At 45.7% G+C, this 71,635-nt stretch overlaps 3 protein-coding genes and 2 pseudogenes across 4 annotated transcripts; all 5 read left to right on the forward strand.

Annotated features, from left to right (window-relative positions):
• Positions 1–2,147: 2,147 nt before the first annotated feature.
• LOC136472930 (UDP-glycosyltransferase 88F3-like) lies at positions 2,148–3,685 on the forward strand (annotated as a pseudogene).
• Positions 3,686–3,879: 194 nt separating this feature from the next.
• LOC136472931 (PTI1-like tyrosine-protein kinase 3) lies at positions 3,880–10,118 on the forward strand. 2 transcript variants are annotated; one of them, XM_066470629.1, is made up of 8 exons: positions 3,880–4,175; positions 4,929–5,068; positions 6,168–6,400; positions 6,580–6,706; positions 6,807–7,080; positions 7,414–7,546; positions 7,750–7,836; positions 9,771–10,118. In XM_066470629.1, the coding sequence occupies exons 2-8, from the start codon at positions 4,981–4,983 to the stop codon at positions 9,912–9,914; spliced, it is 1,086 nt and encodes a 361-aa protein (XP_066326726.1). In that variant the 5' UTR covers positions 3,880–4,175; positions 4,929–4,980; the 3' UTR covers positions 9,915–10,118. The 2 variants fall into 2 exon arrangements, with proteins under 2 accessions (XP_066326726.1, XP_066326728.1); XM_066470631.1 differs by having other exon boundaries at positions 4,935–5,068.
• Positions 10,119–25,750: 15,632 nt separating this feature from the next.
• LOC136472932 (uncharacterized) lies at positions 25,751–27,114 on the forward strand (annotated as a pseudogene).
• A 238-nt stretch (positions 27,115–27,352) lies between these two features.
• LOC136472933 (biotin synthase, mitochondrial-like) lies at positions 27,353–32,078 on the forward strand. Its single transcript, XM_066470632.1, has 6 exons — positions 27,353–27,753; positions 30,111–30,290; positions 30,487–30,593; positions 30,893–31,098; positions 31,251–31,390; positions 31,606–32,078. Exons 1-6 carry the CDS (start codon positions 27,544–27,546, stop codon positions 31,909–31,911), a joined length of 1,149 nt encoding a protein of 382 aa, XP_066326729.1. The 5' UTR covers positions 27,353–27,543; the 3' UTR covers positions 31,912–32,078.
• A 23,059-nt stretch (positions 32,079–55,137) lies between these two features.
• Positions 55,138–55,746, forward strand: LOC136469585 (uncharacterized). Its single transcript, XM_066467717.1, has 2 exons — positions 55,138–55,383; positions 55,525–55,746. The coding sequence occupies exons 1-2, from the start codon at positions 55,138–55,140 to the stop codon at positions 55,744–55,746; spliced, it is 468 nt and encodes a 155-aa protein (XP_066323814.1).
• Positions 55,747–71,635: the final 15,889 nt, after the last annotated feature.

The following is a 71,635-nucleotide window of genomic DNA, read 5'->3' on the forward strand; positions in this document are numbered from 1 at the left end:
CGGACGTCCGGACATCCGCGACTGCAGTCCATTTTCTTACGTCCGCGCATGGGCTCGTGTCGGCCGAGCGTTGCTCGCTCGTGCTTGCATCTCGCACGGCCACGCGGGGCCCACGCCGCCGAACGTCGACCGTGTGGAGACCGCTCGCGCCCCCTCTCGCTTCCCACACTTATTTCATGTGCATTACCCGATCTACTTTTGAAACATTCAGATGCAACACTTGCAACATAAAAAGGCAAATAAAACAGTTGAAATATGCGTCTGAAACACTTGCAAAAATACTTGAAAACAATTGTAAACATACGCAACATTCAGATAAAACATTTTTCAACATATGTGTAAAATATATGCAACATCCAAATAAACACGCTTATAACATAAGTCTGAAAATATAGATGAAACATTGGTGACAGACTCTTGCAACATACGTACGTGTACAACCATTACAACATCCAAAATTACTTTTGCAACATCTATATGAAACACTTACAACATACCTCTACAACATCTGAAATATTTGAACTGTGAGCTTACAACATGTGTTTTTCACCATTCTTCCGTGCGACGCAGAGCAGAGCGGGGAACGAACGGTTCCGGCCAGTCGGCAGCCGAGGATGGTGGCACGGCCTGGCAGCGGGCAGCTGCGCCTACGCCTGGTCTGGGCCTGGCCAGCGACGGTCCCATTTCCTAGGGTTCTCCCGGCGATGGCTATGAGTGGGAGGTGGACACTGGGCCGCGGCGCGTTGGAGGCGGAGGTCTTCTTGGCCGCCGATCATGCGTCCGGACCTCGTGGTTGAGGCAGCAACGGCGGCTGCGGTCTCCCTCTCCACGGGCGAGCAGCGGTCAGGCAGCAGCGCCGGTCGATTCGGCAGGTTTGCTGCCCACGACGAGCGGCGCCAGCGGCGGAGAAAGCGAGCGAAGGGCGGGCGATGCAGTGCAGGCGCCCGTGACGGTCGGTGCTGGGTGGGGAAAGTGTCGCTCTCTTTTCTTTTCTTTTCTTTTCTTTTTAAAGAAATCATGTATATACTGTGAGGGGAGGACGACTGTGGATAAGCGTCGATGCCGGACTGACGTCCACCTGGAGCATTAGCGATCCCGAAATCCACCTGTGCTTTGAAAAGAAAAGAAACCAAGCGGGTGCACACGTTTTCGGAGCACGTCAAGAATGTGGCACACGTTTGCGGTGTGAAAAAAAAAAACGTTCTGCGCCACTGCCGGCGTGTATGGACGTGACTTGGGCCGGAGGCAGCCAAATGCTCAATCGCCGAGCCTGGTGAGTTGCGGTTGGGCGGGGCTGGGCTGCCTGAGGCACGTCCTCCATCTGTCTGCCTGCATCCCGGCCTGCTTCGAGCCCTCGTCGAGGCAATTCCTACCAGGCTTTGGCTAGCTAGCGCCTAGCACACAGTCTTGAATTCACTGTTCAGTTCAGCTTTAGCCCTGTTTGGAAAGGAGAAATAAAAAACGTAGGAACGAGAGAAGATACATGAATACAAAAGGAATACGGTGGAAAAATAGGGTAATGAAAAAACACAGGAATTTTATAGGAACGAGCGTTTGTAATGCAGGAATGAGGTAGCAGAAGAATCTTATTTTATTTTGACTAATGATGTCCCTGTTTTGCTAAACTTGGTAGCTTGAGATTAGCTTTGGTAGGTCATTAACTCAGCAGTGGAGCACTCAGGCGTAGATCGTAGGTCAAAGTTTGGGAGTTGGTACATGTCGAGAACACAAGTGACGTGAATAGATAAAAAAAATGTTTCCTCGGCTCTTGTGTCTGGTCCCTTTTCTCACTGATGCACGGTAGTAGTGTTCGGAATGCCGCATCCCAATGGCCTAGACTGGATGTTTTCTTTCCTTCAAAATGTATGGATAAAGGAAACTTTACAGAAAAGATATGCTCAATCCTATGATCCAAACGCATGAACAGTATATAAAATAGAGGAATCTTCGTTCCTGTACTTTTCCTTTGAGCGAAGCAGTGGAATCAACAGGTCAGGAGGTAGCTCAGCTCCGTCACCATCTCCACCCCACCTGCACTGCACTGCACATCATCACTTGCCGCTGCCCATCCACCTCACGCCCTGGACGAGACGAAATCTTCCAAGGCGGCGACGATCGTCCTCTACCCCGGCGCGGGCGGGGTCGGCCACGTCACCCCCATGGCAAAGCTCGCCAAGGCCTTCGTCACCCACGGCTACCCCGTCACGTTGGTGCTTATCGACCCCTCCGGCTCCGCCGCAACCAGCGCCGTCGCCCGGCGCCTGGCCGCCTCCGATCCTCGCATCTCCGTCCACGTCCTCCCTCCGGTTCCTCCGTCCGACTCCGACGCCGCCAGCAAGGTAACCAACACTCTGCTCCTTCTGCCGCGGCGGTACAACGCCGAGCTGGAGAGCTTCCTCCGCGCCACCCCCGTCCCCGTGGGCTGCCTCGTCGTCGACGTGTTCTGCGTGGACGCCATCGACGTCGCCGCGCGGCTGGGCGTCCCCGCGTACACGTTCGTCTCGACGTGCGCGTCGTCGCTGGCCGCGCTGACCCAGGTCCCGGCGCTGCTCGCGGGCAGGAAGACGGGGCTGAGGGAGCTCGGCAATGCGCCGCTCCAGTTCCTCGGCGAGCACCCGGACGACGAGCGGTGTTGGGCCATAGCGGACGTCTGGGCGCGCTGCACGGCCACCGGCGGCGTCCTGGTCAACACGTTCGAGTCGCTGGAGCGCCCGGTCGTTCAGGCGCTCATGCAGGGATCCCCGGTGCGTCCCCGGGCGGGCGCTGCCGCCGGTCTACTGCGTCGGCCCGCTGCTCAACGGAGAGGACGGCAGGCCGGAGAGGCACGACGCACGAGTGCCTGGGGTGGCTCGACGCGCGGCCGGAGCGCAGCCTCGTGTTCCTCTGCTTCGGGAGCAAGGGCGCGCACTCGGCGGAGCAGCTCAGGGAGATCGACGCGGGCATGGACAGGTCCGGGCACCGGTTCCTCTGGGTTCATCCCCACGCCGGCCGGCAACGACGAGGACCACGAGGGGTTCCTGCCGGAGGGGTTATTGCAGCGGACCCAGGGCCGTGGCCTCGTCGTGAGGTCGTGGGCGCCGCAGGCGGATATCCTCCAGCTGTCCAGCACCCGTCCACGGGCGCGTTCGTGACACACTGCGGGTGTCCCGATGCTGTGCTGGCCGATTTTCACGCGGAGCAGCGGATGAACAAGGTGTTCGTGACGGCGGCGCGGGGCATGGCCGTCGGGGTGGAGCTGGAGGGGTGCACGGGCGCGAGCGCGAGCACGACGGGCCTCGTCGGTGCCCGCGAGGTGGAGGCGAAGGTGCGGCTCGTGATGTGGACTCCGCGGAGGGGGAGGGGGGCTCAGGGCGCGCGCGGCGGCGTGGAAGAAGGAGGCGCGGGCCGCGTCGCGGGCGGCGTTCGCCCGGTTCCTCTCGGACTTGGAGAGCAGCAGGCCTTGAAGCGATGATGAATTCTGCGTTGGCCCATGGGCTGATAGGCCGTGGATGCGACGCCGTGGAGAAATTCTCACCGGGCCGGGGCCCCGCTCCAGCCATATGTCCGTTGGAACGTGCCGGCCGGAGTGGCGGCGGAATTTTCTTTTGGCGACATGAGAGCGACGGACAGACGGCGCCTCGTTGCAGTTCCGTGCAAATCTGTCGAGCAAGAACAGTTGTTTGCCACCTAAAAAAATGAGTTGGCGATCAAAGCAGACGGCTTTTAGCGAATTTTTAAGCGTATTCATTATATATATGCCGGCGGCGACCAATCAATCAATCAAACTGTCAAACTCCACGGCGACCAAATCCGTGGGAACAGGTGACGGGGGCAGACCAATCAGTCAGTGAGTGAGTCGAAGCAATAATAGGGAGGGATGATCACCAACCGCATTAGAAAAGCGCGGCGGAGCTGGAAAGAGCGAGGCGAGCGGTGCCGGCGGAGGCCGACAGGCAGGCTAAAGCCGGAAAGGCGACTCTGCCGCCCAGCTGAAATGGCCAAATGATTTGCCTCCCCACAGCTCAGTCACAGCCAGACGCCGCCCTCCGCTGCTCTGCTCTGCTCCCTCCGTGGCTCTGTCCTTCCTCTTCCTCCTTGCTGCTGAGGAGGCGAGCCGCCAGCCCGGAAACCAATCGAACAGGCCGAGACCGCCCGCCTCCACTGCTCGCGTGCGTGCTTCCCGGTCCCGGCAGCAGGTGAGGGTTTCGCTCCTTCTCGGGTTGGGTTTTGTGAGGTGAAACTGAAAAGGGATCCCGCCTGCATTTACGTTGGTTTTGGGTGGCTTGATATTTTGGGAAACTAAATCCGGGTTATTTGTGGGTTCAAATTAAGGTGGTGATTCGACTCGGTTTTAGTGTAATCGAATGTCTGAATTTGAGCTCAATGCTTTCAGTGTCTCTCTGGATATCTCATAGTACACACTAGAGATGTCCTTCCGGCAATATGTTGTGGCTCTCTGCAATTTTCTGCTGTTGTTTCGACTCTGAAGAGGTCTCTGTTGGTTGATCATATCGTGGAAGCCGTGTACTAGTATTTCATCTGTGTTAAGATTATAGTGAGCTGTGAGTTTGTGAGTGACCAGCATCAAATTGAACTATGCAAAATCTTCTTTTCTGGTTGAAGTAGAATGTGGGCTGGTAGAATAGCTAATATATGTTTCTTTTCAAATTGGACAAGCTTGATTTCTTTTCGATGAAAAATAAACACAGAAATTCCATACCATGCAATCATCTATATGTAATCTGTTCTTCTCAGTTTGTTTGTTTTTTATGGTTTTTTACTACTGTAACTGAATGGCTAGTAGGCACTTGCTAGTTTAGTGTTGCCATTTGTATTTGTTGAAGCTTTCCCCGAAAATTAAAATGTTGGGTGCAATGGCTGCTGCATGGAACTTGAGACTTATTGGTGCTTACATCAAATATGCTTTTCCTTTTTCATTTAAAATGAAGGAACAGAGAAGGAAGGAAAACAAGAACCAAGAGCAGAGTTGAATAGGTCACTATGCGCCGGTGGCTTTGCTGCAGTCATTTTGACACACCATATCTTGAAAACGAAAATGGACTTACAGGCAGTCCTGATAGAACAAGTGGTACGTCTGTTGTTTATGATATATTTCTTATAGCGTTACTTACTTACTTTATCAACGTACAGATGATTAGAGCACAAATCTTAGTCTGTACTTTGTATTAATGAAAGACAGATGACGCAATTGTGGGATTATTTGGCCCCTGGTGTGGTAGATTAAACTTGTATTAGATGAACGGCACAGAGCATAACATGTGAAGACAAGCTTTTGGTTTTGACAGAAAACTATTCTTTGCTAGACCAAGTCCCATTTTTATTCCATATGGCATGCCTGATGGAAATTTTGAAACTAATTTTTTATCATATATTTTAGCTAAAGATATGTTGGATACATTTCAAGTTAGCTGAATATACCGTGTTGTAAGCAATATAAGTTCGGCAATCTGACGGTTTCATTACAAAAAAGCACCATGTTGTTGATCAAACAGCTGCACTTAAACATTGTTGTACAAATTCGAAAGTCTAAAATGATACTAGTTCAGGCCTGGGTCAGCAAGCTACCTGTACACATTCTTTTTTTCTAGGAAGATTAATGGTTCTCAGGCCTGCTACGTGGACAGCTCAATGGATGAGGAACAACCCTGCCTGAAATTTTCATTTCAAAAGGAGAACTGAGTACAAGCTTGCTACTACTTTGTTAGTTGCTTATTAGGCAAGCATTAGTAGCGCACATGATATCGATCAATACATCCTTCTATCGAGAGATAACCAAGTAGAATTTACTGGAGTAGTATTTAACACTTAGATTGACCTTTTGTCCTCTTCGTTCAAATGACTTAATAGTCAAAGACATATAGAAAAATACAAATGTAGCTACAATATTGTCAATGCAAAGCCAGGTAAATTTGAGCTTACGCAAGGCATTTCAGGTAGCAGGTTTGGTACAGATGAGGACACTGATTAGTTAGAATGTCATGCTGATTGAACTTTTAGGTGGTTCTGTCGCCTTCTATTTAGGTGCTTCTTACTTTATTCATTGTTTTATGTTATTCAATATCGACATGGTTTTACATGGCATGCCTATAACTGTTCGGCGCCTTTTCTCTCTGCATTCCATGCTTCTGCTGCTGAGATCATAAGCATATTCAACATATGCCTTTCAGGAAACGGTTTAAATTCAAACAGTGATCCTGCAAAACCGCCGTCCATTGAAGTACCTGCATTGTCATTTGATGAATTGAAAGAAAAGACAGATGATTTTGGGTCCAACGCTTTGGTTGGTGAGGGGTCATATGGAAGAGTATATTATGCTGTTCTGGAAAACGAACAACATGTGGCTGTAAAGAAGCTTGATACTTCAGCAGATCCTGAACCTGATAATGAATTTCTAGCACAGGTATGGTTTGTGGTTTGCCCAGACCCTGATACTGCAAATAACTTATTATATCATACTCTACACTCTAACTGCAATAAAATTGTTTTTTGCAAATTATCCATTTTGCCATAATGTTATGTATATTGTTTATGCTTCATGTTGAACAATTTCCTTTTTCCCTTTTCCTATTTTGGATATAGGTGTCCACTGTTTCAAGATTAAAACATGAAAACTTTGTGGAAATGCTTGGTTATTGTATCGAAGGAGATCAACGTCTACTGGCTTATGAATTCGCTACAATGGGCTCTCTACATGATATTTTGCATGGTATGCATCTAGCCACTTAGCTAATATGCGGCATTTGGAGATAAAAAAATATTCATGATGAAAACATGAAGTCTTTTCTAAACTTGTTTTTTTTCAACAGGAAGAAAAGGTGTTGCAGGTGCACAACCTGGACCTGCTCTTGACTGGATGCAAAGAGTCAAAATTGCTGTTGATGCTGCAAAAGGTCTTGAATATCTTCATGAGAAGGTTCAACCTTCCATAGTCCATCGAGATATACGGTCTAGCAATGTTCTTTTATTTGAGGACTACAAGACTAAAATTGCAGACTTCAATCTTTCAAGCCAATCTCCAGATATGGCTGCTCGTCTACATTCTACTCGCGTCCTTGGAACCTTCGGATATCATGCTCCAGAGTAATTATTTGACATAAATATGCACTCTGCTCATAATTTGCATAATGTATCTAGGATTATGCCCCCACATAATTATCATTTATTTACCTTTATCCTCATCATAAAGAAGCATGCTAATAATCTTTTGACTATTTTGCAACTATATGAATGGCCAAGGGAAAATTGGCTACTATAGAATAGCTAAGAACCAACAAATGAACAGATAATAGAAATATCTAGTTTTTATTAGGTTTTAGATATTTGGATTTATGAGTGGCACAGAATGAATATTTTGGAACTTTATCTTTGTTGCCCATTTGATCGGTGACATAAGAGATCTCTTATGCATTGCAGGTATGCTATGACTGGCCAACTGACTCAAAAAAGTGATGTATATAGTTTTGGGGTTGTCCTCTTAGAGCTTCTAACTGGAAGGAAACCTGTAGATCATACAATGCCAAGGGGCCAGCAGAGTCTTGTTACTTGGGTATGAATTAAATTCTTCACACTACAATTCTCAATGATGTTTCAAAACCAGTTTTTTGCCATTTTCCCTGAACAATTACCAATATGCAAGTCCCGAGTTGTGCGGAAGGACCTGCACAAATATAGCAAAAGAATATCAACAACTTTATGTAGTTATTGTTAGTGGTCTGATTTATCATGTATGTTGTTCCATGTTCAACTCAGGCGACACCAAGGCTTGGTGAGGACAAGGTTAAACAATGTGTTGATCCAAGATTGAATGGAGAGTACCCTCCAAAGGGAGTTGCAAAGGTATGTCCATTCTCTCCTTCTATGTGTCCATTTTTTTTGAAACAATGGCAGGAGCTCTGCCTTTCAATTAAGACGAATGAAGTTTATATACAAGCAAAGGTAGCCAAGCGTGGCGCCAAACACCATGAAAGGTTACCCCACCCATGCAACGCGGTAGAGTACACACTACCATGAGTCATCGTTGCCGAGCATGGTTGCAAAGCAGCCAGCAGCTCCGACTTCCCATGGCAAAACACCGACGACACATCTTGAGATGTTAGACCAACGGGCCCGAAGCAGGAGACTGCAACATGTCATCGTTGCCGAGCTCAACGACTTCGCGAAGAGCAGCTCCGACTTCTTGCCTTGATCCCACGCCTCGCCCGCGGCGATTGCCGATCCTCTAAAGCTAAAACCCAGCCGTCGGAGAGGGAGGGTTCGACCCGCGTTATCATTGCCGAGCTACATCCCCTGATGCAGCAGCTCTGACTTCACGATGCAGAACTCGCCGTCTCGCGTCAACCGGGCGCCGAGAGGCAGAGGACATCCGCCGAAGGAGACATCACGACCGAGACGAATTTCCACAGCGATGCCTTCAGGAAGGGTACAACGCCGATTGCGCTGCCGTCGCTTGTCCAGGAATGGACCGGGTTTCCACCCGTGGAAGACATGGCTGGGGGCACGAGAACACGACGCCCCCAACAAGGAAATCGGCGCCCACAGGCGTCGTCGTCACCAAGGCTTTCGAATGAGGTGCCCCTAGCACAAACGTCGAGCCAAGATGCCGGACCCTAGCCTATCGCCACCGTCGTCATCACTGCCATCCCGCAGAAGCCCCTCCAGAGGGGCATCGACGCACCGGCTGCTCACAGCAGCCGCACAGTTGCGTCGGCCGCCACCCCCTCCGAGCGGGCAACATGCAGAGCTGGACTTACCCCGCCACGCGCATCACCCTGCCGTACGCCGAAGCCGTCGCCAGCTGTCGCCGCCGGCTCAAGCACCCGCCATCGACGCTACCGACCTCCGCCAGCCACCGACAGGCGCATGCCCCACCACCGGCGCCGCCCCCTGCCCTGGGGGCACCGGATCTGGCCGTCAGGGCGCCAGACCCAGTGTCCCTAGCTGGCGCCGCCGCCTCCACGCCATGGTCGAGGAGGAAAGGGGGAAGCGGAGGAGGAAGGAGTCCCCAATACCGCCCGGCGCCTGCACGGGCACTGGCCAGCGCCGCCGCAGCCGCAGCAGGTGGTCCCACCGAGCCCCACGCGGCTCGCGCGAGGGCACGCCCCGCCGTCCCGCTACTGCGCATGCCTCCAACAAGCGCGAGGAAGAGGAAGAGACCCGCCCCGGACCGACGCAGCCGCCACTGCGCGTGCCCTGGGCATAGCGCCACGCACCATGGGCGTCGTACCCGCGGATCCTGCGGCGTCTTGGACAGGAGCCGCCGCCACCGTCGCCCAGCGCCCGCCCAGACGCGGCCCGCTGGAGATCCGCGCGAATCTGGTCCTTGGACCGCCGGATCCGGACGCCGAAGCGAGAAGACTGTCCTGAAGACGCCGGCGCCGCCACTAGCCCCAGCGACCTCGCCGTGCCCCAGGACGCCGCACGCAAGCTCGTCCCCGACCGTCGCAGCTTCCACCGCGAAGAAGAGCCTCGCCGCCGCCCTCTCGACAAGCTGCACGGCCATGCCGGCGGCCTGCTCCGGCGACGGCGCGGCTGGAGAGAGGGAGGGAAGGAAGAGAGGCGTCTAGGGTTTGGGTCACCTCCCGTGTCGCCTGCGTGGGGGCGACGCGGGGGCCTCTTCCTGTGTGTCCATTATTTGTGATACAAAAATCCACATTTTTCAAATTGGCTACTGCAATTTGAAGTTATTAGTATAAACAAATCAGCATTAGTTGCAACAAACTTGTGAAATACCAAACCATCAGCAATTATTTTTCCTTTTGTTGTTGATGCAGCTAGCGGCAGTGGCGGCTCTCTGTGTTCAATACGAATCTGAATTCAGACCAAGCATGAGCATCGTAGTCAAGGCATTGTCTCCTCTTCTTGTAAATGCACCATATCAGCCAGCTGGTGCCCCTGATACATCTTCAAATGCCTGACAACATGCACAACTGAAAACCCATGTAAAGAAACACCATTTATTTTTGGTATGCCGTTTTTACGAATTATTTATCTTTCGTAAAATCAGAATTGTCTGTGTTTATTGGAGAGGAAGGGAAGAAAAAAAGGTAACACATTTATTTTGAACCCATGTACTTCATGCTTGAGAGTTGCTGCAGTTAAAGTTAATTACTTAATCTACACATTTGTGCATTTGTTGCCCTTCCCCTGTTTCAGTCCCCCCTTTTTTTTTGAGAAGATCATCCTTATATTATTTGTTGTGTATTTGATGTTTTGTTCTTTAGGATTCAGGCAGGGCCTAATGTGTAAGTTTGGTTGCGGCTGTTGTAATCAGCGTGTTACCATCGATTTAAATTCTAGGGGAATTTCAATGAAATTTTGTGAATTCTACCTTACCTGCTGATGAATGAAGTTTGATTTTTTTTTAAAAAATTGCATTATGATTATATATAGTTGAATATATTACATACAATATCAAAAGATATTTTATTGCAGTGCAGAACATTTTCCGAACCCAATTTTTCTGTCAAGGGCAAGCGTGGCCCACACTGGTGGAGTGAGGAAATTGCAAATCATTCATTTAATTTTCTGTTGGACTTTAGAATTAAAATTCCACAGTTTGCATATCCAGGTAACTCTGGCCATGAACGAATCTTTTTTTGAATCCGGAACTTATATCCCTGTTTTGTTGTTGGGTGCTCAGATCTGAAACTTTTGAATCGTCTTATCTTGAGTTTGAATTGCCCAATCCAACGCAACACGATTACACGAAGCTCTCGGTGGAAGAAAAAAAGACTTAATAAGAAGAAAACCAGAACTTATGACTCTGATGACTAAACCCCAGATCTCTTAATCATCCACTGTCTGCATGTTGCGCGGCAACATGTTGCCATGGTGTCCCTGTCAGCATGGATGAGAGTCTCTCTTCTCTGGGAACTCAACGGCCTCAGGTATCCCGACACCTACCATCCTCTGCACATGGCAAATTTGGAAGCACGGGCTCGATGTGGTTTTCAGAGCCCTGCCGCCGTCCCTCCCTCCACTACTGCTGTCAGTGACACTTCCAAGGATTTCAGAGAACTTTCAGTATGTAGCAGACACCAATGCAAATGAATCAATTCTTCGGATAATAATAGTATCCTGACGTCGAAGTGCCAATGAGCTCGTTCAGTGTTCTTGTGTCATCAGCAAGACAGATGAGGCCCATCAGGCTTCCGTCGTCGTCGTACAGAGGAGTGGCGTCGGTGACCACGAAGAACCGCTCCCCCGACTTCTTCACGGGAACTTCCCTCGCCAGCATTTGCCGGTGAATATGTTGCCGATGATGGTGTTCAGCGCGGGGATGTCGTCGGGATGGATGATCAGTCTCGTGATGTCCTGCTCGACTGCTTCGGTTGAAGAGTAGTGGTACAGACGCTCGGCGTTCCGGTTCCTGGATGGATTATTACAAAGAAAAGCAACGAAATTTGGATCAAATCCACGTAGAATCGCGTGCGTGTCCGATCAAAAAAAAAAGAATCGCGTGCGTGTGAAATCTCAGAGCATCGTTTGGAGTTTGGACCAATGCAAGCTCTCAGAACTTGCTGAGAGTGCACAGGAACAGGAGTGCCCGGTATCCGTGGGAAAAAAAAGTGTTTTTTTTTACCAGTAGAGGACCTTCCCCTGGAGGTCAAGGACGTGAGCGGCCTGCCCCAGCGACTGCATGGCCATCATGTGGTGCCTGGCGGACATCCCGGTACGCTGACGACGCCGACGAGGACTGCTCGGCGGGCTGATGCGACGAGGACCCGCGGCGCTGGAGCTTGGACACCTGCCGCTTGAGCTCGGCCTGGCCCTCCTCCAGCGGACGACGATCAATGTCGATCACTCAGTGGTAGTGATGGATCGAGGTGGCAGGAGACACTGTAGGATCTGATGAAATGGCAGCAGGCATCGCCGCATCGGCTAGCACGTACAGCAGCGGTTTGGAAACTAACCCAACGAAGAAAACAGCTGGGACAGAGAAGCCGACCGAGTGACCAACTTCCGTGAAGTGTACGGATACGAGAAAAGATTATATACTAGTGTAGTTGTAGGCAAAAGGCCAAAAGCTTCGCTCATGCCTGACATATTCTGGGCTCGAAGATGGCATGCTGTCTCATGTCATGTGCATGCATATGCATGACAGCACGAGATGGGATGAGAGAGATAGGAGAATGAAGGCATATGCATCGCAGAGAGTGGATTTCCCGTTTGTATCTGTGGCCGGCAGGTCTATCTTGGCCGTTAAAGTGTCCCTGCGTCAAGATTCGCACTCGTTTGGGTATAAGCTTACAAAACGATCCGATTTAGAGCCCGTTTGGTGTTCATCCATAGAGGAGTGACAGAAATCCCAGCAGCACATATAGGTGGAGCCGGAGAGCACGTGATCTCATTCCAAATATTTTGAGAGTAAAATGTGCTGCTGGCCAAGATACACCTGTGACGGTAAGGCCAGTGCCCGTCGTACACACGATTGCCAGTGAGGAACAGTTGTTTTCCTGGACGCGGCTGGCAGCACGTCCATGCCCGCTAAAGTTGAGAAAAATTTCTTATTTGACCATGCTTTAAAGTTGTCTTTTTTTTTTTTTTGGCTCTGTAATAAATTTTTTTTATCTATTTGGTCTCACTCGAAGTTTTGCTTTTCAATCTGGCCTTATCGTCATCTTCTGCCTCTAACACCATTAAGTGGCACATAAAATGACCAAACTACCCCTGAGACATTATGAGAAACCAGAGGTCACTCAGATAGTATAACAACATAATTTTAAGCACTTTGAATCCAATTTTCATAACATAGTATTAGAGTTATGAAAATTGGATTCAAAGTGCTCAAAATTATGTTGTTATGCTGCCTGGGTGACATTTGGTTTCTCATAATGTCTCAGAGGCAGTTTGGTCTTTTTATGTACCACTTAACGGTGTTAGAGGCGGGAGATGACGGTAAGGCCAGATTGGAAAACGAAACTTCGAGTTATGCCAAATAGGTAAGAAATTTTGTTTCAAGACCGAAGAAAGACAACTTTAAACCAGGGCCAAATAAGAAATTGCCCCGCTAAAGTTTGTTTCGTAAAGTTCTCTTTTCGGTGGGCCAAGGCTCGCGCGCGTTGGGGGCATCGGCGACGTCCCCGTCCGCCACACCGCTCCCATCCACTTGAAAACCAATCATGCCTGCCAAACACAAAGCTCTGAAATCTCTGCAAAATTAAAGACGGCCGGGGATTCGCTCCTCACATCAGGTCAGGGCCTCTCGTACAGGGCGCCAAACTCGGCGCCAAGCTCGGCGCCAGCGTCGAGCTGCCTGTCAAATCAGCGCCACGTCAACGTCGAGCCCAAGATCTTGACGTCAGGGATGCTGGCGCCGAGACGTGTTAGCTCGGCGCCAGCATCGATGGCGCCGAGTTAAGGGTCCAGATTCTGAAATTTTCCTCCAGGAACATATTTGTGAAAAACTTTCAAAAAAGGCTAAAAAATAAAAAATTCGGTACATAGATCCCCTTCCTCCGCTGCTGACATCAGAGGGTTGGGCTAGTGCGGATGCAAACGGATTGCCCGACAGCCCGAGGAAGAACGAAGGCGAAGCGTGAGTGGCCGAGCCCGACATTTGTCGGAAAAAAAAGTGTCGCCATCGAAGATTTTTTTCTTTCCGGGTGTTTTTGTCTAAACCAGTGGTAATTTTTTTTGTATTACTTGCTATCCAAACACCTTTTTCCAGTGGTAGATGTAAAATGTTCCGGACCTGTATTTTACAAGGGTTTTGGTTCTAAAACTGACCTTCCAAACAGCGCCTAATATGCATGCATTCCTATTAAGTTCAATGAACTTGTTCACTCGATGCTATTCTACATATGATCCTTGTTATTCGATGCGTGCACAAGGACCCTACTAATGATGCGCGCCATATGCTTGCCCATATGCAATGGTGTAAAAGGAGGAAGATCGAGATCTTGTTATACGCCAAGCGCGTGTTCTGCATTGGAGTTAATAATAATAATAATAATAACAACTATAGACATCTTGGCTAGCTCGTCATGTGCTACCTAAAAATAGGATTTTAGAGACGACCGCTTCTTGATTGATAGATTGTCACACCGGTTTTTTTTACGAAGAAAACCGAATACACATCGCATGTATGACAGGATCTATTTAATCATACATGCGACGATCATAATAGTACATCTCAGTGCTTATTACAAAAGCGTAACTTATTACAAAATAATCAGAGGGTTTTAAACAAAATTACACCAAAGTTCTCGTGAGAAGCAGGATCTACATCCCCACAGGCAGCCGACCGGGGTACATTAGCCTAGCACCGGAGTTGAAAGTAGTGCGCCACATTCTGGTGCTGTCATCGGAGTTATGCATCGAAGATTGAGTGCAGAGAGGGTGCACAAGCGTGGTGAGAGCCAAAGAGCACCAGAGCCGAAAAATGCGGTGAAGTTATAAGGTGCAGCAATGAGGCCCTACTCCTCTCTATACAATGCACCGGATTTTCTCCAGTGGTGTACCAGAGAAACCGATGAGGACATCAATCCTTTGGATGCACCTGCCGCTCCTCCAACCACTATGCAAGGACCAATGACTAGAGCTTTGATTGTGGCAATTAAATCTAGAGGTGAACTCATTCTTATGTGATTATTTTCATAGTTTTGAGAATAGATTGCTACCTAACGATGTTACCATGCTTAGAAACATTGGAGAAGATCATGAAGTACTTGTAGATAGTTGTGGAGACGTAGGTGTAACACTTCTGGTGTTACAAGCTCGCTAAGCAACGAGATTATGACCTGCGAGATAGATCTAATAATATAGTGAGTTCGTTTACTTAGCGTAAAGAGACGGTAATGAAAACTCCTAACAAAAATAATAGAATAAGTTGTGTTAATTGTTGGCATGAAAACAATTTCTATGAACAACGACCAATTATAAGTGGAGTATAGTGTGGAAATAAAGATTCGAGGGCGAGTTACGTAGCTGGGCATGCAATTTAAATCTTGGAGAATAATAATGTCAGCTAGTATTTTTGCGAAGCTCGAAAATCAAATTGAAATTAAATCCACTCTTCACGGTTAAGTCGGCAAACAAACAATTTAAGTTTAAAAGTGCTATCTTTGGTAAATTATATAGTGGAACATACTTAAATAGTCCTTTAATATTTTGTTTCTACGAGTTAGTACGAAATAGGGACTAGGTCATGGTATGTTAGTTAGTTGAAATTAACAATATTTTGACCTTTTTAAAAATTCAATTAAAAGTGTTAGGGGAGGTTAGTACTAATCGAATATCGAATTCTTATAAGTTTGAAATGATAATTGACAATGCTATTTTGTCATTTAAATTTTTACCAAAATGCCTAAACACTAGCTTCATGTAAGTGTACAGTTGATTGCATCAAGGTGAGTACTTGAGGATGGTATAGGTTGTAGTCACGATGGGAGTCGCGATGTGCCCACAAAAATTGCCCAAATTCCCTAGAACGTACGGTGAATCACGTTTCGGTACTCTGTTCATGAACAGCCATTCGGCGTGACAAGCCCATGTTGGCATGCATATAACTCCTCCTCGAGCTACTCCCGGGCCTCAGCAATTGCTTTGCCAGATAGTTGGCACTACAGGTTTGAGGTTAAGAAAAGTAGTTGATCTTCATCGAGGGTCGTTAGCGGTTTTTGGCTCGCTTTAAAAACTGTGCGTGTTGCCGTTTTGACCATTTGGATTCCGTGGTCGCGGTCACCATGCGAGCGCGTATGTGTGCCGGTGTCGGGCAGGGGCCGTGGCCGGTTGGCCGCTGCTGGTCGGCCCTCAGGCCGTGTCGCGTGTCGCTGAGTGCGCGCGACGTCTTATCGTCACCTTGGCCGAGCCCCGCGGGCTAGTCTGGAGGCCAACCAGCGGTGCACCAAGCCAGGCTTGGTCACCGTCGCCGCGCTGTGCGCACGTGTGGTCAAGTCGCGCACAGGGCTGCGCTCTATCCTCTCCTCCCGCCTCGTTCTGCCCTGTGGCGCGTTCACAGTCGCTCAACTCACCTACCGCGCTCCTACTCGCATTATCTTCGATTGCGTCACGATGGTGGGCTGCCACCCACACATGTCTGTGCATTGACGTGCGAGATCTAGCCTTAGGAGTCCCATTCAAGCACCATTTGATGGACCATGGTGTCGCATTGTTTCCCCTGCACGTACTCGGTCTCACCTTAACTGGCTGAGAACTCCACTGCATTCGCCCCCACCATGGCCACACCGAGCTCCGGTCGAGCCCACTGCCACCATTCACGCTTTCCTGAATGCCTTAGCTTGATTCCTTGCAACCACAGTTGGCTTTGGAGGTTGGCTAGCCAGCCAACCCTCTTCGAGCCCTCCGTTCCCTTTTGCTGGCCGAATTCAGCATTTTCTGAGCCAACGGTCGTCTCACTGCCGTAGCAGATCACGTTTGGGGGTAAGGCCGTAAGGCTGGTAGAAGTTCAATTGCTTGTAGCCGTGATCTTGTCTTGACCTTCTCTAGCTGGTGCTCACGTTCTTCTGGTCAGGGATCCCATTGGAGATGTGGTGACGCGCCGATGTCCGCCTCGGAGCACCGCCGCCCCGATGGCTCGCACATGGCCAGATCACCTCGGACCTCCCCTACATCAACGGTCACCATAGCGTACACCACGGTGATCTCCTAAAGCTTTTTCACCATGTCTATCTCTCCATGAGCACGTAGGTTCGCCGGAACGCTCGCGCCGCTGCACGGATTGCCCCATCGTCGAGACTAGGTTAGGTAGTTCACCGCCAGGCTCATCTGTTGCCTCCAACCTATGCGCATTGGTCTGTAGATTCATGTCAGCTCATTGGACGCATCGGTTTGACCTTTGGTAGGCCAGCATGGCTGGCTAGAGCCGCGCCGTCGTACGCGGGGTCACCGGGGACCTCCCTGTGGTGAAGTCGGCAACATTCGGGGGCCCATTTGCAAAGATGATGACTAGGAGAATAGTGTGTAGGGAGGTTGTGCTATTACTAAGAAGAACATGGTCTCTTTTGCAAGATGGCACACGTGCGGGGGCTCCCCGCCTTGGGCCGCTTGCTAGGCCGGCTTGCCGCGCGTGGTTGCGCCTCGCGCTGGGCCGAGTGGGCCGCGGTGCCCTTCTTGTTTTCCAGGGAAATAGAAAAGGGTTTTGTCGACGTAGAAAGTGAGCAACACGTAAATATTTGTAGTTTTGTCGTATGTTATGATCGGAGATGGCCTAGCACTCAATGACACAGGGTTTATACTGGTTCAGGCAACGTGCCCTACATCCAGTTTGAGTCGGTCGGTGACTTTATTCCTGAGCCTAGGTGCTCGAAGTTTGCAGTGGGGTTACAAACGAGAAGGAGAAAGATGGAAGGTACAAGAGGTCCGGTCTGACTTTGGTCAGAGGGGCCGAGAGTGACGGGAGCTCCGCTATGTGCTATGTGTTCAAGCGTGTGCTTGTGGTTTGAACCTGGCGGTTCTGTTGTTGTGAACTAGTGAACTTGATCGATCTGAATCAACCTATCTGTTGGAAGAGAGCGCATCCCCTTTTATAGATGAAGGGGGTGGCCTTACAAGTGAGAGGGAGGGAATATGTTCGCTGCTAAGTCTTGCTGCCCACGCTGGTGGGTACAAGATGATGGTAGGCGCCCACAATACTGTTGAATGTCAGATGCACGTGGGAGGTTGTGTTGTCTTCTTCAGGTATGGCAGATGTCGGTACCTGCTATACTGTTGATGTCGAGAGGCATGTAGGGGGTTTTACCATGTTCGCCTGGCACGGTAAATGCCGGTGCCCACAACACTATCGATGCCTTAGAGGCACGTGGGGGAGCCTTATCGTATTTGTCTGGTATGGATATTGATGGCGCCCACAACACTGTAGAGAAAATGTCGACGCCTACAACACTGCTTGCGTTCTATCACGCCAGGGAGGTCATAGGGTACTGTCATGTAGGTGTACATGGTACGTTCCTCGATATTGCGGTTGACTTGAGTGCGCTGCCTTACTTTCTCCATCTGTTTCCTGGTCCTTACTGGGTGGGCATCTCCGATCGGTTGGTCCTAGTCGGCTCTGATTGCACCCATCGGAGAGGAGCCATAGGCAGGGGTTCGGCGCATTCTCGGTCGGAGAAGCGGGCTGGAGTCGGAAGTGATGTTTTGGCCAGGCCTTCCAATCGAAGAGATCGTCCAGAGGCGGGCTGGAGACCAAAGAGAGTGCTCTGGTCGGAGAGATGGGCCAGAGTCAGAAGTGGGTGTCGCTCCTCCTCGGCCAAGCCTTTCGGTCGGAGATTGGATCGTCCTTTTGGCCTATCGTCTAGGTTTTTGGGCCAGCCTATGAGTTGCACGTTGCTCACAACGTTGTCTGGTATGGGTATTGATGGCGCCCACAACACTATAGGAAAATGTCGGCGCCTACAACACTGCTTGCGTTCTATCACGTCAGGGAGGTCGTAGGGTACTATCCTGTAGGTGTACAGGGTATGGTACTCGGTATTTGCGGTTGACTTGAGTGCACTGTCTTACTTTCTTTGTCTGTTTCCTTGTCCTTACCGAGCAGGCGTCCCCGGTCGGTTGGTCCCAGTCGGCTCTTATTGCGCCCGTCGGAGAGGAGCCTTAGGCAGGGATCCAGCGCATTCCTGGTCAAAGAAGCGGACCGAAGTTGAAAGTGGCGTTTTGGCCAGGCCTTCCGGTCAGAGAGATCATCCAGAGGCGGGCTAGAGACCGAAGAGAGTGCTCCGGTCGGATAGATGGGCCGGAGTCAGAAGTGGGTGCCGCTCCTCCTCGGCCAGGCCTTCTGATCGGAGATTGGATCGTCCTTTTGGCCTGTCGTCTAGGTTTTTGGGCCGGCCCATGAGTTGCACGTTGCTCACAACGTTGTCTATTTAGCCAAGCTTTTGTTGGGAAGCCAGTCCATGAGGGACCCTGGGTTTATGAACCCAATATTTTTCTAAAATAAATTCTGAGCTGATTTTTGTTATTTAGATATAAAATCATTTAGGGATCAAAAAATAGTGAACCTAATTTTGTTAAGTTTCTAAAATCATGATCTATTTGTTAATGTATTTTGTTCATCTAGTTGGTGCTGTTTTTAGGGTTGCTTTAATTATTTTAAAATGTTTAATATTATTAAAATGTGAACTTGTGGGATTTTTTTGTGAGGAAATGGTGATAGTGTTGACTCTAAAAATTTTTACAGTAAATTCCTAATATTATTATCTGCTCACTGTAATTTTTGTAGCTCCTGAGTAACTAGTTTGTTAGATAGATAATGATGTCCTATTTCGAATAGATATTAAATCGATAGAATGGAATAAAGAAATAACTTGGGTTTGTATAGCTAAAACACTCATTGGGAAATAACGTCTGGTTCGATAACGTGGATACATAGCCTAAGTAGGTCATCGTTAGAACTAGCTCGTTAGCTTGAGAGGCATAAATTGTATTTTACGAGTCACGGTTGTAGTTGGTTAATTACGTCTCTGCATTTCATCTACGTATACCCTGATAGGAACAATGAGGGATCATGGAGTCATCTGGAGTATCGAAAGGATGGTCCGGAGGATCATGCCACCACGATGAAATGCTAATTTTTTTTTGTTATATCTTACCTAGGCAAGCCCCAGTGCATAACCTCTATTATTCTACATTTTATTTTATGCATGTGCATTCAGTTTAAGGAGTTGAATGAACCCACTTGCATATATATATATATCCTTATCCCATGAGTCTTACTAGTATGAGAGGATTGTGTAGATTGTTATACTATAGGACTCCGGTAGAAATCGAGTGATTGCCTGTCACTCGCGAGAGATAGAAAAGATATTATTGTTGTTATTATATTACTATCACATAGAATATATATGAATGATAATTGGTGACTGGACGGAATGATACTTTGGATCTGGACTTGGTTTGGCATTCGAGCGAGGCTCGGATTTCACTTGTTCCGCCTGTGTCGGTTAAGGACTGACCGTTGCATTGGATTCTAGGCAGGTACATACTTATTATCCTGAGCACATACTTGTTTATGGGAGCAGAAAAGGCTCGTTGCTCTCTTGCTGTGGGTTCCGGCTCTTTATGGACCGACTGATTGGAGACGGGGATGGTGGAGGTCTAAGCACCACACTGAGTCTGGGACTCAAGTGTTGGGGCTTGGATTCCAAGTTTGAACGGAGACCTGGACCCTTGACAGGAGAGTGGTGGGTTGGTTCGGCTTATGCCTAGGGTACAAGAGGAGCGTGTGTTTCGGGGTACCCAGCTGGGCATATTGATTCATGAATCGTCGGATAATCCGGTACGACTTGTCTACAATCTAGCACCGTAGTAAGAACTGGAATATGAAATATGATAAAATGGTCTAATTGCTTACCACCTGCTTGAAAAGTAGCACAAGTGCTTATATAGAATGATTAGTTAATGAACTAATGACGATTGCTAATGAAATTAAATATAAGGACACACTTTTAGTAATGCTTTCTACAGATGCAATAACCCACGAGCCAGATAGCCTTGCATATCATTGGAGTCTTTTCTTTCCTCGGTAAACCTTGTGGAGTACAATTGAGTACTCAGGGTTTGTTCTATCCTGTTGCAGGTGATAGGAACATGTGTGAGCTGACACTTGTGTGTGGAAACTTTCTAGTGAGCTCAACGAGGATTTACTTAACGTTGCGGACATAGAATTTAATTGAAACTTTCACCCAAAATATTTTACAATGAAAAAACTTATAACCTGTTATGATGTATATAATGGATCAGCATGTTAATGTTTAACTTGTTATTAAATGATTTTATTTCCGCTGAGACTCTGATAACATGATTATATTCCGCTGTTATAAACAACAAATATTATACTCTGATGTTGCATGAAAAATGTTGCAGGAAATGGCTAAAATATTGTAAGCTTTATTCTCTCATTTGTGATCCTGATGAAAAAATATAGATTTTTGGGTTCTCACATAGGATGTGCTCGACGGAACTGCCTGATGTAGCTCACCTTCGGGGTGCTTAGACTCCGTTCGCTGGTCTAAAACTTGGCTGCTGTTTCGGCTGAATTGTTGTGAGAGAAAAACACCGTTTCGGCTGAAAAAGAAGCCGAACAAGCCAAATATAGGGTAAGCCGAACATGGCCTTAGTGTCTAGTGGAAGACAAGAACCTCCGTAAATGTGCTATTTCGGACGGTTCTGTCACAGTAGGAGACTATCAAAAACGTCAAAGTCAAGTGAGAGGCCCAGTCCAACTCGAGTTCGAGTCTGCCTCAGCCTTCAGAAACAGCCCGCACTAAAATGGACGTCCAGGATGTACTCCCTCTGTCCCCCTAAAAAAATACAATTCGAGAACGATGTCATGTTTTAGTATATAAGTTTGACCAATTATAAATAAAAAATATAAATATTTTTAATATCAAATAAATATCAATAGATTAGTTATGAAATGTATTTTCATAATTAATTGATTTGGATCCATAAATATAAATATAGTCCTGTTCACTTAAACTAATTCAGCAGTACTTTTCAGCGAACGAATAATATTTTTCTCTCACAGCATTTCAACATAAGTACAAGCATAAGCCAAATATAAAAACTTGGTCAAACCTGAATTACTTAAAATGACACGCATATGATAGGCACGTGTTTTGGGGAGAGAGAGGTAGTATACTGTTCATTTTTTATGTTCAATCAATGAATGAAAAGATAATTTCATATTTAGGTTCACATCAAAATTCTACCGGAGTCGACGGGGGTCATCAAAATAAGTCAACGTGGCGTATTTTCCCCCGGAGGCCAGGAACAGTGAAATGCAAGAGACAAATTAAACCATACCAGTAAAGGACCTTCCCCCGGAGGTCAAGGATGTGCACGGCCTGCCCCAGCGACTGCATGGCCATCACGTGGTGCCTGGCGCACAGCCCGGCGTGGCCAACGGGCGGCGGGAGGCGTTGCCGTGAGGAGCTAGAGTACTGCCACCGCGCGCCAGCCGACCGGGCGCTCCGGCGACCTCAGGAGCTGCTTGGAGATCGCCCGCCTAACAAGCTTCGCGTGTGGCGTCCGCGACGACGCTGCTTGGGGCGCCGGCGCGACGAGGAGGCGTCGTGGCGCCCCGTCGGCAGAAGCTCCGACAACTCAGGCTTGAGCTCGGCCTGGCCCTCCTCTAGCTCTCACGTATCCTCTTTAGGAGCTCCTCGGCATCCATGGCTAGTACTGTCCTCGGATCAAACAGCGGCCAACTTAGGCGTCAGCTGCCAGAACTGAACTACTGAAGGAAGCGTAACATGAGAAAAGATTGGAATCAGAGGGCGGCCAAGACCTTCTTATGTCATGCCTGACGACATGACGGGGCTTGCCGGATTGGATCCACCCTGTCCGCTCTCGCTGTGACTGTGAAGATGCATGGAGACATCACTCACTTGGATGAGCTAGGATGCTTTGAGAGTGGAGAAGAGCAGAGATGAACTCAGATCATCCTCGTTGTCGTTGGCTCCTTGTCCAGATGCTGACTGCAACTGTGCAAAGCTGCTGGTAGCTAGCTGGCCCTCGGAAGCTATTCCTCTGCAGTGACTTCACTGGTACGTAGGCTGAGAGAGCACTACTGCATAGGAGTAGCAGGTACGGTGCATCCTTATCCTGGTCTGGTCCTGATGCCAAACCACACATTGGCGCCGTTCGCGTCCCTCGAACCTGACTTAATTCATTTTTTTTTCATCCGAAACGGTATTTTTCTCACATAAATTTTTCAGAATTCCTTTAAGCAAACAAGACTAATGGCTGATAAGTCCTAACTGAAATCGACGAGCGAACAGTTTTTATGTCGTTTCACTCCGCACCATGCATATATTGTAGCTAGCCGCACACACATACATATGCATCTTGTTTCTTTTTGGCCAAGCATATTTTTTAGATAAAATAAAATTAATCTGGCCTCCAAGCATATTTTTAGATAAAGGAAAAATCAATCTAGCTAGCCTATGCGTTTCACGAATGGATGTTTACAGACCAAAATACCCCATCCATTCCAAATTATATATAAGCCATTTTGGTTTGTTAGATACATGGTTTTTACTATGCACTTAAATATACTAGGTGTCTATAGACATATAGTAAATACAATTGTATTTAGAAAAGTCAAAACGTCTTATAATTTATAATGGAGGGAATAACATTAAGTGTAGTAGATGTTATAAAGATTCAGAAGAACAACGATATAGGAGAGAAAGATAAAGCTACTCTAAGCTTCAATGTTTTTGCTGAACTTGTAGCCAAACTTATTGAAGATTTTCATCGCGGTGACTTATGATTTTCTACGCCCAATCTCCAAAAACATATATTTCTTCCTCTCTTTTGATCCAATAAGTCCTCCTAAAAGTAACCTACATGAAAGAATTAGTTATACCTTCACTGAAAATCAAATCATTTCTACTCAAACCAAAATGGCGCAACAAAGAGAGTTGCGCCTACTAAAATTTGTATTCTGGGCTTAGAAGAAAATCCTTTGAACCAAGAACCAAACATATTAGATACAGTAGAAGGTGATTGAATGCCAAAGTGATGAATATGAAATTCCAAATGAGCCGAGCCATATAGCATTATAAAAATAGGGTTTATAGTAGCCTTACCAATGCCATTTGATCAAATTATCTTTTGTTAGAATCAACCATTTTTGCATTGTCGTGTTTTCCTTGAGATGGCACTTTATTGATTTTTTCGAATTTGAATTTTCGTGTTTGAATATAGGATGTATCAAATAGGCAGAATACATAGCAGATGTGAAGAAAGAAAACGTAAAACAGAGGTCTTAATTTGAAAGATCCTAGTAGATTTGAATCTTATTAAAATCATAGCATCTAATCTAATAATAGAAGAAGCCTGTGTAAATAAAAACTAAGAGCGCTGATTTAAAAGCTACCGTTGCAGTTGCTCGTCCTATCCCAATATTTCACGAACCCCCGGCCCAGTCGAAAGTCGAAACATCGAGAGTACTCTTTCGGTCTTTCCGGGGGTCATCAGTGGCGGAGGGCTCGGTAGGGCAAGGTAGGGCGCTCGCCCTACCTTGGCTCCACGCGGATACCCACCCCAAGTTGATCCGGCCGCCATGGATTCCAGCCTTCCAGGTTGAAGGTCCGCTGGCTGCTACTATCGTCCTATCGAACAAACTCTGAATGTCCGCACGAGGAAGATGACTGAACGTCTGAACCGTTCACTTCATTAGTTGGCCTTTGCCTTTTGGGCCTTGACGCTTGCCTTGTGGGCTTGTGCTTGTCAGCTTGTGGGCCGCGCAAGCACATTAGCTAGCCCTTTCATTTTCTAGTGTAACTGTGTAAGGACGACCCCTTTGCGGCTTTGCCTTCCGCCGCCGGCCGCTCCAAATTCCTATTGCGGCTCGCCAGTTCGGCAGACGGCAGTTCGTGACTTCGCTTCTCGGTCTCGGATGCGGTGCGGGCAGCAACAGCAAGCCGGCGATCACCGACGTTGAGACGAAGCCTTCGGCACTGTCGCACACTCGCACTGACAGTTCGCAGTCGCAGGACGCAGGTCGCATCTCAGCACATACGCAGTAAGTCATCCAACTCTCTGATACTTTTTTTGTTTTCCCATTGTTATTATTCAATCATTTGGTTTTCAAATTAATTTGCTTTGGTTGATTTTGAAACACAGGGAATTATAAAATATTAATATGGAAGATGACTTTGACTGTGACTCAAATGAGTATGAACAAGCTGTCGCTGCAGTTGAAGAGGAGATGGAAAATGAAATGGCAGGATTACAAGATGAAGAGGAGATTGAAACTGATGGGGAAGGTATTATAACTCAGTTCAATCCAGATCACGTTATCACTGATCCGGGGCTTTGTATACCGATTGATCAATTTTCTATCAACATTAGATCCGAAGTTAGAAGGGCTTTCATAGATAAGGGTCCGACTCAACCAATTGGTTATAATTTCTCTAAAACAAATAAGAAAAGATGCTTTCAGAAAAGTTGGTTCAAGCAACATCCTTGGCTTGAATACAGTGTGGAGAAGGATAGGGCCTATTGTTTTCATTGTTATCTTTTCAAGCGTGATCGAATCGATGACAAATTTGGATATGATGTCTTTACAACATTGGGGTTTAACAATTGGAAGAATGCATATTTGGCGCTTCCAAAACATGATGGAAAAATCCACAATCAGTGTAGGACAGCATATGAAGATTTCAAAAATCAAAGAACAAGTGTGAAACATAAGGTTGACAAACATACAAAAGATGCACTAATCAAATATGAAACTCGGTTGGATACATCATTGGGTATTGTGAGTTTGCTCACATTGCAAGGTGAACCATTCCGTGGACACAATGAGTCCCTTGCTTCTTTGAATAAGGGGAATTTTCTAGAGTTTCTTGATTGGTATAAAGAAAGGAATGAACAAGTGAGGCTTGCATTTGATGAGACATGTCCCAAAAATGCCAAGATGACTTCCCCAACAATTCAAAAAGAACTTGCAGAGTGTTGTGCAATTGAGGTCACCAAAGCAATAAAGGAAGAGATGGCGGGTTGTCTTTTCTCCATTCTTATAGACGAATCGCGTGATATATCTGTCAAAGAACAAATGGCTGTGGTTGTGAGGTAAGTAATTGATTATATAATGTTAATTGTTATTGTAATTGATTATATAATTGTTAATGTTAAAATTAGCTAATCAGATTATAATATCTATGTTGTAGGTTTGTGAACAAGAAAGGAAAAGTGATTGAAAGATTTTTAGGTATTAAGCATGTTAAGAAGACAACCTCAGAAGCACTGAAGACAGCAGTTGTTGAAGTACTTGGTGAGCATGGGTTACACATTGCAAATCTATGAGGGCAAGGGTATGATGGTGCTTCTAATATGAGAGGAGAATTTAATGGCCTTCAGAAGCTTATTCGTGATGAGAACCCATATGCTTTCTATGTCCATTGCTTTGCTCATCAATTGCAGTTGGTAGTTGTTTCCATCTCAAGATGTTGTTCATCTATGGAGGATTTCTTTGATTATGTGGCCTTGATTGTGAACACCACTACTTCATCTTGCAAGAGGAAGGATTTACTGCTAGATAAGCAGCGCAGGATTCTTTTAGGCAAGTTGAGCAGTGGAGAGATTTCCATAGGAAGAGGGAAACATCAAGCAACATCCTTGGCTAGACCCAGAGATACAAGATGGGGTTCTCATTACAAGACATTACTTCGTATTGAATCAATGTGGGATTCAGTAATTGAAGTTCTACAAATTGTGTATCAAGATGAGCGTAATCCAAGTAGGGCAGGAGGTTTAGTGGAAATCATGGAGTCTTTTAGCTTTGTGTTCATCATGAAGATGATGTTGCAAATCTTGCGCATCACAAATGAGCTCTCTCTTATCTTGCAAAGGAAGGATCAAAATATTGTTCAAGCCATGTCTTTGGTTATTGATGTGAAAACACGTTTGATGAATTTGAGGAATGATGGTTGGGAGCCACTATTACAGGAAGCCACAAAATTTTTGCAGTGAAAATGATATCCCAATACCAAATATGAATGAAGCAGTACCAAGATTTGGAAGATCAAGAAAAGGGGGCAAGAACAACATCACTCAAGACCATTATTTTCGTGTTGATATCTTCTATGCTGCTATAGATGCTATTACCACAGAGTTTGATCATCGGTTTAATGAGGTATCTTCAGAGTTGCTTGTTTGCTTTTCTTGTCTTAACCCGAGAGATTCATTCTCTAAATTTGATGTGCACAAGCTTGCTTGGCTTACTGAGATATATTCTGATGATTTCTCCTATTTCGAAAAGAAGAGTATAAAAGATCAACTTGAGTTATTTATTATTCATGTGAGAAGAATTGAGGAGTTTAGAGATTGTCATGATCTGGCAAGTCTAGCTGCAAAAATGGTTGAACTTGATAGACATACTGTTTTTCCATCAGTTTATCGTCTAATTGAGTTGGCATTGATACTACCGGTAGCGACGGCATCAGTTGAAAGGGTCTTTTCAGCTATGAAGATTATCAAAATAGAATTGCGCAACAAGATGTCTGATGATTGGCTCAATTACTTAATGGTGTGCTACATTGAGCGAGAAATATTCAAAGGAATTGATCTTGAGAAATCAAGAATACATTTCAAAACAAGAAAGATAGGCAAATGCAATTGCCTATGCCGCCTAGGCGTGACTGAAGCTTCATCGTCACATGGTTAGTTGACTTTACTTGTATTTTCTATAGTTCTTTATATCCTAAATGCTTGTACTTTGTGCTTCGCTATCACAATGTCTAATGAATCATTTTGAGAGATATTACTTTACTATATATGTTATCAACTTCGTCCTACCTTAATTTTTTTTCGTCCTCCGCCACTGGGGGTCATCCTCACTATTTTCATCTGCCGCACCACAAGTTTGACGAATTCTGGAAAAACAAGAATCAAGAGTCAAATTCCGTAGGCTCCAGCCAAATTCTACCAAACCACTAGGGACCGCAGCAGCAAGTCGCAAGTCGCTGCAGCAGCCCAGCCGACGAGCGTGTAATCTCACGCTGGCTTCAAGCCGCAACGAACTCCCTCCCTCGGCCATATCGCCCGCTGCTGCTCTATCCCTTTCCTGCTAGCATGGCCATGATGCTGCTAGCGCGCAACCTGCGCTCCGGCCTCCGCCCGCCGCTCGCCGCCGCAGCCGCGGCGTTCTCATCGGCCCCCGCGGCTTCGGCGGCCGCGGCGGAGGCGGAGCGGGCGATACGGGACGGGCCGCGGAACGACTGGAGCCGGCCCGAGATCCAGGCCGTCTACGACTCCCCGCTCCTCGACCTCCTCTTCCACGGGGTACGTACGCCCGCCCGTCACACATGTGCATGACACACCACTGGAATGGAATGGACACCTCGCGATCCCAAATTCCACCGCTAATCCTCTGCTGGCGCTCGGGTTTGGTACTGGATTAATGGCCTCGCCAGAAATTTAGTGAAAGATTCTGTCTTTGAGCTTCTGGCAGTTGAAGGCCGTAGATTTACGAGAATTTACTGGCGGTTATATTTAGAGTCTTTGGGCTGTGAATGCTAGATTTGTTGCATGAGAGGTGCTAGTACTAGTTGAATGCCAATTTTTTTTAACCGTGGAGATTGCCACAGAGTGTCGTCGGTTGGGCAAATGCCAAAAATGTTTCATTTTCGGGTTCTGGTTAGCGATAGCGATCGACATTTCAGCTCAGTGGAACTTTGGATGAGGACAGTGGGTATTTTTATTTGCTTTCTCAGATATATGAATATATTGGGTGTGTTCGGCTACCAAATGAAACATCAGTCCATGTTCAGCTAACACTTGATGGATTTAGTACACAGATATTAGTGGTATGCCACCTAAGTTTCGTTAAGTGGTGGTGATGAGCATCGACTCTGTCAATTTAGGTTTTAGGACTTTTAACCAGTGGAAAGCCCCAATTATCAACACTTCAACAGTGATGTCAACTTCATTGGGTTCTTTTTGAACTTTGCGTCCAGTTTTTTTGACATTGCTGCAAAGTATTTAGTGTTGAAAGCCAAAGACAGACTTTTCATATTATAAAAATTTCGACCTTGTTGCGTGTGCAAGAAAAGACTGTTCATATGGACTTTGGTGTCATCTGTCAAGCTTATGTGTTCATAAGTTTGTAAAAAAGGTGAGCAATTTATAAGTCCATCTGTAGTGTTGGTAGGAAGGTACTGCCCCCAAGGCCCAAGGGCCGTATAGCCTATACTGTGGAGCCGTGGAAATTCACATCAAGCCTTTCCCTCGTGGGGGTTTTCAATAGTTGGCACTGCAGTTAATGGAAAGTTCCACTTTTAGGAGCAGGAATGGGATGTTCTCGACAAGTTTTTCTAAGATTCACCACTAGAAGGCTGTATGGTTGTTGATTCTTCTCGTACCTATTAGGCAGTTGTTGGAGCAATGGAGCATCGCATAATTCTGTAGAGGAAATCTATATACAAGTCCATAATGCTACGAATTTCCAAAATTGTATGTTACCTATAGGAAAGGCTAGTTATTGTTGTAAACCATGGAGTGAAGATCAGGCATGATGATTTATTCAATTTCATGATTGTCTGATAAATGCAGGCCAATAACAAATTTTGCGTGACTAATGTCCTATTCAATATATTTGGTCAAAGTAACGTATTCATTTGCGTGATCAATGTTTTGCTTGTTGGAATCTGCCGGCAGCACTGCACAGGTGAGCAGCAGCTTCAGTCTCTCTTACACACACTACACTTGGGGCTGGGCAGAAGGTAGGAGAAGAGGGGGGGGGGGGGGGGGGGGGGGGCACAAACACAGAACACACACGCACAAGCACCAGCAAGTGCTGCTGAACTGAACTACCTATTACATTACCATAGTTGCATATACACACACAGAGGTAGCTAGTGAAGATGGACTGATATAGCAGTCAAGTCTACAGTTCTACTTGGCTGCCTTGCTAGGAAATTGCTCTGCAGTTGCAAGGGAATTGAACTGCAGTAGCAAGGAAATTTAGTATGCAATTGCTTGCAGACTTCTCTGGAAGACAGCAGCAGATTATCTTGCATTGCTGTTTGGTGGGCTAAGGTAATCCGCATGATCAGTAAGGAGTACAGGAAAGGAGCAAATTCTCTCATCACTACTGTGTGGTTGCTTTGGAAGCACCGTAATGCCTGTGTCTTTGATGGAGACTCTCCTTCTGATAGCGAGTTTGTAAGACAATTTAAGGATGAGTATATGCTCTGGTGCCTAGCTGGAGCTAAGAAACTTCAAGCCCTCAGACTAGATAGGGTAGGAGATTTTGGATGAGTCTTTTCCTTGTTGTTTGGTCATCAAAAGTCTTTTTCGAGTAATCGTGTTGGTATCCATTGTTTCCTCTCTGTAATACAAAGATACGCAGCTCTCCTGCGTATTCGATAAAAAAAATTGGTGTAGAACTATTACATTCCTGAGCATCTTGACCCATCATTGATTGTAAGCATTCCTTGGAGTAACTCCACAAATTGCTAGTTTGTAAGACGTATTCAAATGCTTCATTGTTTGTTGAAGAACACAATGTTCTTTTACAATATGAGTTTACCTGTGATGGAGCATTTAGCATTCATGTGATTACGTAGTTAATAGGGTAGCAAAAATTCTGGTGTGCCATTTGTTCTTCTCATTACTGAGCAACCACTTTATTTTTTCAGGCTCAGGTCCACAGAAATACCCATAAATTCAGAGAAGTGCAGCAGTGCACACTTCTTTCAATCAAGACTGGTGGGTGCAGTGAAGATTGTTCTTATTGCCCTCAGTCATCAAGATACGACACTGGATTGAAGGCCCAAAAATTGATGAACAAAGATGCTGTCTTAGAAGCAGCAAAAAAGGTATTGTTAATGTAATAATTGTCTGGGAGGTGACAAGTTCACTTCAGCTGTTTTTAACTGTCGCAAAGTGACATCTAATCTTATTGTTGATTGTAGACTTATAACTATATAACTCATGAAATTCTGTACAATATTATTATTGCTCACAGTACACTATTCTATATATTGCTCCTTTTTCTAATCTATTTTTGTACAGGCAAAAGAGGCTGGGAGCACCCGTTTTTGCATGGGAGCTGCATGGAGAGAAACCATCGGCAGGAAAACAAACTTCAACCAGATTCTTGAATATGTCAAGGAAATTAGGTATTCATTGGAATCTTTTGTTTATACGATAAAACTATGGTATATATATGACGCATGTTCTGCATAACCCTGCACAAGTTTTTGTTAGGTCAATGTTCTATTACTATGGCTTTGTTCACCTAATTTGTATTTTCTCAAAACAAACTAGCTTTGTGTATTCACCAACAATATACAGGCCATTGACTTAAAGGCCTTAATTGCATGGAATATGATGATATATCCGGTCAACAGAAGTTTTAAGCATGATTATTATACTTTATTTCAACATTTTAGCATGCATTGGATAATTGAATATGCAGGGGTATGGGCATGGAGGTCTGTTGCACACTGGGCATGATAGAGAAACAACAAGCTGAAGAACTCAAGAAGGCTGGACTTACAGCATATAATCATAACCTAGATACATCAAGAGAGTACTATCCTAATATTATTACCACAAGATCATATGATGATAGACTGCAGACTCTTCAGCATGTTCGTGAAGCTGGAATAAGCATCTGCTCAGGTGATTCTTCGAAGTCACTGATGTTTCTTGCTTTTATATGAGGACTGAGGACTGCCCTGCACAATGCGATCCTTTTCCAGCTTACAAAAAACTGGGGAATATACGTCTTTGGTAGTTCAGTGTATAATATGGTGCTACGTTTTTTTTTTCAGGTGGAATCATTGGTCTTGGTGAAGCAGAGGAGGACCGGGTGGGGTTGTTGCATACACTAGCCACCTTGCCTACACACCCAGAGAGTGTTCCTATTAATGCATTGGTTGCTGTAAAAGGCACACCTCTTGAGGACCAGAAGGTATTCGTACTGCCGATTATTTTGTATAGTTTAAGTGGTTGCAGCTAGTGGTAGTGGGTGATCCTGCATCTCACACATGGAAAACATGCCTATATCTTTGTATAATACAAGTCATTGATTGCACATTGTTGGCTACAATGTGTAGGAGTAGATTATAAGATCTGCACATGCTGCCTTTTTTTTATTTGTTCATGCTAACTAATGTTCCACATCAGCCTGTAGAGATCTGGGAAATGATCCGCATGATCGCCACTGCTCGGATCGTGATGCCAAAGGCCATGGTGAGGCTTTCAGCAGGCCGAGTATGGTTCTCCATGCCAGAACAAGCGCTCTGCTTCGTTGCCGGTGCCAACTCCATCTTTGCCGGCGAGAAACTTCTCACAACCGCAAATAATGACTTCGACGCTGACCAGGCAATGTTCAAGATCCTTGGCCTAATCCCCAAGGCTCCAAGCTTTGGCGAGGAAGAGGCGGCGGCTCCTGCAGACACCGAGAGGTCTGAGCAAGCTGCTTCGATGTAGAATATCGTTACCGAATCTCTGTATCACAGTTAGGGCAAAACTAGAACTATTGTTATTATAGCTAGAGCATTGTATTGTAGAAACCACAATATTTCATTATTTTGTAGTTGCTTCAGACTGACTGGAAACTAAATAAGGAGTGCCAATATATGTAATGTAAGTTTCAATCTTTGTTCTTTGACCTCTCTGGATGCAGCATCACCGGCCATCAGTTGTCTGACGGCTGTGATCATGCGAGCAGGGTTTGGAGAGCAGTCGCTCTCTGTGATTGGTTCTTCCATTGTCAGGAGCTCCATCCAGTTCCAGATGGATTCGCGGACTGGGTTGTCAGTTGTGGTTGGTAGGCTGGTAGCTTGCCGCATGTTTGTGCGTGTACTGGCATGATACGGGCAGACTCCGGTGTGTGGTGTCAATTTGTCAAATCACATGGAGTACCATGGGTCGTGCTGCTCGTGGCAAGCTGCGATCCATAAGTTTCAACAAACACCGACGGTCATCGCTTGGGACATGTCTGGGGCTAGGGCGAGGTATTAATTGGGCTAAATATTAGCTTAAATTAGCTGAAGATTGGCTAGCTTGGTAGCTAACAACTAGTTGAAAGCTTGATAAAAAAAATAGCCAATCTATTAGCCCTCCTCATTGGATGCACTAGAGCTAATTTTTAGTTAGCTAGCAATTAGCTCTGGTATCCAAACAGGTCCTAAATAAAACTTATCTTTTGATCAGATTTATAAAACTAAATATATCAATCTTTGTGATACCAGATAATTATTTTTTTTCATTTTTAATAGTATATTTATTTGGTATCTAAATATTTGATACTCTTTTCTATAAACTTTAAATAGTTTAACTAAGGACATGCTTAGAATTACATCATTTCAGGATGGAGATATAATATTTCTATACAAATACAGGTACATGGGATTGTTCGCCCTCGCTCTTTTAGACAACTTGACTTCGCCAGAGCATAATTTGTGTCCACCCCTTTGACATAAAGGGCAAGGATCTAACAAGCTTAAGATATATACTATATTTAGCCTACCAAAATGTTCTTTTTTGATGCTGTCACTATGCACATCATCATCCATAAATTGTTGTTGTTGCATTTGAATACTAGTTCATACATAGACTTTCTATAAGAGCATCTCCAGTAGTTTCCCGATACCTTCTCCTATCCCCATAAAATTGTCATATTAGGGACAATTATGCTTTTTTCTTGCTCCAGCAGTTCCCCAATACATCTCTCTTTTTTGGTGGCCATCAAAATTTTTCTCATCTCCCCTTAAAGAAAGAGGGAGATACAACCCCCCAATACCATGGGGACCATCACAACTACCACTTTTTAACCATATTTTCTCTTACACTCATGTGTGACTCACCTTTCATATGGGTATTGGGGGATATATATTGGGGTACTGCTACAGCATCTCCCCCAATAAATCTAGAAAGTAATATTGGGCTACCCTAATACCATCTTATTGGGGGAGTTGTATTGGGGGACTGCTGGAGATGCTCTAACCACACTAGTAATAGTAAAACATAAACCAATGTTTTCTCGGTAAAAAAAAGAAGACAATGTTGCATTCAAATTTTGTAGCGCAGATATTATCGTTTTGTAGCGCAGATATTCAAAAATGCACAAACATCTACAAACACAAAACTAGGTTTATTAGATGCGCCATGACATATATTTTGATAATGTATTTATTTGATATTATGGATGCTAATATATTTTCTATAAACTTGATCAAAGTTATATAAGTTTGTGTCGGGGTTATAAGCCTGGGGTGTCTCAGGGCACCGATTAGTCAGCAGGCCGAGCGGCCCATAACACATAAGTTAGCGAAGGCCCGAATGACTGAGGCCCAGCTAAGCCAGGAGAATTAGGCTGGGCGCTTGGGCGCTAAGGCCTAGGTCAACCACGACGCCTCGCTCGCGCCTTAGCTACACGGCGCTAGAAAGGCACACGACCTCTCCCCCGCCACGACCCCTGGAAGGAACGGAGAGAGGTCGAGCCCAACCAAGGGTGCCTGCTCCGACAGGAACAAGCACGTCGCACTGGTCCCGTAAGGACCGAGGGGACAACAGTCACCTCGGTACGGTCAGACACCATCCCTGTGACATGCCACATAGACAAGACAATACCACCCAAAGCGGTGACAACAGGTACGATGACTACCGCCAGATACGGCCCGGTGAGATAAGAGTACGATCTTGCCCACTACGGGATGGGATCCACGACGAGGGCCCCGACTCGGAGGCCATCCAGGATGGCAGGAACCACAATCCCAACGAGGGGATCATGCCCCCCCGCTCCTCAAGACAACAAGACAACCAATGACCCAGGGGCGGCCACCAACTCCTATATGACGCCCTAGGAAACCAGGAGACGATGACGAAGACCACGGCGGAGACCACATCGCACAGGACAGCTGTCGAACTACCATCGTGCTACAGTGCCGCCATGGCCGGCACAGTAGCACCATGCCACACCATGCCGCGACGTGGCCACAAGACCATGACAACAACCACGCCTAGACGCACCTCGCAAGACGGCATAGCTTGCAAGCCAAGTTAGTTAGGACCTCCCTCAAGCTCATGATCCTTTGGTCGGGAGAACCTATTGCTTTGTATGCGCCCTAGCCCCGAACTCTATATTAGGGCAGCCAGGGCACCCTTTCCAGACATTCTGAGTCCCCTACTCATTCTCCATCGTAGCAGGTGAAGGGACCGTGACGCCTAAGAGGGGGGGGGGGGTGAATTAGGCAACTTAAAAGTTCTAACTCTAAACTATGGCCTCTTTTTCTAACCCTAGCAAAACCTATGTAATAGATAAACTATCTAGATGTGCAACTATGGTTTTGCTAGTGTGTTGCTATCTCTACCGCAAATGTAGTAAAGTAATCAATGTAAATGCGGAAGCTAAAGAGCAAGGTAGAGATATGCAAACTCCCGTCGACGACTCCGGTATTTTATCGAGGTATCGAGAAGCGTGCAAGCTTCCCCCCTAGTCCTCGTTGGAGCCCCTCGCAAGGAATCCCTCGCAAGGTCCAACCTCCCGGTCAGGTAACTCCATGGATAGCCTCGGGCCTTCCCCACGCGCAAGTGGGTCTCCGACGTGCCTCTCGGCAAGCCTCTCCCGGATGCTCCCCGCCGTCTTCACTATCAAGCTTCCGGCTGAAATGCCGTGGGCCTTGTTCCCTCCGGTACACGGTGGCGGCCACACCACAAACGCGGTTGGTGTGATCTCGCAAGACTTCATGCCCCTCCGATGTACAACAATGGTACTCGCAAGCACCGAGTGGTAAGAGGTATGCAAACCTCACTAAACACTAGGCATAAACCTAGAGCAAGCGCATAAGCGGTGGTCTAATCAACCTAAGCACTTCGCAAAGCACTTATGCTAATCACCTAATAAAACACTAAGCACTATGCAAGTAGAGATCACTAAAATGGTGTATCAACATCCTTGGTATGTTTCCTTAGCTCCACACATCTCAAATGGCCGGTTGGGGGTTGTATTTATAAGCCCCACTGAGAAAGTAGCCGTTGGGGTCGAATTCCTGCGAAACTGCTACTGATCGGATGTTGAATCGTCCTGACCGGACACGTCCGGTCGTCCTGACCGTTGAGCCGGTAATATACTGATCGGACGCTGGCCAGCGTCCGGTCGCCTGCCACCGGACGCATCCGGTCGTAGATTTGCCGCTCTGGAAACCTTACTATACTCGATCAGACGCTGCTGTCCTACGTCCGGTCGGTTGCCGCCAGCGTCCGGTCCAGTGTCCGGTCGCCTGTCTGCCGAGTCCTCTGCCCAGTGTACGGTCGCTTGTCCAGCGTCCGGTCACCTCAGTGAGCTCGTTTCTTCGCGATCTTGCGTACAGCTTGGTTCCAATCTTCGTGCTTGGACTTTGCTTGATATTTTGGGTCTTCTCTTGTGCTTCTAAGGTCTTTCTTAAGGTGTCGATCATCGGATCACCACATCGCCTTTGTCCAAGTCATGTCTTGCACCCTATTGAACTACAAAATAAACACTTGCAAATTCATTAGTCCAATTTGGTTGTGTTGGTCATCAAACACCAAAATCCAAAGTAAATGGGCCAAGGGTCCATTTTCCTTACAATCTCCCCCTTTTTGGTGATTGATGACAACACGACCAAAGCAAGCAAATGATAAGAATTTGGAGATTAAAAACTACCTACTTGCTAGGATGCAATGCAAAGGGCAAGGTTATATGATACTAATTGACAGATACCAATAAAAACTTTACTTAAAAGCTTGTCTTGCCCTTGCAAATGTCCCTATGTGATATTATGGATTAAAGCCTAGCTTTCTAAAAAAAATTCTCCCATTACTTAGACTAATCCATAATTCACTTTCTCCCTTTCTCGGACCATTACTACTTGTAACTAAATGCTTGTCTTTGGTCCTTCAAATTCTTCCCCTTTGGCATCAAACACCCAAAAAGGAATACATTAGTAGCACAAGGGAGGGTCAAACTTAGTGAACCAAATGAAGGATTTGATTAGCATGGAATAGGTCACAAAACTTGACTATCACATTATATAGACTAAGCTCCCCCTAAATTTATGCATACATATGATAAAAAGCAAAGCATATGCATAATTAGCAATTTGTTGCACAAGAGAGATTAATCTATATAATGCATGGAGAAAGCAAATAAATATCAAAGTGAGATCAACATGGTGATATCGGTTTAGAAATACCACATGTGAAAATCAATTTGATTTCTACCAATTGAAATATAATGCTTTCCTTCGGGGACTCCATTTTCCTTGCAATGAGACTACTACACACAAGATAAGCTTGAAAAGGTGTTAGTCTCAAAGCATCCAACTTGTAGATTAAGCTCCCCCTAAATTTGTGCACACAAGTGTTGAATACTTGTAGGGTTTGTGCACATTGATTTAAGTATCAAAATACCACTTGAAACATGATATTTGGGAGAGATTATCTACAATTTGGACTTTGGCACATATCAGATAAATAATTGTAAAACAAGCTATGTGCCGTGCTCCTAAACAATTTTAAACCATGTAGGTTTGCTCCAAGGGTTGATAATGAAACCGAGCAAGCCTACCATATGTTATACCTATTGAATGCATGACAAAAGATTTAAGCATGTAAAGGCAAGCATAGGCATGAAAGATAACTAGATGCTTTAAGAGTATATCAATTGAAAAACAAAACCAATTGAAATGAATACTAATTGAAAGTAATGACATCTAGTTACCTAACATGGGAAGGGGAATTTGGGTCCATAGTATTCACTAACCTACTTGGGAATGTATTTTTCCATCATGATGCACCCCATGAAATGCACCCAAACTTTGCCAAGTCTCCAAATTCCCCAAAGTCCGACAGACTTCTCACTTCCCTTTAGGGATCCAAACCTTCTTGGTGCTCTTCATGTTTGAAATGATTTTCTTTGGCACCCAAAAGCATTTGACCCCATTGTTGGCTTGCTTGTTCACCTTGATGGCCACCACCTTGTCATTTTTCTTCTTCTTCAAGAGATAAGGTGTGGAGGCCTTCTTGTCCACCTTGTTGGTGTAGGTGTTGGAGAGCTTGCTTGTTTGTTTTTTCTCCTTCTTCTTTGCTCCTCCCCCATTCTTCACCTTGCACTCAAGGACTTGTGACCTTCCTTGTGGCACACGTAACAAACCATGGTTTGTCCTTCATCAAGCTTCTTCACTCCCTTGACGGTGCTATCTTGATGAAGTTGGGTTTGCTTCACCTTGCCTTTCACTTGAGTCAAGTCCTTGGTGAGGCGAGCTACTTCTTGCTTGAGTTGCTCATTCTCCTTTGCAACCTCTTGTGTGCATGTGTCTACAACAACTTTCTCAACACAAACTTGGTTGCACAAAGGTGAGTCTAAACATAAATCATTACAAGAAGTAGAGACATCCTTTTTAGACATGTTAAATATAGAACTTTTCTTTTTAGATGCCTTGGTGGGGGTTGTGCTAACGGCTTCAAGATTAGCAACTTTATTAGTTAGCTCATCACAATGTTTGCACATGATTTCCATTTTAGCAAGCAAACTATTATATGCTTCTTGTGAGCTAGCTAACTTTTCTTTTAATTTTTAATTTTTCTTTAAGAGTTGCTCATCTTTGATTATGCATGCATTTGTTGTTGCACTAGTCTCAAGTTTCTCAATTTTAGTAGATAGTTCAACATTGAGATTAGCAAAGTTCTCATATTGTTCAAGCAAGGTTTTGTATGCTTTTTGTGAACTATGTAGCTTTTCTTTTAAACTTTTGAGCTTCTTTTGTTGACTAGTGCAAGCTTTAGCATAATTAAGATTTTCTTGCACAAGTTCATGATAAGAAGGCATATCATCATCACTATCACTCTCACTAGAGGAAGAGCTTTCGTTACCTCGTGCCATAAGGCACACACGAGAAGAGCTTGATGATGAGTGCTTGCGGCCTCACCTCTTGTGATGGGGTTCTTCTTCACTTGAAGAATCATCCCATGATCTTATTGATGTGAGGGCTTGGTTCTTGCATGCCTTCTTCTTTGTCTTGGATGAGGGCTTGTTTAGACAAACTTCCACAAAGTGCCCCAACTCACCGTATCCATAGCATCCTCTCTTTCTTTGCTCATTTCTTTGATTTGTGAAAATGAAATCTTGAATTTGGATGGGCACACCCTTGACATTGAGCCTTTGGATCATCTTCTCCACCTTGTTGATCACTTTGATTGATTCTTCATCAAGATCGGAGGTGGAGGAAGATTGATCATCACTTGAATCTTCATCATCATCATCATCGTCCTCATCTTCTTCTTCATCTTTACTTGAGGAACTTGAGCTTGAGCTTGTCTCAACTTGCTTGCCCTTCATCTTTTTCTTCTCGCTACAAGCGAGAGCTTTGCCTTTGCTTGATGAAGATGCTTCTCCTTGACCCGTCTTACGTGACATTTCAAATGCCACTAGCTTGCCAATGACAATGCCCGAGGTCATGGTGCTCAAGTTCTCCATGTTGTGAAGGATGGTGATGATGCTTGCATATTTCTTTTGTGGTAGAACGGAGATGATCTTCCTCACGATGTCCGTATCATCTAGCTTTAATAATCCTATTGAATGGAGCTCATTGATAATTAGATTCAATCGAGAATACATATCACGAACTATCTCATCATCATTCATAGCAAAGGAATCATAATTTTGCTTAGCTAGACAATGTTTTTACTCATGGACATTACTTGTGCCGTCATGGAGCTCTTGGAGTTTTAACCAAATTTCATGTGCTGTATTTAAGGTGAACACTTGGTTAAAAACATCCATACTAAGTGATTCAAACAAGGAATTTTTAGCTCTAGCATTGAAGTGCATTTCTTTTTCATCACTCTTTGTGGGTTTTTTGAGATTCTTGATGGGTTTCATCCCGTCACGAGTGACTCTCCATACACCCAAATCAACTGCCTCAAGGTGGCAAGCCATTCTAGCTTTATAGTATGGGAAGTTAGTGCTATTAAAGTGCGGAGGCCTAGCGGTATCCATCCCAACCACCCTACAATAGCGTCGGCTCAACGGCGGTTAAGCCAAAGGTCCAAAAATGAGCCAACTGGGTCTGATACCAATTGAAGGGACCGTGACGCCTAAGAGGGGGGGGGTGAATTAGGCAACTTAAAAGTTCTAACTCTAAACTATGGCCTCTTTTTCTAACCCTAGCAAAACCTATGTAATAGATAAACTATCTAGATGTGCAACTATGGTTTTGCTAGTGTATTGCTATCTCTACCGCAAACATAGTAAAGTAATCAATGTAAATGCGGAAGCTAAAGAGCAAGGTAGAGATATGCAAACTCCCGTCGATGACTCCGGTATTTTTACACAAGGTATCGAGAAGCACGCAAGCTTCCTCCTAGTCCTCGTTGGAGCCCCTCGCAAGGAATCCCTCGCAAGGGCCAACCTCCTGGTCGGGTAACTCCATGGATAGCATTGGGCCTTCCCCACGTGCAAGTGGGTCTCCGACGTGCCTCTCCGCAAGCCTCTCCCGGATGCTCCCCGCCGTCTTCACTATCAAGCTTCCGGCCGAAACGACACGGGCCTTGTTCCCTCCGGTACACGGTGGCGGCCACACCACAAACGCGGTTGGTGTGATCTCGCAAGACTTCACGCCCCTCCGATGTACAACAATAGTACTCGCAAGCACCGAGTGGTAAGAGGTATGCAAACCTCACTAAACACTAGGCATAAACCTAGAGCAAGCGCATAAGCGGTGGTCTAATCAACCTAAGCACTTCGCAAAGCACTTATGCTAATCACCTAATAAAACACTAAGCACTATGCAAGTGGAGATCACTAAAATGGTGTATCAACACCCTTGGTATGTTTCCTTAGCTCCACACATCTCAAATGGCCGGTTAGGGGTTGTATTTATAATCCCCACTGAGAAAGTAGCCGTTGGGGTCGAATTCCCGCGAAACTGCTACTGACCGGATGCTAAATTGTCCTGACCAGACGCGTCCGGTCGTCCTGACCGTTGAGTCGGCAATATACTGATCGAACACTAGCCAGCGTCCGGTCGCAGATTTGCCGCTCTAGAACCTTACTGTACTCGATCAGACGCTGTTGTCCTGCGTCCGATCGGTTGCCGCCAACGTCCGGTCCAGTGTCTGGTCGTCTATCTGCCTTGTCCTCTGCCCAGCGTCCGATCACCTCAGTGAGCTCTTTCTTCGCGATCTTGCATACGGCTTTGTTCCAATCTTCGTGCTTGGACTTTGCTTGATATCTTGGGTCTTCTCTTGTGCTTCTAAGGTCTTTCTTAAGGTGTTGATCATTGGATCACCACGTCGCCTTCGTCCAAATCATATCTTGCACCCTATTGAACTACAAAATAAACACTTGCAAATTCATTAGTCCAATTTGGTTGTGTTGGTCATCAAACACCAAAATCCAAAGTAAATGGGCCAAGGGTCCATTTTCCTTACAACAGGGCTCCTAAAGCTTCTCTTCAGGCTACCCGTCACCTATCCTAGATTCTTCTACTCCTTCCACCATTCTTGCATCCCTCATTGTAAAAACTTCAGAGCATTCAAGCGAGAAACACGCACTCGATCATCTCTAAGACTGGACATAGGGCTCTGGCCTGAACCAGTATAAATCTTCATGTCTTTTGGATGCTACCATCGTCTTCCTAGAGCAGCATGGCAATCATATAAGTTTACTAGTCCAGTTTATGAAACACCGATAGTTTGACTTAGCACAAAGCTGAAATGACTTACATTTCAAAACAGAGGGAATGTGTGTTATCTATATCTAATAGGGAATTAACAAAGAGTTACGGATGAGAAAACAATAAATTATATGACATGTCTATATTATTGTCGGATATCTATACCCGGGTATCCGAGCCAAAGGATTAATGAGCGTCACTTCGGCTCATCCGAAGGTTAAGGACACAACTGCGACCTTGTTCGACTCCAAGGACGAGGTTTTTGCCTTGTCCGACCCCCAGAGGCCAGGCCATGCCTCATCCAACTCCAAGGACGAGGTTTTCGCCTCGTCCAACCCCAAGGAGTCAGGCCATGCCTCGTCCAACTCGGAGGACAAGGTTTTCACCTTGTCCGACCCCAAGGCATGGGCTTCGACTCATCTGGTCCCATGGGGAGGGCTTCGCCTCGCCTAACCTCTAAGAGCCGGATTCTGTCTCGCCTGGCCCCCAAGGCAAGATTTCTGCCTTGTCCGTTCCCTGCGGATCAGATTTGCTATTGGACAAAAGCAGTGGCCCTAGGGTGGGACCCAAACCACTTTGACCACTATGGCATGGAGGCGCACGCCTAGGAGCATGTCTCGGACGCATCCTAATGTGACTAGCTGTCGCATCAGGCCATGCTGGGAGACTCACGTCGCCCACCATGTCAATAGGCTCGCACTGTGCTGCCAACTCCCTGCCTGACCACCATCCAACGTCAATCAACCGGTGTCAGTTGGTTGGCACTATACCGCTAGCCCCCCGTATGGCCTCTATTAGGGTACCCTTTTACCATTCTATCCGCTCGGATGGGATGGAAGACAAGAACGACGCACGACTCCTGCACGTATGCTGCAGCAGCCAATAGGACTCCAGTGCAACGCTGCTGCCACCATGATCTATAAGGTCAGTGAGACCCACGCGAAGAGGAGGATGACACACCTCCGGGAGCCTTATTTCTCTTTCTTTTTTCCTCTTCCCTTTGGCTGTAATCCCTCCTTTTCCTTGGACTATAAAAGGGAAAGCAGGACATCCTACTAGGGGGACGGATACATTGAACAAGTGCATCACACAGCATTGGTTCACCGCACCTCATCATGAACAACACATCACCGGAGACTTGGGACCAGTCCCTCTCACACCAGTTTGTAACTCCTACTATGAACTTTTAGTGCTAAGTAATACTAGCAGCAGCCAAGAACTGAACGTAGGGACATTCTGCCCGAACTAGTATAAATCTGGTGTCTTCTTAGCACACCATCCGGGCTAGACGTACAATATACAAATTTACTCATTGGTGTTTACTTAAAACACCGATAGTTGGTGCGCCTGGTAGGGGCCTTTTGCATGTTTAGACATCAACACCAGGCCTCGGATGGCTAGTCACAACATCAGCCAGGTCCCGGGCTCACACGTGCGCTTTGAGGACCTAGACTTCATCGTCATGGTGGAGGAAGAGCTAGCGCGGGTGCCCATCATCATTTAGCCTCCCCACTCCGCCAGCCTCAATGCGATCATCGAGGCTCTCGAGGAGCTATGGCTGCATGCACCAGAGGCCCGCGCCCTCGGGAGCAGCCAGCTCCTCAACTTCGACTATGGGAGGTTGGAGCGTCAGCTCGGCGTCTTCCTAGGACCCCAACCGTCCCGAGAGGACTTGCGCAACCTCACCTTCTCGTTCACCAATGTCATGGCACAGCTTGCTGGGGGAGAGCTGCTCTCCCTGAAATAGCTCATCCGGAGCGCCCCGATAGTGCTCCCATTCAGTCTTCACAACGCCGTAGAGACCGTTGGCCACCTTATGGCGCAACGCATGATTTCGTTGAAAGCTCTAGTTTAGTTTTAGTGAATTGATGAAACCCTAAGTGCTAACCTAGTTTATCAAAGTGATTATGAGATAGGTGGCACTACTCCAAGTGATGAAGAAATTGTGAAGATCATAATGATGGTGATGATCAAGCGCTTGGACTTGAAAAGAAGAAAGAGAAAAACAAAAGACTCAAGGCAAAGGTATAAATGGTAGGAGCCATTTTGTTTTGGTGATCAAGACACTTAGAGAGTGTGATCACATTTAGGTTCGATAGCCGTACTATTAAGAGAGGTGAAACTCATATCGAAATGCGGTTATCAAAGTACCACTAGATGCTCTAACTCATTGCATATGCATTTAGGATCTAGTGGAGTGCTAACACCCTTGAAAATATTTGTGAAAATATGCTAACACATATGCACAAGGTGATACACTTGGTGGTTGGCACATTTGAGCAAGGGTTAGAAACTTCACTGGCGGAGTGTCCGCCCGTGGAGTGTGGACAGTCCAACGGTGCCACCGGTGCCCTAAACTCAGGTGATCGTGGTCACTGTAAGTGACCGAATGCTGGTCTCTGAAGGACCGGTGCGTCCGGTCAGTGACAACTGACGGTGCGTGGTTTTGGTCTCATGACCGGACGCTGGCACAAAAACTGATCGAATGCTTAGGTCCTGAGTCTGGTCAGTCTGACGTATGATGATGTAGAGTGACTGGACGCTGGGTGTGTCTGGTCGAGCATGACCGGACACGTCCGGTCATGATTTCTCGCTTCTGGATGCTTACTGAAAACAACCGGACGCTGAGGTCTAGCATCCGGTCACTTTGAGTAGTGCATCCGGTCTCTACTTAAATGTACAGATGACTGTTGAAATCAGACGATCAGCATTTGAAGCCATTGACATGTGGCATGCATCGGGCGACCAGACGCTAGGGTCCTACGTTCGGTCAATATGATCAGAGCGTCCGGTCACCCTGTGTTGTGCCTAGTGAAGGGGTACAACGACTCTATTTCATGGGGGCTTCTATTTAAGCCCCATGGCTGGCTCAAGCTCTCTCTCTTGGCCATTTGCATTGACATAGCAACCTTGTGAGCTTAGCCAAAGCCCTCCCACTCATCTCCATTATTGATTCGTCATCTTTGTGAGATTGGGAGAGAATCCAAGTGCATTGCTTGAGTGTTTGCATCTAGAGGCACTTGGTGTTTGTGTTTTGCTGTGGGATTAGCTTGTTACTCTTGGTGGTTGCCGCCACCTAGATGGCTTGGAGCAGCGAGGATCGTCGAGCGGAGGTTGGTGATTGTCTCCGGCTCCAATCATGGTGATTGTGGGGGGTTCTTGACCTTTCCGCAGCGGAGAGCGAAAAGGTACTCTAGTGGATTGCTCATGGCTTGTGTGATCCTCATCTTGTATTGGTTGTGCGGCACCCTATTGAGGGTTTGGCGTGTGATGCCAATTACCACGTGAACCTCCAAGTGAGTGAATCGCCACAACGAGGACTAGCTTGCCGGCAAGCAAGTGAACCTTGGTAAAAAAATCATTGTGTCATCATTTGATTCTGAGGTGATTAGTCTTCATTGGTATTCATTCGTGTGATTGATTGTCTCCTTCCTCGACACGGCGGTATAACCATCTTGCTTACTTTCTTTACATTACCACAAACTGTTGTCAAGCTCTTTAGTGTAGCTAGTTGTGAGAGCTTGTTAGTTTAGTTAGTATGGCTCTTTAGTTAGCATTTGAGAGTGCACTAACTTAGTGTAGTGACATAGCTATTGTGTGGATAGAAACTATATAAACTAGAATTGTGGTAGGTGGCTTGCATTTTTAGTAGGCTAGCACAACTCTTGCTTCGCCTCATAATTTTCTAACCGGTTTGTTAAGTGTTGTTGTAGAATTTTTTAATAGGTATTCACCCCCCTCTAGCCATTAGAACCTTTCAAGTGGTATCAGAGCCGAGGTCACCTGATTTGAGGCTTAACAACCTTCGGTGTTAAAATGGCTCAAATCAACAACACCAAGAAGCCACCCCAATTTGATGGCTCAAATTATCCTTATTGGAAAGCCAAGATGACAACTTATATCAAGTCAATCAATAGGAAGGTTTGGAAGGTGGTAGAGACAAAGATTGAGATTGAAGATGAAGAGGCTCCCACCACCACCGAAGAAATGCTACTCCAAAATAATGACATAGCTCTTAGTGCCATCCATGATGCTTTGGATGAGAGAACTTTTGAGCAAATCAAGAACATTGAGAGAGCTCATGAGGCATGGAAGAATTTGGAGGAATCATTTGAGGGCACTCAAGCCGTGAAGGGTGCAAAGGCATACATTCTCAAAGAAAAGTTTGCAAGCTTCAAGATGAAGGAGGATGAGAGTGTGCCGAAGATGTTCCATAGGCTTCAAGTGCTTGTCAATGATATCAAAGCACTTGGAGAAGAGGTGAAAGACAAGGACTTCTCCCATAAGTTCTTGAGATGTTTGCCTTCAAGATTTGGCACATTGGTCACTATTCTAGTGAGGAGTGGTTTGGACACCATGACACCAAACCAAGTGTTGGGAGATATTATGACTGATGATACATATAGAGATGATGAGAAGGAAGAAAAGAAGGAGAATAAAGATGAGAAGAAGAAGATTGTGGCATTCAAGGCCACATCATCCAAGGGCAAGGCAAAGCAAGAAATATCAAGTGAAGATGATGGCTCATGGGATGATGACGACAATGAGAAGGTGGCTCTCTTTGTAAAGAGATTTGGCAAATTCATGATGAAGAAGGGCTACCGCACTAGAAGAAAGAAGTCTTCATCCAAGAACAAAGAAGAGTCAAGAAGGTGCTTCAATTGTGGAAGCAAAGATCATCTTGTTGCTCAATGCCCATACAATAGCGACAAAGATGATGACAAGAAGAACAAGAAGAAGGACAAGAAGGAAAAGAAAGAGAAGAAGGACAAGACGACCTTCAAGAAGAAGAAGGGTGGTTCATATGTGGTCACTTGGGATAGTGATGCTTCCTCAAGTGATGATGACAAGACCACCAAGAAAAAGGCACTTGCAAGCATTGCTAGCAATGATAAGCCCTCTCTCTTTGACAATCCATCATGCTTCATGGCTAAGGCCACTAAGGTACAAATTTGTGATGATGGAAGTGATGAAGAACATGATAATGATAATGAAAATGATAGTGATAGTGATGATGATGAACCTACTAAGGATGAACTATTTGACATGCTAGAAGATGCTAAAGAACACTTGACATTAAGAGAAGGGAATGTAAAAGCTTGCGTAAGGAACTAAAAGCCCTTAAGCAAGCCTTTGATGAGCTCAATGCATCTCATGAGAGGCTAGAGGAAGCCCATGAGAAGCTTGGCAAGGCTCACAAGAAGCTTGAAGAAGCTCATTCCTCTTTGCTTAATGAACAAAATAAAAAGAAGCATGTTGAGACTTGTGATGTAGGCTTAACTTGTGATATAATTGATGAATCATTATCTATGCCTATCATTGTTGCTCCCGCTAACCCTTCTTGTAGTACTTCTACTTCCACCTCATCTAGTAGTGATGGCTTCACTTGTGATGCCTCACTAATAGTTGAGAATGAGAACCGCAAGAAGGAGGTCAATAAGCTCACTCACACCTTGGCTAAGGCCTATGGTGGTGAAGACCGCTTGCTTATGTGCTTGGGTAGCCAAAGAGTTTCTCTCTACAAAGAGGGATTGTGCTATACCCCCAAGAAAGGCAAAGCGGCCTTTGCTCCTCACAAGACTAGTTTTGTGAAGAACAGTGGTCAGTTTTGCACTAGTTGTAAGCAAGTTGATCATGTAGAGCAAAAGTGTATGAACAAGAAGTCACAAGCTAATGTATCCTCCATTAAGCTTGATTCTTTCTATATGCTTACCAAGGGTGCAAATGGTGTAAAGGCTAAGTTCATTGGTAAACTATGGATGGGCTCAAAGAAGAAAGTCATTTGGGTGCCAAAGAGCTTGGTCACTAACCTTCAAGGACCCAAGCAAGTTTGGGTACCTAAAAAGAATTGATCTTCTTTTGTAGGTCAATTACAAAGCTGAAGGAAGGCATTGGGTTCTTGATAGTGGGTGCACTCAACACATGACCAGTGATGCAAGAATGTTCAACTCAATCAATACCAGTGGCAATGATGGTTATGATAGTATCACATTTGGTGACAATAGCAAAGGCGAGGTCAAGGGGCTTTGTAAGATTGCAATCTCCAATGACATGAGCATTTCTAATGTGTTGCTAGTAGAGAGCTTGAACTTCAATTTACTATCCATGGCTTAATTATGTGATTTTGGATTCAAATACATATTTGGGGTAGATGATGTAGAGATCATAAGTGTAGATGGCTCTAACTTGATCTTCAAAGGCTTTAGATGTGAGAATCTATACTTGGTTGATTTCAATGCTAGTGAAGCTAAATTATCTACATGTTTGTTCACTAAGTCTAGCATGGGTTGGTTATGGCATAGAAGGCTTGGTCATGTTGGAATGAAACAATTGAATAGATTGGTTAAGCATGACTTGGTTAGAGGATTAAAAGATGTTGTGTTTGAGAAGAATAAGCTTTGTAGCTCTTGTCAAGCCAGCAAACAAGTTGGAAACACCCATCCTAAGAAAAGCATGATGAGCACTAATAAAGCATTTGAGTCATTGCACATGGATTTATTTGGGCCAACTTAATACACTAGCATTGGTGGTAACAAATATGGCTTTGTGATAGTAGATGATTATACTAGATACACTTGGGTATTCTTTCTAGTGGACAAAAGTGATGTGTTTGCAACATTTAAATCATTTGTCAAGGGCATTCACAATGAGTTTGAAACAACCATCAAGAGAGTTAGAAGTGATAGTGGTAGTGAGTTTAAGAATACTAGAATTGATGAGTTGTGTGATGAATTTGGAATTAGACATCAATTCTTGACCAAGTACACTCCACAATCAAATGGACTTGTTGAGAGGAAGAATAGAACACTCATTGATATGGCAAGGTCTATGCTTAGTAAGTACAAAGTGAGTCAATCTTTTTGGGCCAAAGCTATCAACACGGCTTGCTATTGTAGCAACCGCCTCTATTGTCACCCATTGAAAGAGAAGACACCATATGAGCTCTTGAATGGTAGAAAGCCCAATATTGCATATTTTTAGGTCTTTGATTGCAAATGCTATATCTTGAAGAAATACACTAGATTGGGCAAGTTTGACAAGAAATGTGATGAATGATTCCTACTTGGTTATTCCACTACAAGCAAAGCATATAGAGTTTGAAATTTGGATAGTGGTACTCTTGAGGAAGTTCATGATGTTGAATTTGATGAAACCAAGGGTTCACAAGAAGAGAATGATAACTTGGAAGATGTTAGAGGCATTCAACTTTCAAATACCATGAAGAACATGGATGTTGGTGAATTGAGGCCTAGGCAAGTGAATGATGATGAAGATGATCAAGTGCAAGTGCTCTCTAACTCAAATGTGCAAGATGATACAAATCAAGATAGTACAAGTGGATCTCATGACAATGAACAAGATCAAGTGGCTAGTACATCATCTCAACCCAATGATCAAGTAAGTGCAAGCAATCAAGTTCCAATCCTCCAACCAACCAATATTGCAAGGGATCATCCATTGGACACTATAATTAGTGATATTTCTAGAGGTGTACAAATAAGATCAAGATTGACTTCATTTTGTGAGCATTTCTCATTTATGTCATCTATTGAACCAAATAAGATAGATGAAGCATTGAAGGATATTGATTGGGTGAATGGTATGCATGAAGAATTGAATAATTTCACAAGAAATCAAGTATAGGAATTAGTGAAAAGACTAAAGGGATACAATGTGATTGGAACTAAATGGGTCTTTAGAAACAAGCAAGATCAAGATGGGATAGTAGTAAGAAACAAAGCAAGATTGGTAGCACAAGGCTATACACAAGTTGAAGGTCTTAACTTTGGAGAAACATATGGCCCAGTTGCTAGATTGGAAGCAATTAGAATCTTGCTAGCCTATGTTTGTGCCCACAATATCAAGCTCTATCAAGTGGATGTAAAGAGTGCACTTCTCAATGGTTACATCAATGAAGAAGTATATGTTGAGCAACCTCCCGGTTTTGAAGATGATGAGAAGCCCGACCTTGTGTACAAGTTGAAAAAGGCATTGTATGGCTTGAAGCATGCAACTCAAGCATGGTATGAGAGATTAAGGGACTTCCTACTCTCTAAAGGGTTCATGATGGGCAAGGTTGACACCACTCTTTTCATCAAGAAGATTGGAAAGGATTTATTTGTGTTGCAAATCTATGTTGATGACATCATATTTAGATCAACCAATCAAGAATTTTATGATGAGTTTGGAAAGATGATGGCTAATGAGTTTGAGATGTCCATGATTGGAGAGTTGAGTTACTTCCTTGGTCTTCAAATCAAGCAATTGAAGAATGGTACATTTGTGAGTCAAGGCAAGTATATCAAGGACATGATCAAGAAGTTTGGAATGAGTGATAGCAAAGCTATTAGTACACCAATGGGAACAAATGGAAACTTGGATAGTGATGTAAGTGGAAATATGGTGGATCAAAAATTATATCGGTCTATGATTGGAAGCCTACTCTATGTGACCGCATCAAGGCCGAATGTTATGTTTAGTGTATGCACGTGTGCAAGATTTCAAGCCTCACCAAGAGAAAGTCATTTGAAGGCTACAAAGAGAATATTGAGGTACTTGAAGCATACACAAAATGTTGGTTTGTGGTATCTCAAAGGAGCAAAGTTTGAGCTAGTTGGTTACTCCGACTCGGATTATGCGGGATACAAAGTTGAAAGAAAGAGCATCTTGGGCACATGTCAATTGTTGGGAAGATCACTTGTTTCATGGTCATCAAAGAAGCAAAATAGTGTTGCATTATCAACCACCGAAGCCGAATACATATCCACCGGTAGTTGTTGTGCACAAATACTTTGGATGAAGGCCACTTTGAGTGATTTTGGAATCAAATTCAAGAAAGTGCCATTGCTATGTGACAATGAGAGTGCAATCAAGTTGACCAACAATCCGGTTCAACATGCAAGAACAAAACACATTGATGTCCGCCACCATTTCATAAGAGATCACCAACAAAAAAGGGATATTTGCATTGAGAGTTTGGGCACCGAAGATCAACTTGCCAATATATTCACCAAGCCATTGGATGAGAAAAGGTTTTGCAAGCTAAGGAATGAGTTGAACATATTGGATTTCTCAAATATATGTTGATGCACTGCCCCCCACTTATATGACATGCCTCTCCTTTGAGCAATCCAAGGTAAAAGTTGATTGGCATGACATATATCCTTGCTAAGGACATGTTTAGTGCATCTAGACATCTTTCACATTTAATAGGCTCATTCATGAAAATCAAATGAATTTGATGATTGTATGGTACCACTATTGCTTCTATGCTTATTTTGATCTAGTGGTAGCATATGACATGTTTGTGGGCTTGTAAACCTAGTGTTTGATCTAGAAAATGAGCTCTAATTGTTTAACTCAACATGGTACAAGATAACCCTTTTTTGGAGGTGTGAAGAAGCTTGTCCTTGGATCAAACCGAGTTAAACGTCTTTGACAAGTATTCTAGATTAAACCAAATTTGGGAAATGATCCTCACCCCATTGGTTGACATTGATAATCCTAACCTATCTATACTTTAAGCCTTTGTGGTCATTGATGACAAAGGGGGAGAAATAGTGTACAAAGATAGTGAAATGACAACAAAGGGGGAGAGATATGACAAAGGAAAGGAATCAATTAAAATTTTGAGCACACAAGTAGGGGGAGCAAGCTCATGAACTTGTATGGTACATTTGAATGTGAATTTCATATGTTTGCTTGCATGGCACAAGTTTTAAATTTCAATATCCATGCTTGTGTGGAGTATGCTAGTTGTAGGTTTGAATGATGAAATAAAAATCTAGCATGCATAGGTTATCTAGTGATTTCATTTCCAAGTGTTTTCAAGTGGTATCTAGCTAACCATGGTGCTAAGGATGGTATAATGGTGCACACCGATTGGTATCACGCTTCAAAGGCCCATCTTTTATACCTTAGCATCATTTGATAGACATTGTCTCCTATATTTCCTATCTAAGCATATGTGCAAGCTACAATCCAAACTATTATCACATATGTAGGGGGAGCAATTGCTACCATTTGGGGTTCATAAAACTTGTCCATATCCTTTTACACATAGTAAATATGCTTGGGCAAGCAACATGGACTCAATTGAATTTCAATTCATATCTTTGTGTAAGGCTTGTCATCAATTACCAAAAAGGGGGAGATTGAAAGCTCTAGTTTAGTTTTGGTGAATTGATGAAACCCTAAGTGCTAACCTAGTTTATCAAAGTGATTATGAGATAGGTGGCACTACTCCAAGTGATGAAGAAATTGTGAAGATCATAATGATGGTGATGCCATGGTGATGATCAAATGCTTGGACTTGAAAAGAAGAAAGAGAAAAACAAAAGACTTAAGGCAAAGGTATAAATGGTAGGAGCCATTTTATTTTGGTGATCAAGACACTTAGAGAGTGTGATCATATTTAGGTTCGATAGCCGTACTATTAAGAGAGGTGAAACTCATATCGAAATACGGTTATCAAAGTACCACTAGATGCTCTAACTCATTGCATATGCATTTAGGATCTAGTGGAGTGCTAACACCCTTGAAAATGTTTGTGAAAATATGCTAACACATATGCACAAGGTGATACACTTGGTGGTTGGCACATTTGAGCAAGGGTTAGAAACTTCACTGGTGGAGTGTCCGCCCGTAGAGTGTGGACAGTCCGACGGTGCCACCGGTGCCATCGGTGCCCTAAACTCAGGTGACCGTGGTCATTGTAAGTGACCGAATGCTGGTCTCTGAAGGACCGGTGCGTCCGGTTAGTGACAACTGACGGTGCACGGTTTTGGTCTCATGACCGGACGCTGGCACGAAAACTAATCGAACGCTTAGGTCCTGAGTCTGGTCAGTCTGACGTATGATGACGTAGAGTGACCGGACGCTGGGTGTGTCTGGTCGAGCATGACCGGACGCGTCCGGTCATGATTTCTCGCTTCTGGATGCTTACTAGAAACGACCGGATGCTGAGGTCCAGCATCCGGTCACTTTGAGTAGTGCATCCGGTCTCTACTTAAATGTACAGATGACTGTTGAAATCAGGCAATCAGCATTTGAAGCCATTGACACGTGGCATGCATCGGGTGACCAGACGCTAGGGTCCTACGTTCGGTCGATATGATCAGAGCGTCCGGTCACCCCGTGTTGTGCCCAGTGAAGGGGTACAACGACTCTATTTCGTGGGGGCTTCTATTTAAGCCCCATGGCTGGCTCAAGCTCTCTCTCTTGGCCATTTGCATTGACATAGCAACCTTGTGAGCTTAGCCAAAGCCCTCCCACTTATCTCCATCATTGATTCATCATCTTTGTGAGATTGGGAGAGAATCCAAGTGCATTGCTTGAGTGTTTGCATCTAGAGGCACTTGGTGTTTGTGTTTTGCTGTGGGATTAGCTTGTTACTCTTGGTGGTTGCCGCCACCTAGACGGCTTAGAGCAGCGAGGATCATCGAGCGGAGGTTGGTGATTGTCTCTGGCTCCAATCATGGTGATTGTGAGGGGTTCTTGACCTTTCCCCGGTGGAGAGCTAAAAGGTACTCTAGTGGATTGCTCTTGGCTTGTGTGATCCTCATCTTGTGTTGGTTGTGCGGCACCCTATTGAGGGTTTGGCGTGTGATGCCAATTAGCGCGTGAACCTCTAAGTGAGTGAATCACCACAATGAGGACTAGCTTGTCGGCAAGCAAGTGAACCTCGGTAAAAAATCATTGTGTCATCATTTGATTTCGAGGTGATTGGTCTTCATTGTTATTCATTCTTGTGATTGATTGGCTCCTTCCTTGACATGGCGGTATAACCATCTTGCTTACTCTCTTTACATTACCACAAACTAGTTGTCAAGCTCTTTAGTGTAGCTAGTTGTGAGAGCTTGTTAGTTTGATTAGTGTGGCTCTTTAGTTAGCATTTGAGAGTGCACTAACTTAGTGTAGTGACATAGCTATTGTGTGGATAGAAACTATATAAACTAGAATTGTGGTAGGTGGCTTGCATTTTTAGTAGGCTAGCACAACTCTTGCTTCACCTCATAATTGTCTAACCGGTTTGTTAAGTGTTGTTGTAGAAATTTTTAATAGGCTATTCACCCCCCTCTAGCCATTAGGACCTTTCATCCGTCCCCCATGAACAATGAGTTTGTGGGGATGATTGAACATATCATGGATTCTTTCCACAACCTCCTCACAGAGGAGCCGAAGTCACCCTCTGGCTCTAACTCCAGCAGGGGGAGCCATCACCCCTCGTGAATGCTTCATGACAGGTACCCCCAAGGGACATGTCAAAAGCATCCATGAGGAGGAGGCTTCCCCGACGAATGAGCTCGACGACGAGGTCAAGGGCAAGGCTGGGGCCCCACCTCGCCTGCTGGGGGTTCAGCTGAAGGCCCGACACTGAGAACTCAAGGAAGCATGACTTTAGCTTGAGCAGGAACGTGCGGAGCTCAATCATGAGATCGAGCACCACGGAGATGGGGGCACACACACCATGGCCCGTGACATAAACTAGAGGATTATCGAGGATGATCAGGTGCTCCTGCACTTCACTCAGGCAAGCCAGAACATTGCTACTATGGTAGCCTTGCTTAGGGGGCTTCTAATGCCTGTGATGCCCGAGGATTGATGGGCCCACTGTGAGATTCGCACACTGCTCGAGCGTGCGGCTGTGCAGCAGGCCGAGAGCTCATTGTCTCAATGATAGGAGCTCAATGCCAGCTAGCATACACCATTAGTGTGACCCAACAAGGATGCATTAGTCCACCAGGCACCGCACGACGGCAGGCCATGCATCACGGTTCTGGTGCAAGAGCGTCTCGGCCACAACCGTGATGCACACGACACCCGCCGGCATTACCACAATGATGTGGGGGAGGGGGCCAGCCGTAGCTACCACCCTCACCATGTTTGGTGCTATGACCGTGAGGAGGACCAGAGTCATAGCCCTAAACCAACAGGGCCCTAGGCTTTTGGTTGGCATATCCTCAAGGCAATGCTCTCGCCCCGATACCGCCCGTCGACTAACGACCCAAAATACTCCAGGGAAATGAACCTCGGCTTGTGGCTCGAGGACTACTGGCTCGCTTGCTGGGCTAGTGGTGCGGTTAGTGATGACTTTGTCATCCACAATCTCCCTCTGTTCCTGGCCAACTCAGCATGAACATGCTAGAACATCTTCCGCCCAACTGTGTTCAGAGTTGGGCGGACCTAAAACAAATCTTCGTGGGGAAATTCTAGGGCACTTAAGCATGCCCTGGGAACCCCTAGGACTTGAAGAACTACCGACATAAGTTAGGAGAGACTCTCTGTGAGTACATCCGATGCTTCTCTCGGTAGTGCAACGAGCTCCCCAATGTCGCCGATGCCGATGTCATCGGAGCCTTCCTATCAGGGACCACCAACGAGTCCCTGGTCCATAAGTTGGGACGTAAGGGCCCACAAACTACTAAGGAACTACTCAACATCGTGACTAGCCATGCTTCTAGTGAGGAAGCGGTCAGAGCAATTTTTGATCGCTCCAGAGGCAAGGCGAAGCGGGACGAGGACACCGATGAAGGCCTCTCCGATCATTCAAATAAGAAGAAGAACCAAAAAGGGCGCAGGGGCTTGCTCATGGCCATCACCAATCGAAAAGTTGGTCGAGCACCGGCCGAGGGCACCCTTGATCATTTTGATAAGCTTCTTGAGGGGCCATGCCCAAACCAAGCCTTCCCTATCAAACACATGTACAAGGACTGCTCCCTCATGAAGCATTTCTTCACAGGCGGCTCTAAGAAATGGGAGCAGAAGAAGAAACCTGAGGTAGAAGCTGATGATGCCAGAGAGAAAAATAGTGCCTTTCTATCTCCAGATGGCTGCCTAATGATCTTTGGTCGGCCAGAGGCATATGGCTCCAAGCGCCGACAGAAGCTCGCGCGCTGAGAGGTCTACAAAGTGGAGCCTGCCACACCCGTTTTTCCTCAAATGGTCAAGGTCTCCCATAACCTTTGACCTATCCAACCACTTGGATAGCATCACATACCTAGCTAGGTACCCACTCATGGTTGACCCTATCATCAACATGAAGCGGCTCACCAAGGTACTGATGGATGGGGGCCGCGGCCTCAACATCATGTACGCTGAGACACTTGATGCCATGGGCATCGACCAACACCACATCCAACCGACCAAGGCACCTTTCCATGGCATCATGTTAGGAAAGCAGGCCATACTGATTAGGCAGATCGACCTGCCCATCACCTTTGGGAATCCGTCCAACTATAGGACAGAGACCCTCACCTTTGAGGTAGTTGGGCTCCCCCTAGTCTACCATGCCATTTTGGGGCAACCGTGTTATGCAAAGTTCATGGCCATCCCCAACTACACCAACCTCAAGCTCAAGATGCTGGGCCCATGCGGGGTCATCACCATCGGCACTTCTTTCTAGAGGGCCTATGAGTGCGAGGTCGAGAGTTGCGAGCTTGCTTCGGCAACCCTCGCTTCTAAGGAGCTCGCAGCCATCAGGAAGGACATCGCTGAAGGAATGCCCAACACGAAGCAGGTGGCCGGATCCTTTGAGCCTATGGAGAACATCAAGGAGGTCCTCGTCGACCCCAACAACTATGCCGACAAGACGGTGTGCATCGGCACCGCCCTCTCCCCCAAGTAGGAAGGCGCGCTCTTCAACTTCCTCCACGCTAATCGAGACATCTTTGCGTGGAAACCCTTAGACATGTAAGGAATTCTAAGGGAAGTCACTGAGCATGCCTTGAAGATCAAGCCGGGTTCCAGGCCGGTCAAACAACGCCTGCACCGCTTCAACAAGGAAAAGCGAAGGCTCACCAGCGAAGAAATCGCTAAGCTCTTAGCGGCCGGTTTCATCAAGGAAGGATACCACCCAAGGTGGTTGTCTAATCCTATTCTTATAAAAAAGAAAAGTGGGAAATAGCGAATCTGTGTTGACTACACCAGCCTCAATAAGGCATGCCCGAAGGATTCATTTCCTTTGCCATGCATAGATCAGGTAGTTGACTTGACCTCAGGGTGTGAAACCCTATGCTTCCTTGATGCGTACTTCGGGTACCATTAGATCACGATGAAAGAGTCCAACCAGCTCGCGACCTCTTTCATCACCCCGTTTGGATCATTCTTCTACGTTATGATGTTGTTCGGACTCAAGAACGATGGGGCTATGTACCAGCGTTGCATGACCAAATGCTTGGGAGACCTCATCGGGCGGACCGTTGAGGCTTACGTGGATGACATTGTAGTCAATTCCAAGTAGACCAACTAGCTCATGGCTGACCTAGAGCAGACCTTTAGGAAGCTCTAGGAGAACGGCATCAAGCTCAACCCCGAGAAATGTGTCTTTGGGGTCCCGAGGGGCATGCTACTTAGATTCATTGTCTCCGAGTGTGGCATTGAAGCCAACCCAGTAAAAATCTCAGCCATCATGAAGATGGGCCTAATTCTGAACCTGAAGGGAGTTTAGAAGGTTACCGGGTGCCTCGTACCGCTTAGTCGCTTCATTTCATGCCTCGGCGAATGGGGGCTCCCCCTTTACTAGCTCCTTAAGACATCCGACCGATTCACATGGATGCCTGAGGCTCAGGAGGTGCTTGACAAGCTCAAAGTGCTCTTGACGAAGGCCCCTATTCTGGTCTTGCCGGCTGAGGAAGAGCCGCTCCTACTCTACGTCGTAGCTACAACTTAGGTGGTTAGCGCCGCCTTGGTTTTAGAACGAGGAGAAGAGGGACACGCCCTCAAGGTACATCACCATGTGTACTTCATTAGTGAAGTCTTGTCCGACTCCAAGATACGCTACCCTCAAATCTAGAAGCTCCTATACGCCATCCTAATCACCAAGAGGAAGCTGCGCCACTACTTCGACTCACATCAGGTGACCGTTGTGTCATCTTTCCTCCTCGACAAGGTTATCTAGAACTAGGAGGCCACAGGGAGGATCGTCAAATGGGCACTCGAACTGATGGATCAGGGTGTCACGTATGCCCCATGAACGGCCATCAAATCTTAGGTACTGGCTCACTTTGTGGCCAAATGGACCGAGATCCAGATGCCAGTGACGGCCGTCGATCAGGAGTGTTGGATGATGTACTTTGATGAATCACTAATGAAGAAGGGCACTAGAGTCAGGCTAGTTTTTATTTCCCCCCTCAGGGTGCGCACGAGGTATGCAATTCGCATCCACTTCTGAGTATGAGGCACTCATCAATGGCTTGTGCATCACCATTGAGTTGGGCATCCGATGGCTTGACATCCGAGGTGACTCGCAACTAGTGGTCGACCAAGTCATGAAGGAGTCAAGCTGCCACAACACCAAGATGGCTGCATACTATCATGAGGTCCGACAGTTGGAGGACAAGTTCGATGACCTTGAGCTCAACCATATCCTGAGGTGGCTCAATGAAGCAGGCGACATGTTAGCGAAGATGGCATCAAGCTGAGAGCTGGTCCCCACTGGCATCTTTGCTAGCGACCTACACAAACCCTCGGTCCGATATGAGGAACCAGAACAGGCCAGCAACGAGCCGCCAGTTCTAGGCTCAGGGGCTAACCGACCCTCAATTCCATCCGACCCCGAGGTCATGGAACTCTTCAAAGACCCAATGGTAGAGCCCAACCCTCCAATCGACTAGAGAACACCTTATCTCGATTGACTCTTCATGAGGTGCTCCCTACCGACAAGACGGAGGCCTGATGGCTCACGTGTCGTGCCAAGTCCTTCATCGTCATCAAAGGGGAGCTCTACAAGTGCAGCCACACCGAAATCCTATAGCGTTGCATCCCCACTAAGCAGGGGAAGGACCTACTGGAAGACATCCATGGAGGGGTCTGTGGACATCATGCCGCACCTAGAACCTTGGTCAGAAATGCATTCTGGTAAGGTTTTACTAGCCAACCATGGTGGCCGATGCCAAGCGGGTCGTACGCACCTGCAAAGGATGCCAGTACTACGCTCAGCAAACTCACCTATCGGCCCAAGTGCTCCAAGCGATACCCATCATATGGCCATTTGCGGTCTAGGGGCTCAACCTAGTAGGGCCCCTCAATAGGGTGCTCGAGGGCTTTAAGCACTTACTTGTCACCATGGATAAGTTCACAAAATGGATAGAGGCTTGGCCGATCACCGTGATCAAATTCGAGCAGGTTGTGATGTTCTTCACGGACATTGTCCATCACTTTGGAGTCCCAAACTCCATCATGGACAATAGCACATAGTTCACTGGGAAGAAGTTCCTCTAATTCTGTGATGAATATCACATCCGCGTCGACTAGGCCGCCATAGCGCATCCCACACGAACGGGCAGGTCGAGCGCACAAACTGCATGGTTCTACAGGGCCTCAAGCCTAGGCTCTTCAACCAGTTCAAAAAGTTTGGTGGATGATGGGTCATCGAGCTTCCCATGGTACTCTAGATCCTAAGAATGTCCAGCAGCCGGGCAACCAGATACTGGCGTTTTTCATGGTCTACGGCTCTGAAACCATCCTCCCAACTGACCTCGACTACGGAGCGTCAAGGGTCAAGGTCTAAAATGAGTAGGGAAACGAAGCATCTTTGGAAGATGCCATGGACCTACCTGACGAAGCATGCAACATTGCCCTACTCCGTTCACCCAAATACCAGTAGGTGCTACAGTGTTATCACAGCCAACGCATGCAGGGTCACGCCTTCAGGGTAGGCGATTTAGTCCTTCGCCGCATCCAAAGCAACAAAAATTGCCACAAGCTTTCGGCATCGTGGGAAGGACCGTACATCATCACAGAAGTACTTCGGCCTAGCACCAACAAGCTCAAGACTGATGACAACAAAGCCATTGCCAATGCCTAGAACATCGAGCAGCTACATCGCTTTTACCCTTAGTCTTTCCGTTCCAAAGCTTCCGATTTTCTTATCGAACTGAGTATTGTTTCTGCAAAAACCAAAAAATGTTACCTCCTATCGGGTTCGCTTCTGATCTGATCGGTCTTCAATAACACCCGATCCCGACAACTACATGGGGTCGGGTTTTACTCGGGGGATGATAGGAATACATATACTCAGGAACATTTTCCCATCCGACCCTTCTTTTTATGACGAGACCTAGAAATAAGAGTTACCGAAAACTAACGATGAGTAAAGCTGGTAAGAATGCAAAAAGCCTATGCCCCGACAGCTACGACATCATTTGCTCATGAGCATGATCATTACTTAGTCGATCGCAACTTAAGTTTCTAGTGCCTTAACATAAAATAAGAGATGGGTCGCAACAAACTTTATATATATATATAAAGAGGCCAAACAACGATCTAGCCATAATAAAAGTCTTTACAAAAGGACCAATGACAGACTCAGCTATCTAACTAAACACTCTTTGGTAGGATTTCTTCTTCGACCTTCTCTACCAAGTCCTGCGCTGGGAGAGCCACTTCCTTCTCAATTTTGTCCAATTCAGCGTCAGTGTAGCTAGGCACGAAGCCCTCACTGATCACCGGTAGGTCACTGTTAGCTTAGTGGGAGCAGGTGATGGTGAACGCGCGATGGACGCCGGTGTGCAGGGCCTTCCTTGTGAGTGCGCATGCTCGGTCCGAGATCTGAGTAACCCAGACTACGAGCGAGCTCATCTCCACAGCCATGGCGACCCTGAGGTCATCGAAGACCAACCTGATGGCAGCGTGCAAGGTGTCATGGTCATCGCTCTCTGACTGGAGTTGACCCCGCACCTCGGAGAGTTGCCTCTATCAAGCTACCCAAGTCAAAAATCAAAGAGCGTCAGAAAACCAACTGCAAATGTCAAAATAAGAAGGTAACCAGAGCCTCACCGTTCACTTGCTCCTCAAGGACCGTCTTCTCCCTCTAGAGCATGCTAACATCCTCGGCCAAGGCAGTGGCTAGGCCCTCAGTTTCTTCCTTCGACTTCTGCTCATTTTTAGCACATGCCGAGCAAGGTCGAGGGCCGGGCGAAGTCGTCTGAGCTCTGCGTCATCTTCCCCACCCTTGGCAACCATAGCCTTGAGCTTGTCCTTGGCCTCGTCAGCGTGTTGATGGGCTTCCCGTTCCTTGGTCTAGAGGCTCGCCACTTCCTCCTACAGCCACGGCACTTTGGCAGTTAGCCCCTAGACCTCCCTCTTGTGATGGAGGAATAGGGACTTCTCCCAGCTGCGCATCGCAAGGGACTACGAAAAAATCAGGTTAGAATTATATAAACATGGCTCAGAAGTAGAAAACATGGAGACACGACAAACCTGGCCAGCTAGGGCGATGTCATCCTTCAACACCCCCAACGCGTCGATCACAGAGCGGACTGAAAGCATCTAGGCCCCTAGTTGGGTTTCGGTGATTAATGACAATACATGATGACTATGACTAACATGTGTTTTGTAGAGGCAATTAAGTTAGGTCATGGTAATGGAGATCATTTGGGCTATCATTATGGTCATGCCCCTACGATGGAAATTGTTTCAGTTTTCAAAGGATGAACGACAAGGTTAAGGATGGACTAGTTCTAAGTGTCGATTGGAGTGGAAGAGACACTTAGAGTAGTTTAGGATTTTGTTTTTCCTTTGGTCGTACTATTAAAGGGGGTATGGATGGGTAGCTTGACCTAGGTGAGTCTAGTGAGTTAGGTGTGCTGCACACTTGCTAAATCTAGCACTAGGTAGTTCCTAAAAAGCCCCTAGATCCATTGGAGCAAACTTCATTGACGTAAGATCGAGAGTTGGAAGTGAATGGAGGGTCAAATACTGACCAAACGCTAGCTTCGGTTTGACCAGACGCTGGCGCAGAGTCTGGTCAGTTCATTTGATCAAGGTAAAGTCATCTAGAAGTGACCAGACACTGAGTCCCAGTGTCTGGTCGACTCCAGTAAGGTTCTAGAGAGGGAAAATCACGATTAGATGTTGTCCAGTGTCTGGTCATATTTTAAACAGTGGAGTTCGAGAACTGACCGGAGCGTCCGGTCACCCCGCAAAAGCACATAACGGTTCATTTTTCAGCCATGGTTATAAATACTTCCTCCATTCATATGTGGGGGTACTTTTGCTCATTCCAACAGCTGAGAGACACCTTTGAGAGTGCCAAGAAGAGCAAGGTCCTAGTGAGGTGATTGAGATTTGAGAATCCCAAAGAGAGCCCTCATTAGTGAAATCAAGAGTTGCAAAGTGTGCATCCACCCTTCTCATTAGGCTTGTCGTGGTCAAGTGAGAGTTGGTGCTTGTTACTCTTGGTGATTGCCATCACCTAGATGGCTTGGTGGTGATTGGGAGTTTGGTGATCATCCGGCGGAGCTTGTGGATGACCCAACTCAAGTTGTGAGCAGTTGTGGATGATTCACCATGACGGAGTGTCAAAGAATCAACCCATAGAGAGCACTTGATCCTTGCGCAGATCAAGGGGGGAGCTACACCCTTGCGCGGGTGCTCCAATGAGGACTAGTGGGGAGTGGCAACTCTCCGATACCTCGGCAAAACATCGCCGCGTTCCTCCTTCTCTATTTACTTTGAGCATTTACTTTGAGCAATTCAATTCTTGTCATTTACATTCATAGAATTGCCATGCTAGAGTAGGATTGGAACATGGGTTGCAAAACTTTTATGCGGTAGATCAATAGATACACTTTCTAGGCACAAGGGGTTAATTGGGCTAACCATAGGACTTAATTATTGTAAAGAAATTTAGAATTAGCCCAATTCACCCCCCCTCTTGGGCATCTTGATCCTTTTAATTAGTATCAGAACCTCATGCTCACGTATTTAGGCTTAACCGCCTAGAGAAAGATATCTCACGGGGATGGACCCCCCCTATCTTTGAGGGGGGTGATTTTCCATATTGGAAAATCCGCATGGAGGCGTATTTAGAGGCTCTAGATGTTGGAATACTTAGAGCTGCCTCACAAGGCTTCCCAAAACCTCAGGATGCTACACACCTACAAGGTGATGAGTTGAATTCCGAAAAATGGAATGCAAAGGCTCGAAACACCATCTTTAGAGGCCTTTGCAAAGATGTGTTCAATCGGGTGAGGAACCACAAAGATGCCCATGCACTATGGTCGGACGTTTGTGCACTCCATGAGGGAACAAAGAGTGAGCGTGAGGAACGCTATCATCTTGTCATGAAAAAGCTTAACTCTTTTGAGATGCTTCCCAAAGAATGTGCTAATGAAATATATTCACGCTTGAATGTTCTTATAGAGGAAGTCAATGGGCTTGGACTCACTCAAATGCAACCATCCGATGTTGTAAGAAAGATCTTGAGTGTCCTCCCCATTGACAAATATGGGCATATTGTGACCGTGCTTCATTAAAGTGATCTTTCCACCGCTACACCAACACAAATCTTGGGAAAGATCAATGCTCATGAGATGTACATGCACATCACACCATAAGATGGCTCATCCTCTTCTAAGAAGAAAGAAAAAGACTTAGCATTCAAAGCTAGCCAAGAGAAGGGCAAAGCAAGGCTTGAGTATGAGAGCTCAAGTGATGATGAAGTTGATGATGCAAGCCTTGCTCTCATGGTGAAAAGAACTGCCAAGATGCTAAAGAAGCTCAATAAGAGTGGCATCAAGTTCGATGGCAAGAAGAAAAAGTTCTTCACAAGCTCTAGAAGGAAGCCATTCTCTGAGATGGATTGCTACAATTGTGGAGAACTTGGTCATCTAGCACATCAATGCACAAAGCCCAAGAAAGACATGTACAAAAATAAGTACAAGGGCAAGAAAGATGACTCAAGCAATGAAGAAGAAGATGAGAAGAAGAAAAACAATCCATACAAGAAGAGAGATGGCAAGGACTTCCATAAGAAGAAGAAAAGTAGAAAGGCATACATCATCGGTGATTGGCTCATGGACATTGATTCATCTAGTGGCTCATCCGATGATGATAGTGACAACGAAAAGGTGGCTGCCATTATTATTGACTCTTCATCATCTTCATCGCCACCACCGCCATCATCCCCTACACACCTATTACTTATGGCCAAGGGTGATCGCAAGGTATCAAATGATGATAGTAGTGGTGATGAACATGCTAGCAATGATGATAGCGATAGTGATGATGATGAATATGAATCACCTTCTTATGATGATCTTGTTAAATTGCTAAATCAATACACTAAGATCATTAGAAAGAGTAGAGCTAAGAATGAAAAACTAGAGGCTAAGAATGATTCACTTTTAGCAAAATATGATATAGCCAAAAAGGCTAGTGTTGAGCTTAGAGAAGCAAATGATGCTATATCATCCAAAATCAAGGAGCTCAAATCTTCTAAGAAAGAGCTTAAAGATAAACATGATAAACTTGAGGGGATGCACAAAGAGCACATCACTAGCCACAACAAGCTAAAAGAAGAATATACTACTCTTAAGATTAATCATGATAATCTTGTCATTGCTCAAAAATTTCTATCCAATGAGCCATATGATGCTACTAATAATGTTGTTAAGATTGATATAGCTACATCATGTGATGATTTGATCATTGAGAGCATTGAGCAAAGTTCTAGTAGCAAGGGCAAGCAAGTGGTTGAGGCCGATGATTATGATTAGTTTGTCAAGCTCAAGAATAACAATAAAAAGCTCAAGAAAGATCTTGAAGAGCTCAAGACCACCAACACCATAGTGCTTGAAACTAGTGATCATGATGGTGACTTGATTCTTAAGAATGAGAAGCTCAAAGAAGAAAACAAGAAGCTCAAGCAAGAGAAAAATAATGATGCTCTCAAGGAAGAGAACAAGAAGCTCAAGTTGGAGAAAGAGCATCTTAAGATTGGATTGAGCAAGTTCACAAGAGGCAAGCATCTTCAAAGTGAGCTACTAATGAATACCATCATGAAGATGGATAGAAGTGGCATTGGGTACATGGCAAACAAAGAGAAGAAGGCTCAAGCTCAACAACAACAAAAGCCAAAGCCAAAGAAGTGTTTTGAGTGTGGACAAGAAGGCCACTTTGCCCATGACTAGGGATGAAAACAGATCAGATACGGACGGATATCACTGATATTACATTTGTTTTCATATTTCTGTCCGGATTTGGATTCAAATACGGATAGTGTCAACTATGTTGGATAGGATACGATTGGATATCGACATCATAAATATGCAATTTGAGTATTCGAATATGGATACGGTATCGGATGTTGGATATCCAAACTCGGATACGGACAGATCTCAACCCCTCTAAACGGATTCGGTTTCAAATACGGTCGAAAAATATCCATACCATTTTCATCCCATACCCATGAGTGCCAAACTCCACCACCACAACCCTTGCCCAAGCATGCTAGACCTTTTGCTTTCAATGCTCATTACATGCTTAGAAAGGATTCTAGTGGAAAGATGAAAGTCATGTTCTTAGGACCTCCAAACAAGAATAGGCCTAAGAAAATTTGGGTTGCAAAGTCACTTGTTGAGAAGGTGAAGGGCCCTCAACAAGTTTGGGTTCCTAAAGCTTGATCTCTTGTGTGTAGGTAAACTACAAGACCGGTGGAAGTCATTGGGTTATTGATAGTGGTTGCACACAACATATAACTGGTGATCCTTGTATGTTCACCTCACTAGATGAAGAAGTAGATGGATAAGAAAGAATCACATTTGGAGATAATTCTTAGGGCAAGGTTAAAGGATTGGGCAAAGTGGCAATATCAAATGATCATTCTATCTCAAATGTGCTCTATGTTGCTTCATTGAGCTTCAACTTGCTATCCGTTGGATAATTGTATGATCTTGGCTTCCAATGCTTGTTCACCAAGAAGGAAGTTGTTGTATCTAAGAAGGATGATGATCAAGTGATATTCAAAGGATTTAGATACAACAACCTATACTTAGTGGATTTCACCTCCGAAGATGCTAACTTGAAAACATGCCTATTCACCAAAACAACACTTGGGTGGCTATGGCATAGAAGACTTGCTCATGTTGGGATGAGCTCACTCAAGAAGCTAATGAAGAATGATTTGGTGAGAGGGTTGAAGGATGTGAAGTTTGAGAAGGACAAGCTTTGTAGTGCATGTCAAGCCAGCAAGCAAGTTGCAAATGCTCATCCAACAAAAGCTTTCATGTCAACAACAAGAGTGCTAGAACTCCTTCACATGGACTTATTTGGACCAACAACATACAAGAGTTTGGGAGAAAATCTTTATTGTCTTGTGATTGTTGATGACTATTCAAGATACACATGGGTATTCTTCCTTCATGACAAATCCAAAGTTGCATCTTGCTTCAAGAAGTTTGCCAAGAGAGCACAAAATGAATTTAAAGTGAAGCTCAAGAAGATTAGAAGTGACAACAGCAAAGAATTTGACAACACAAACATAGAAGCCTATTGTGATGAAGTTGGGATCAAGCATGAGGTCTCCGCAATATATACTCCTCAACAAAATGGCATAGTTGAGAGAAAGAACCGGACATTGATCACACTTGCAAGAATAATGCTAGATGAGTATAACACCTCCGAAGCTCTATGGACGGAAGCTATCAACACCGCATGCTATGCATCCAACCTCTTATTCCTTCAAAAGTTCATTGGCAAGACACCTTATGAATTGCTCAATGGGAAGAAGTCGGACGTCTCCTTCTTTAGGGTGTTTGGTTGCAAATGCTACATCTACAAGAAGTGGCAACACCTAGGGAAGTTTCAAAGACGTTGTAATATTGGTTTTCTTGTTGGTTACTCATCAAAGTCCAAAGCATATAGAGTATTTAATTATGCCACCTGCTTGGTTGAAGAAACATATGATGTGGAATTTGATGAATCTAACGGCTCCCAAGGAGCACATGAGAATCTTGATGATGTAGATGATGAACCATTGAAGGAGGCTATGAAGAACATTCTAGTTGGAGACATCAAGCCTAAAGATGATGAAGATGATGTACAAGTAATTGATCCACCTTCATCAAATGTGCCACAAGATGGTGATAAAGATGGGAGAGTAGAAAATGAAGACACTCATGTCTCTAATGATCAAATGGTGGTACAAGCACAAGATGTTGATGCTCCACAACCTCCTCCTCAAGTGGTCAATAAAAGAAATACACCTCTACTACAAGATCATCCACAAGATCTCATCATAGGGAGTCCATCAAAGGGTGTAATGACTCACTCACAAAAACTTGCTTCATTTATTGCACATCACACTTTTGTCTCTTGTTTTGAGCCTACTAAGGTAGAAGAAGCTCTTCAAGATCTGGATTGGATAAATGCCATGCATGAAGAGTTGAACAACTTCACCCACAATAAAGTTTGGACTCTTGAAGAGCGACCAAAAGGTGCAAGAGTCATTGGAACAAAGTGGGTGTTTCGCAACAAGCAAGATGATCAAGGCGTTGTTGTGAGAAACAAGGCAAGACTAGTTGCAAAGGGTTCTCTCAAGTTGAAGGTTTGGATTTTGGAGAGACCTTTGCACCAGTTGCAAGACTAGAAGCTATTCGTATCCTCCTTACATATGCATCACATCATGACATGAAACTATATCAAATGGATGTGAAAAGTGCATTTTTAAATGACTTTATTAATGAACTAGTCTATATTGATCAACCTCCTGGGTTTGAAGACCCTAGATATCCTAATCATATTTATAGGTTGTCCAAGGCATTATATGGGCTTAAGCAAGCCCCAAGAGCTTGATATGAGCGCCTTCGGGACTTCCTTATTGAGAAGGGCTTCATCATTGGGAAGGTCGACACCACACTATTCACCAAGAAGCTTAATGGGCATATCTTCATTTGTCAAGTGTATGTTGATGATATCATCTTTGGATCATCAAATGAAGATTCTTGCAAAGAGTTTGGTGAATTGATGTCGAAGGAGTTTGAGATGTCAATGATTAGAGAGCTTACATTCTTTCTTGGTTTTCAAGTCAAGCAAATGAGAGAAGAGATTTTCATCTCTCAAGAAAAATATATAAATGATCTTCTCAAGAGATTCAAGATGGATGAATGTAAGCCAATCAAGACACCAATGCCAACTAATGGATATCTCGACCTAGATGAGGGAGGTAACACGATTGATCAAACTCTCTACCGTTCTATGATTGGTAGCTTATTATATTTAACCGCATCTAGGCCTGACATCATGTTTAGTGTGTGTATGTGTGCTAGATTTCAAGCTAATCCTAAGGAAACTCATTTGATTGCCATTAAAAGAATCCTTAGGTATCTTAAGCACACACCAAGCATTGGCCTTTGGTATCCCAAAGGAGCTATATTTGAATTAGTTGGCTATTCCGATTCGAATTATGCCGGTTGCAAAGTAGATAGAAAAAGCACATCCGGAGGGTACCATTTGCTTGGTAGATCACTTGTGTCTTGGTCCTCCAAGAAATAAAATAGTGTGGCTTTGTACACCGCCGAAGCGGAATACATTGTCGTGGGTGCTTGTTGTGCATAAATTCTTTACATGAAATAAACTTTGCTAGACTATGGTGTAGTTCTAGAAAAAGTACCTCTTTTGTGTGACAATGAAAGTGCGGTAAAACTTGTAAATAATTTGGTTCAATACTCACGCAGCAAGCACATTGATATCCGCCATCACTTTTTTAGAGATGATGTTGCAAAGAATGATATTTCATTAGAAGGTGTAAGGACCGAGGATCAATTGGCGAATATCTTCACTAAACCGCTAGATGAGGTGACTTTTTATCGATTGCGGAATGAGCTCAATGTTCTTGATTTTAGTAACTTCATAAAAAATAAGCTTGTGTTGTCCCTTGCATTGCATTGTAATATACAACATGTTTACTTTTTATGGTAATGCATATAGGGCTTGTCTAACATGGTTAAGATAACCGCCGAAAAGCATGTGAAGAAGCTTAACGTTGGATCAAACTCGACAAGCAACTAGATTTACTTTCAAGTATTGCATTGCATATGCATGGATGTTGCTTTGTCATTTATCCTCCATTGCCCTCTTATTGTCTATTTTCTTAAAAAGAATTATAGCCTAAGGCAAAATATTTTGAAAATTTTGAGGGTCTGAGAGAGGTCACTCACATCAGTCTTAATTGGTGTTTATTTGGATCTTATTGAAGTTGGGACTTGATTGGGAACAGGCAGCATGAAGGACTTTCAAGATTTGCTGGAAAAAGAGTGACCGGACGCTGCACCAGACTCTGAAGTCTAGCGTCAGGTCAGTTCATAGGAGGTGAACTGTTGCTGAGAAGGAGTGACCAGACGCTGAAATAGTGCTTTCCCAGCGTCCGGTCAGATGGCGATCCAGCGTTTGGTCGATCGAAGATGAAGGAGACTACTTGCACCGGACTCTGTCTGTGTTCGATCAGGGTTCACCAGACATGTCCGGTCACGATTCCAGGGGTTTTGGACCTCTTTGGAATTGACCGGACGCTGGGTGGCAGCATCCGGTCGCTGCCACCAAAGCGTCTGGTCAGTAGGAAATGTGCGGTTTCAGGACTTCTTCTTTGTTTCCTTTTCTGTCTCATCGGGGGCCACCCATATAATCCAACCGTCGTGACCTAAGGCCGCATCCATGCCGTCTTCGCCATCCCGAGCCGCCGCACAGCCGCTCTTGACCATAGCCATGCCGCCGCTGCCCGCACCTCTGCTCTGCGTTGCCTGCCCGTAGCCGCGCCACCACTGCCCGCGTAGCTCCTACACCGCTGCCGCTCGCGCAGCTCTAGCACCACCACCATGCCCGTGCCCTAGCACCGCCTCCGCGCTCACACGCACCACTGCTCCCAGTGCCACCTCCAGTCCATGCCGCCATGCACGTGCTCTGACCTAGCGCCGTTGAGCCCCTGTTTCAGCGCCGTCGTGCTATTGCCCAAGCCTGCGCCTGTGCCTCTACTTCATGTGCCCGAGCCACATTGCAGTGCCCTGCATCCTTTGTCACTGATCCTCGCCGCATTGCAACCCTAGCCGACCCGGTGGTTCCCCGATCCATTCCTATTCTCATCGTTTCGCAAGTTTGTCAGCGAGTCAGTGCTGTTGTGGTCCCATTGGCAGTTGTCAGTTAACTCGGGGCCAAGCTCGCGAGTATGAATTGAGGCCAAGCCTCAGAAGTGATAGTTGGTAGTTGATTCTTCGTCAGCGACAGTTATCAAGAATGTCGGAGGTGGTCCCGGTGATGAGGATCCGAGGCCCCTGCCACGCCAGCCTATTGATGCAAAAGGTAAGGCGAGAAAGAAGCTAGCAACGAGGAAGCGCAAGTACCCTGATGCAGATATAGTGAGAGCAGCCGTAGTTGCAGAGGCCGTAGAGCATGCAGAGAGAGGAGGTGCTCGGAGTGGTGTTGTCATTGTTGATCGGCTCTCTCCATCTATGAGGGCTGCACTTGAGCAGGTTGAGCGCCGTCATGGTGGTCTAGCTAGGACTCTCATGGTTGGAGGACAGCATGTCACTATTGATGAGAGTCAGTCTCAGGGGGAGCCTCAGCAGCATCCACAGCTAGAAGAGCAGACTCAGGAGGGAGAGCAGGTCGAGGAGACAGAGCAGGCACCTCAGCCATAGCTTTGCCGCTCTGATCGTACCCATGCTCTAGTCACACCGAGGTCAGAGACACAGCGGAGGGGTTCTCGCCCACCGCCTAGACCATAGGGTCCGCCTCCAGTGACTCACTTGGATTTGAGGGCCGCCACGGCCAAATAGGTTTAGCAGCTCAGATTTGTGGACTTTGAGCAGTGGTTTCCGTCGAGGCGGGATGAGCGAGCTTTAGAGGGTTTCTACACACCACTACATGAAGACTTTTATAATGCATATCTTAACAGTGGGACAGTATTTAGATCTTAGAGGGTGTGCAACATTGAGACCATTATAGCAGTAGCTGGAGAGCATATTCACCCTTACCTAGCTTACCTGCCAGGGCTGATAGATTTACTTGGATGGATAGGCTTATATGTTCCATCTTGGGTCCATCAGTTCTATGCTACACTCTAGATTGACCCGCAGCATAGATTTATACACTTTGCATTCAGAGGCAGAGATTATAGGCTGATAAGCACTAGGGTTAGAGAGATACTCAGGCTTTAGGAGCAGGCCATCTGGCTACATGAGGTTTGCTATGGACAGACAATGCCCCCTAGATGCCCTCATGGTGGTATGGTGCCCCATATAGATCTAGTCTGCCATTGCTTCATAGAGCCATTCGGCGAGGGGTCTAGCAGGACACCCAATGATCTCACTCTCACTGCTAGAGTGCTTGATGCCATTATGAGGAGGACACTACTTCCGAGGATGGGGTATCATGAGGGCTTGACTCGCATACAGTTATGGTTACTGAACACTCTGATGCAGCAGACAATATTTGACATTTGGGATCTCCTTCTATCAGAGATGGAGGATACTATTGTAGAGGTGTTCAGGGGTCACAGGCAGCTACCATATGCTCACTAGATTATATTCCTAATCCATAAGGCAGTTACTATGAGGCCACCAAAGATGCTGGCAGAGTATAGTGGTGCTACTACAGAGTTCCCTGCATACAACATGACTCAGATGATCCGATATAGTGCAGTGAGGACACCCAGTCAGCCGAGCCGACATCTAGAGGTGCCAGAGACTACAGCTCAGTAGGATGAGACCATCAGGAGCATAGCAGCTATAGAGGAAGAGGAGCTTGATGCTCAGCAGGAGGGGATTATCGCGAGCGACCCCAGTGATAGCTCAGATGATGACTACCAGCCTATTCCTCAGATGCCTCCATGACAACATGACCATGAGGCCGGTAGCTCTAGTTTAGCTCCATCTGCACCATAGACTGACCCCGCTCTACTTGCCATACTTGAGCGGATGAAGCAGGATCAGGCTCGCTAGGCTCAGGAGACAACTACCACTTTTGCTTAGTTTTAGACTAGGCAGCGACAGCAGCAGGTGATCCAGCGACAGCAGTAGGTGATCCAGTAATAGCAGCAGGTGATCCAGTAGCAGCAGCAGGCTATACAACAGTAGTAGTAGGCCATGCATTAGCAGCAGCTCCTTAGATTTATGTAGCATGTTGTGATAGCTATTGGGGCTCCACCGCCATAGTCTTCACCCCTGCTAGGTCAGGCTGCCACCACTTCTATGACTCCAACTTTACAACCTAGTGGGTTTCAGAGTCAGGGACAGCCACTAGCATAGTTTGCTTCACCTATAGAGTAGGTGTCCCAGTGGTTTGCCTCGCCAGTGCTAGCCCCATAGTTCACACCTCTTCAGATGGGTTTCACACTAGCTCAGACTTCCTCACTGCTAGTGCCAGATACCTCAGTCTCTAAGAGCCTTGGAGCGACTTTTAGTGAGTTGACAAGGTAGCCTACTCTGTCATATTTACATGTCCTAGGTCTTTCTATAGTTGCACCTATTATCAGGACTATAGAGACGCTCCCTTCTTCTGTTGTATCATCAGAGCCGTCTGCTTTAGTGATACCTGCACAGTCTATGGCCACTCCAGTCTCTGATCTGACCTAGACCGCTTCAGCATCGCTTCTAGCTACATAGGGCTAGACCGCTCAGAGCTCAGGGTCAGATGATGATGGCACACAGTTCTAGCTCGCTCCTCGTACCTCAGCGTCCGACTCGTCCGCTGTAGCCCCACCGACCGACCCTTAGGTTTTGGTGTTTGACGCCAAAGGGGGA

Source organism: Miscanthus floridulus, chromosome 8 (genome assembly GCF_019320115.1).
Source record: "Miscanthus floridulus cultivar M001 chromosome 8, ASM1932011v1, whole genome shotgun sequence".
Lineage (NCBI taxonomy): Eukaryota > Viridiplantae > Streptophyta > Magnoliopsida > Poales > Poaceae > Miscanthus > Miscanthus floridulus.

Coding starts and splice junctions, on each gene's coding strand:
- LOC136472931 (XM_066470629.1), top strand. CDS start 4,981: ATGCGCCGGTGGCTTTGCTGCAGTCATTTTGACACACCATATCTTGAA. Junction 6,401..6,579: donor ATAATGAATTTCTAGCACAG/GTATGGTTTGTG, acceptor TTTTGGATATAG/GTGTCCACTGTTTCAAGATT. Junction 7,837..9,770: donor CTCCAAAGGGAGTTGCAAAG/GTATGTCCATTC, acceptor TTGTTGATGCAG/CTAGCGGCAGTGGCGGCTCT.
- LOC136472933 (XM_066470632.1), top strand. CDS start 27,544: ATGGCCATGATGCTGCTAGCGCGCAACCTGCGCTCCGGCCTCCGCCCG. Junction 30,594..30,892: donor GAATATGTCAAGGAAATTAG/GTATTCATTGGA, acceptor TTGAATATGCAG/GGGTATGGGCATGGAGGTCT. Junction 31,099..31,250: donor TGGAATAAGCATCTGCTCAG/GTGATTCTTCGA, acceptor TTTTTTTTTCAG/GTGGAATCATTGGTCTTGGT.
- LOC136469585 (XM_066467717.1), top strand. CDS start 55,138: ATGGTTGACCCTATCATCAACATGAAGCGGCTCACCAAGGTACTGATG. Junction 55,384..55,524: donor CAGAGACCCTCACCTTTGAG/GTAGTTGGGCTC, acceptor ACTTCTTTCTAG/AGGGCCTATGAGTGCGAGGT.